Genomic DNA, 72,089 nt, shown 5'->3' with positions numbered 1-72,089 from the left:
AACTTCTTGAGTGCGTTTACAGTAAAATATACCAATATTCTCATGTTCCCGGAAGTCTCTTGCAACCGCTTCCTTTTCCTTGGGAAAATGAACTTGAAATGTTGGCTTGTTGGGGAGTCTGAAGATTTCGTTGTCTCTCTTGATGGTAAGCTGGCCAGGGCTGCGCTCGCCATGGATACAAGAGATTTTGAAGTGATTGACACTGCTGACCTCTGCTGTGGAGATCATGATCAAATCGATTACAGCATCTGTAAGACAGGATAATGTGTTATTTTCTGAAAAAAAGCAGGGTCATTGCAATCATTGTGAGTTTGATTTGTTAATCACAATCGTGGATCAGGATCAATTGAGTCATAAAATACACATTTCTTTTATTGAGGCATATAAATGAGCAGAGTTCAGGAGAAGACCCTGCTGCTTCACATGATGATAAAATCAGCTTTCACACAGTAACATGTAATATATAGTTTTGATATAATATTTTCGGAGCAGGAGGGTTTTATTGGAAGTTTTCAAAACCAAGTTAACTGATAAAAATCTGTGGTTCAGCTTGGTTTAGCACTATTCAACTCCCACAGGGGTCAGTCTTAGAGCCTCAATTGTTTATTTTGTATATCAATTAGATATGTCAGTTATCAAGAATTTTGAAAATTGTTTTATTTGCAGACAACATCAATATTTTCTGTTCAAGGGAATGTTTTCAACATCTTTTGGAGATGGTTACTACAGAAATGAATATATTAAAAAAGTAGTTTGGCACAAACAAATTCTCATTAAATATGAGCAATCCTAAACTTAAAAATCATAAAATGGACAAACAAGTTAAAGTGATGATAAATAATGTTAACAAAAAAAAAAATTCAGGTGTAATATTGGACCACAAAATCTGATGGAAAATTGATATTACACATATGCAAGCAAAGTTGGCAAGGAGCCTTTCAGTTCAAGGAAGAACAAGGCACATTCTGGATCATAGAGCACTGTGCTCTCTGTATTGTTCACTTACAGTACATTACCATATCTGAATTACTGTGTGGAGGTATGGGGCAGCTCCTACAAAAGCACCTTACAGTTATTTGCGCAATTTTTGCTTTAGATCATACAGATTAAACCTTGAGTACCAAATCTTAGTTTGATATCCAGAAGAATCTGTTTATCACACATCAACACAACAACAACACACGTTTATCATAAAACTAACTTCTTTTAACTTGAACATTTTATATACTGACACCTAATAAAGCATTGATGTAAATGGTTTTGGTTCAAACACACACTTCCTCTGGAATGTAACTTATTTGAACAAAAGTGCCAAACCTAATAACATCAGTTTGTCCAGCATTCCTTCTCCCTCTGTATTTAAGCCCCAGATCCACAGAACAATGCCAGGAAACATGGATGAGCTCCTTTTTCCCCTAAGGGTACGAAGGTTGCTGGACACTCTGAGGGCTTTTGGACTTTAACAAAATATCAATTACGAACAAAAGAATATATAACGATCAGATAGATTCATGCGGGGAACTGTTCGTTCTTAATATAGTACCTCACATTTCTCGAAAACACATGGTGATTTAAAACATGTTCTCCATTAAACAGCTACCCAAGTAGCCTTGAAAAAATGTTCTTACCTGATAAATCAATGAAGCACAAAACACACACCCACACAATCTTCATGATATTTGTAATCCTCATTGGGGAAACGTAGTCCTTAATAAGTAAACTCCCAGTTCAGGTTGTTGGTCTACTGGACGAGCTCTACATCCAAAACGGTGACGCTGCGTCACGACGAGCGGTGCGCTTTTTTACGCATAACTTGGCGAATCATCTAAAGCTCTAGTTAAGGTGTAAAATCTCTGTGTGACTGTGTGTAACGTCTACTGCGATCCCGTTTAGCTTTCAGAGATTGTATCACGATCCTTCACACTAAGCACAGAGTTGGACTTGCTCAGCTTTCTCTGGGTGGGAAAGGAAGGAAGAGCGTCACTAGACAGCGGAGGACTGCTGGCGCTCCAGACCTCCCCGATCCAGATGTATTTATGAGTTTAAACTCCGTTACTCTAATGATCTCTATATGCAACTAATCCTGTAATATCATTTAATGTCTGAATTTCGGCAGTGAAATTCGTCTCTGTGTTTATTAGTTTTAATGTACAGTTGCATGTAGAGTTGAATTTTTATTTATATGATCATTCATTTTGTTTATAGTTTTTGTGTCATTATTTGTTTATTCCTGCTGTCTTGTATTGATTTTTTGTGAGAAGCATATCAAGCATATTATTTTTTCTTGCACCAGGATTTGTGTGCATGTCAGACACTTTAAATACATTTGAATACATTTAAAAATACACTCCATCAAAATATACCATACATGCAGATAAAGATGTACTCAACACAATATTTTGTCTGCCCATACTTTGGACATTGCCTGTTCAAGTTCTACACTCTGCATGCCCCATGTGTCCTCTAAGGCTGACATTGTTTTTTATTGCTGCCCCCATATTTTCTTTGTAGAGATACTGTAGAAAACCAATTGCAGCAGCAGCTGGTATCATGTTTTGCCAAATGCAACAGCTTTGTTCTGTCACTTCAATGAGCTGGTTACAATCCCTGCAGCTTTTATGGTCAAACTCCCCTCACAGTTGTACTGTAATCAGTCAGTCTCAGGAAATGATGAACAATATGCATGTTGTGTCTGTTCTGTCATTTTTGCCCTAATCTTGTTTAATGTGCTGCACTGTCTTAACATCCAGTTGGAACAACTGCACACGCCTTTTCTCATTTTCTCCGCAAAAGCTGTCGGACTGATTTGATGTTTTCTTTACATTTCCTTTTAGCTTCAGACAATCAACTTCAAGTTGACTCAACTTCTTATTGTTTGAGATTTCCTGTTTTCGATTTCAGGAGCTCACATGGTTTTCTTTAGCCTGCAAGGAATATTCTATTCTACGCTAGATTCCTTTAAAAAACAAAGGATAAAATAATATAATCATTTGCAAAGCATTGGCACATTTATGTCCAATTTGAATAGGTAAATAATGTCATATCCTACCCACTACAATATGAAATGATTCACAAACTGAAAACCATCATAAAAAGGAGGAGATGCCCTACTGATTCAATTAGTTAAGCTAAAATATAATTTAAAAAAGAACTCAAATCAAAATTGAACCCAGGTTGGAAATGTTTTGTCTGCAAATCCCAGTGTTTCCATTTCGACTCTTGGCAAACAAAGGATCTTGGCGCCTGCGGTTGGCTCAGATGTGTATGGTCCTTTTGACCTGTTAATGTGACCTGTGTGGCTCAGAAGCCAGAACAACTTCTTTTAAACGACCGTCTTATTTCCTCCACTCAAGCTCCCACTGAAGGTATATTGACTTAACTGCGATAACAATGATTCTGACGCTGCACTTAGGTCTGGGTTAAAAACAACAACATACAACAAACTATATTGTTAGACTTAATTTGCACTGCATTCTAACTGATGCAATTTAGGACAATTGCAATAGATAAAAGATCAAACTTTCGGGAAACAAATGAGGAGGAGAGCAAAGGAGGAAAAGACAGAAAAGTGTTGCGTGCTGCAGATACAGCTTGGTGGAGCCTCTATAGGAAGCCAAAAGGGAAAAGACTGAAGGCTGGGTCAACACAGATGCTTCAGCCCCTGGCTGCATTAAGGCTGCCAGGAGCCAGATACCAGGGGTGAGCACTTTTGTTTGAGTGTGTGTAATACATGAACACGTGTGTGCATGTGCTTCTGAAGGAAATTATTCTGGTGGGGTGGACATGCAGGGTGGAGACATCTATTTGTGCTCCTCAGACATTAGCTATTGTATCCAAAAGTCTTTGTTGTCCTACAGTAATTACTATGAACTCTGTTTATTGTGAAAGTGATGGCTGTATGCTTTTTTTTACCACTAGGCAAAGAGGTGTGTGTAAGTGTGTCTTCTGGCCAGATTCAAAAACCACAATGTTGCTTTTCCAAAGTCATGACAGCAGTACAAACACAGTTATATAATATTATATTATATGTTTATAGATGCACTACAGTGTGCAGCTATAGATTGAACTGTCAAGAAAGAAGATGTGTTTTCTTAAGCTGATTTCAGAGGTGGCTGCAGCTACAGCTGTTGGTATGTACTCTTTTATAGTTGTGATTGTTTTGTAATAATAATATAAAGAATACTATGGAGTATCACGTCTTTTAATTGAAGTGACATGGTTGTAGTCAAGCGGTAACTACCATGGGTTGACGCTGAAGCCAATGCCAAGTCCCTTAAAGGACAATGCCACTGACTGGTGTTAGATACTGGCTCCGACTGATTCCGATTCAAAAAGTGTGAGTCAATAGTTTTTTCAATGAGTCATTATGGCCTCAATTGCTAAATTTGGTCCCTGTAATAAGTAGTGTACTGGTGGTCATTTTAGAAGTGATTGCTCTGTTAATGAGATTTATTTACCTTTAATGTCTGCCATATGGGAGTTGATTGACAGCTGTGATTGAACGCTTACCTGCTGCACAACTTGCACTGTGTTGGACTTTCACAGCTTTTGTTTAAATAATAAACAGTCTTTTTTTTTCTTAAGACACACAGTTCTACTGTGTCTGTGGTTGAGGAGTTACACTAACAAGACCTTCACAGGATGCTGTCACGTCGTATTTTAGTAATTTTAATGCTAAGTGATTGCGATGCTACCTCCCCTGTTAGCACAATTTAGTGCAAATTTAGCTAGCGTTTATCTCAGTCCGAGGTAGGTAGTGTTTTTACAGAGTGTGGAAGGCAACACCCCACACTCTTTATTTGGAAGGTCCTGGCTCCAAACAGAAAAGACAGTACTGACCATAAGCTGCAACTCTGGGAAATAAATGTATGATGTAATAAAAACTAATACTAATGCTAGATTAATTATTGTTGTGCTTGGTGGCAATGGGTTATGTGTGCCGTGTAATCTTTTCCACAGTATTAAGAAAGTCAGATTTTCCATTACACTGCATGATCTCATTAGCAATTTAACTAATAATTTAATAACCTGATTTAATCAGTTGATATTACCACTCTCCAATGTAATTGTTCACAAACGTCATTGAGGAAAGTCATTGTGGCCAGCTGAAAAATTGTTGGGAAATGCCACCTAAACTGTATCAAGCAGTACATCTACAGCAGCATGCTCCATAGCTTTTTTAGTGGTTTCTGACATTTTGTTGTGGTTGCAGTGGAAGAGGTGGTGATGGCGAAGCTGGGGGTGCCTGGAAGTGAGACCGGCAACAGAGGCGGGAGGTCTCTCAGACTTTGTGAGAAAGTTTGTATTAAATACCCATTTCCCCTCATTGTGTGGCAAGCTGGCCTGGCTCCACACGCACTGATCCTGCTGGACCCTGGGAGCCGAAGCAAGGGTGTCACTCACACCTCTCAAGACACCTAAATCACTGCACTGCTGTCTGATGAAGGAATCAGGGATCATATAGACCTAGACATGTTAATAAATATGGATGTGTGCTTCAAACTATGATTGCATGGGTGTTTATGTGTGTGACTGGTTTAACCAATAGAGTGAATGAGATGATGAGAGACTCAAGAAGAGATTGAGCATGTGCATGTGTGTTAGCATTATAAGTAGAATTGAAAGATCCCAATCTTACTAAGTCGGATTTCCCCAAAGATAGAGGGCCATTAAACCTTGATAAGGCTCCTGCTCTACTTCCATGTATCCAAACCTGAATGTGTTTACACTCTTTCAACTGTTTTAAAACAAGATTTCAACACGACGTGGTGACAAATTGACAGGTCTAAACACACTATCACCCCAGCTACATTTCCCACTTAGTTCAGTGCAATGAGGCAGTCAGCCAGTCATGTTCCAGTGGAGCTGAGTCGTGTCCGGCCTTCATCTTTTAAAATAATAAACTTAGAGGGCTTCCTATTCTACAGGCATTCATATTCCCATGTACCCTCACTGACTCTTTGTCAAAAATGAGTACATGCCTGAAGATATTCTTTGAGGTTTTATTCTTTGCACTGTAGAGTTCTCTATCTGCTAAAGATTAAGAGCTTGAATGAATCAGAAGAACTTGACATCATGTTCTGAGATGCCCCCTCCCCACTAATTTTGATGTTTCCCGTTGAAGACTTCTTAATGTTAATTGGATTCAAAATATGATGATACAGAGAGTCATTTTGGAGTGTTTATGACACTCAGAAAACAAGATTCAGTGCTGATTTTTTCTGATTGTGTATAGAATAAAGTATTTTCATTCCAGTGGGCATCACGTGACTCGCAGTTTTGGCTTTGGCCACTATGTATCGCCACACAGCCCAGTGTGGGTGTTGGCTTTACTTAGATGCTGGTTTCCAGTTCTTCCTTGTAGATTGATAAGCGTCTCCAAAATCAATGTTATGATTGTAATCATAGATAAAAGGGGCACAAACTGATACATTTTAGCCACAGTACAGCAGCTCCACAGATGGAAATGTTGGTCAGTCTTGCCACCACAGACTGAAATAGCAAAACAACTATTTGATGGTTTTCTTTTAAAATTTTGAAAGTAGATTAATGGTTCTACATGAATATATCATATTGACTTTAGGGTTTCCCAGACCCTTCCTCCTACACCACTATTAGATTCACATGCTTTTATGATGATACGTTTCTCGTGAAATATCTCGACAACTACATTTTTTAAAGACATTCATGTTACCCCCAGGATGAATTGTAAACATGTTGCTGACCCTTTGGCTTTTCATCAAGAGCCAATAGGTCAATATTTTAATTTTTTCAATATGGTTTATGGCCAAATACCTGCAAAACTAATGTCAATCCCATCAGCCTCAACTGTTCTTTGTTTTTGGTGTTAATTGTCAATAGCGAGTTTGAAGCACCACATGGCTAAGTACAGTCTCATAGAGCCAGCAGCATGGCTGTAGACATGTTTGCAAATGGGGATTTGCTGATTTCTGAATCAACTTCATCATTGACAGTGTCTTCACTAAAACTATAAGAACAGGGGAATTGAAGTAGCATACAAACTCAACTCAAATATATGAATGTCTTCAACGTATTTTGGAGGTGCAGCACAATGGTAATGCTTGGGGACATTGAACCACCTCCTTGGCCAAAGGACATGAAGACAGAAGTGTGTTCAGACCATGACAAATGAGACTCTGGTGCACAACCTTTTGTCACATGCTGCTTCCTTTTCTCTCCCATATTTCCTGTTACTTTCCAGTGTATACTTTCTCACAGAGAAAAACTGCCTTTTAAGTAACCTTAAGAGGAAAATGCCTCCGACAGATGGATCAACACATGGAATGATGGGAAATGATTTGACAGTGAACAAAAATATACAAAGTCAGCATGACCAGTCTGAGCAGGATGTATATAGTTGATAAGATGCCTTAGGAGTTGTGGACTATGTGCTGCATCATCTTATCTCTGTGAGAAAATTATGATACAGACACATGCTTGCAGACATGTATTCACGCTCATAATCCCTCACACCTTTACAACACACACAGACCCACCCACACACACAGACACACACACAGACACACACACACACACACACACACACACACACACACACACACACACACACACACACACACACACACACACACAAAGAGCACACCAGAGATTTGGGAGCGTGATACTGAGTGAGTTACTGACAGCTTTTGGATGCTCATGAATCAAGTTTCAAGTTCCCCATGGAAGGAGCACTTCCCTTCCATTCCTCCCATCCCATTTCCTCAGGCTCCACCAGCAATCTCATCAGAATGGTGAAGCAAGAATTGCCTTGTACAGACATGGTCAACCTCATGTTGATTTTAAACCATACTACAGAGAGAAATTCAGTTGACAAGGTTGGTGTAACCATCAACATATAAACAGCAAGTGGCTAAAATCATGGAAGAAAGTCTGTCTGCAGCCCAGAGCCCAGACTATAAATGAAAATAATCTTCAAAAACATCACAATGAAAGCTGGTATGCTGAGAAAAGATGGCTGACATATGCTTAGATTTCAGATGAGCAGACATTATTTAATTCACCTACATGTGTTATAAAGATTCACTGATTACCCTAAAAGCTAAGAGCAGATGCAAAATATTAACTTGTTGATCCAATTATCTGCTACGCTGTGATGGTTTATGTATTAAAAGTGGGCCCAGTAAGGCTGCATGTTTTTTGTGCTACACCACTGATTTTTCGATCAATCTGCTGTGAATTTGAAGCATGACTTCCTGCTTTGCAGCTTGCTTCACTGCAGAGTCTCCTCAAGCATTTCCCTGTAAAGTGTTGACAGTGTCAATGTTGTTGATATGAGCTTCACATTTACAGACAGCAATCTTAGTGGGAAGTTATAGATTAAAGGTCCATGTGAGATGGGTTTTCCTGTGGAAGTAAAAAATCCTGTCATTTTCCATTATGTACCACCCTCTCTGCATTTAAGAGTAGGCGTAAAATGTTCACAGTCAGAGTTAGGGAGAGGTGTGTTTGCAAGGTCATTACATGGCCCGTAAGCCTGTGTTACAGCAGCCAGTTATGACACTTATGAGCCAGACACATCCTTTGTTGCCAGATTTAACACTGTGCAGCGCTTGATCTTCAAATCATGCAGTGATAACAGAATATTATTAAACCTCAACCAACTCTCAGTTCATAGATATGAGGTTTTCTGTTTTAACAATAATATATACTAACATATAATAAAAATAAATAAACTAAATACTTCATTTGAGGGATTTACACTTTTAACACACACCTGCTTTTGTCAGAGAAATTGGATTTTAACATCAATGAAGTTACAACTGGAAATATCAAAAGCACATTGGACAAAATACCTCTCTCTATCAGATAGATTTCAGTTTGTACATGTTAACGATGAATCCTCCATATGGCACAAAAGTTAGACATGAACTTCCACAAGGTTCAGTGCTATTCACCTTGCTTCTTTTACATAATATTCTAAAGAAATACTCTATACATTTTTGTTAATATGAAGATGATGACCTGGATGACAATATTCTGCTACTAAACTCAGACAAAACTGAAATTACTGTGCTTGGCCCTAAACCCCTTAGAAACACTTTATCTAATAATAAAGCTACTCTAGATGGCATGACCCTGGCCTCCAGCACCATTGTAAGGAATCTGGGATTTATCTTTGTCTTTGATCAAGATATGTCCTGTAACTACAGTACCAACATAAAATACATTTCAAGGAATGCTTTTTTCCATATACATATTCCACACATTTGTAACTTCTAGACTGGATTATTGCACTTCATTATTATCGGGCTGTCCTGACATGTCTCTAAAGGCTCTCCAGCTGCTCCAGAAAGCAGCTCCATGTGTACTGACAAAAAGTAGAAAAATAGATCATACTTTTCCCATTTAAGCCAAGCTGCACTGGCAGAAAATAATTTAAAATCTTTCTCCTCACCAACAAAACCCTTAATGGTCAGGCACCATCATATCTTAAAGACCTCATAGTATCTAGAACATTGTGCTCCCAAAATGCAGGCTTCCTTGTGGCTCCTAGTTTCCTCAGAAGCAGAATGGGAAGCTATCAGGCTCCTCCTGTGAAATCATCCTCCAGTTTGAGTCCAGGGGGAAGACATCATCTCTACATTTAAGAATAGGCTTAAAACATTTCCTCTTGATAAAGCTTATAGTTAAGGCTGGCCAGGATTGCCTTGGACCAGCCATGTAGTTATTCTGCTATATAGTCCTAGACTGCTTAGGGACTTCCCATGATGCACCAAGCTCCTCTCTCCTCCCCCTCTCCATCTGTATGCATTCATGTCCCATTAATGCATGTAACTAACTTGGCATCTTCCTCTGTGTTCTGTGCTTTCTTGTCTCGCAGGTGTGGTGTTGCAGACAGCCTGCTGTCTGTGGCTGCAGACCGCCAGCCATCCCCTGGTCCAGCTTGATGCTCACTACTATCCTGAAAAACACTTACATTGGAGCAGTGTTAGCTGATCGCATGAGATTTTAGCTTAATTCAGTAGTAAATAAACAGCTGTGTATGTTTATTGGTTATTGGTTTTATTGGTTGCATTTGGTGGCTGTTAGCAGTTAGCTGTGCTTGTTAGCTGTTACTACAGCAGCAACATGCAGGCAGAGCGAGCAGGCGTCACACTTCACATCTGTTGATCCCCGTGGGGCTCCACTCAGATGTGGACTGTCTAGAGAAGGTTTATGGTTTTTATTTGCTGTTTGACAGGTGGGTTGGAGGCTCAGCTATCTGTGAGTTTAGCTGTGCTGTAAGTAAACAGTGTGAACTCAGCTGATTTTTTCTGATGGAGCTGAAAGCCCAGTTTTCATGTGGTTAGAAATAATTCTGGTTGAAATAAAGTAATTTTTCTGCTACGAGTCTTTCAACCTGTCAAAAACTCAGTGCAGAAATTATTTGTAGTTGTAGAAAGAAATTATGTCTAATTGAAATTTTGTGCACTAATTATATCAATAACGTTTCACAAACAGTCAGAGTGCTTTTGAGAATGTGATTTTACAGTTAAGTATGTGGAGTTAGGGTTACTGTAACCCCAAGGGGCTCTATATATTTATATGACTAATTTTATAAGTGTGTGTATTTTTATATGTGAATATTTTTGTGTTTTGTGCATTATTTTATAAAAGTTGTGTTAAATTAATAAAATCTATAATAAAATAATCACAATAATTCCATTAATGGGTAAATCGCTTAATCTTTACTTCAGTGTTAATGGTTTCCTAACAGGAAGGCCACATGCCATGGCTGGTTTTAATGCTAGTTTTCTATTTTTAAAATATTGATTTTAATCCATTACCTCTTTGGTAGCTTAAACAAATAAAGTGTGTTATGTTTCATGTAGTGTCCTGACTACAGCCAAAGATCACCAATGCCACAAGTAATAAAGCTGAAAAAAATAAATACGCTCACCTTCCTGTCTTATGAAGAAAAAAATATTTCCGGTGCTCAAATGGCTTGTTTATCACCTTATGACATTTAAATGTTAATTTACTGTATGTTGATAGACACATTTAAACTCTTGAGCTTGGACCTTGAAAACACACAAAATAGTCATAACAATAAAGTGTATTTCTAAAAGTGCTGCACTGACTTAAATAGTTTTTTAAGTATTTTTCATGTCACAGGAACAGGTTTTAATGAGTCCCAATGTGTCCATATTAGAGACTAAATATATTCAATGTATCTTAGGGTGAAAAGGTGCACGTTACAGTTTATTCGCATACACAACAATGTGTACCAAAAAATATATATATAAAAATGTATCACTGCACCCTCCATTAACAAGTGTATACCTGTAAACAATGGCATGTCGTATATACAGAATAGTTCTGTGTCTGTTTACTGTTTCTTTACAGATTTTGTAAAGTTTTTGACAAATTTAAGTGTGTCACTATGCACACACACACACACACACACACACACACACACACACACACACACACACACACACACACACACACACACACACACACACACACACACACACACACACACACACACAAAAAACCACATGCATGCACTCACACAGTTGTAAATGTGATGAAGAAGCAACATGTACCTAAACTTTCTTTTCCTGTCCATTCATCACTACCACACTGGAAAGAAAACATGGCCCAGAATTGAGGGAGACTGACCCCCTGCCAACCTCAATCTCCCAGTCTGCCTCCTGGGGTGAGGGTGGGGCATTGGGAATGAGCGGGGTGATCTGGGTCCATCACCAGATGCAGAGCATAATGACGCTCCTGTCTGACACCAAACAAACTTTCCGTGTTGTCAGGATGTTGATGGATGTTGATGTTATACCTACTGGTGACCTCGGACAGGTGTACTGTATGCGCAGACACACGCTTCTTTAATGGTGTTATGGAAAGCCACTGGATCAGACTAAGGAAGCCCTAATCATAACAGTATGTAGTTGACCTTTAGGTTTAATGTGAAAAAACACTGAGGCTCCCTCCGGTAGAGGATTATGTACGATAACATAATGGCAGGCAGTCAGCAGATACAGTCAGATAAGGGGGGGCGATATTTTCCAGAGCAGGAGAAATGGTTTCATGGTTATTGACTTGTTTATAAAAGTGAATATCATATATAAAGTTATGAAGCTGAATTGTTCTATTTGTTTTGCATATCAAATACAGCTCCCAGAAGAATAAAGGGCTCCAGCAAGAAAGTCCTGTTTGGTATGATCCAACGTTTCTCTCCATCTGTCTCTGGTTTGGTCACAGGTTTGTCTTAAGTGGAACTGACATTGTTATTATATTATTGGTGCAGATTTTTTTCTTGATAAATTAATGAATTGTTTGGTCTATAAAACATCAGAACAAAGGGTAAAATGTCGAACACAATATCCTAGAGCACAATCTGACATCTTTAAATGTCTAATTTTGTTTGACATGCAGTCCAAATCTCAAAAGTAACTATAATCTAAGACCAAGTAAACTCTCATATTTAACAACCGTGAACCATGAAATGTTTGGCATTTTTGCTCAAAATGTACTTAAATGATTATCAATTATCAAAACAGTTGCCACTTAATTTCCTTTCAACTGACTAACTGTTGCAGCTCTAAAATCTAAATTTAATAAGGGAAATCTCTTTTTTTGTATTTTCTGTAATAATGGCCAAAGATCTACTCAAATGAAGAGAATCGTTGGCGCAGCCATGATACAATCATACATTTATTTATAAAAGATTTCATTATGTTAGCTGCAAGCTAAGCATGGAGCAGTAGGGTTTTTTTCATCGCTATTATTATGCAAGTTAGGCCTGAAAATCCTAATTACAGAAATAGAATATCTGTCCCATCGGAACATGGGTATCAAGGAAATTGTGGAAAGGGAGTGGTACTGAATCCAGCCAACACGTCTCTGGAATAATGCAGGCGTTTTTTTTAAGGAAGTTGAATAACACCCTGAGAGTGCGCTGAAAGGAAGAAAATTTGCAAGAGATTTTTTGTTAATGTGCATTGAGACTAATCACAGAGATGCCTGGAAGTACAATTCAACAGCAAGTTAACTTGGAATACTTTGATAGAGTGAGAAAATTATTAAGAAAGCAGAAATAGGAAGAGAGAGAGAGACAAAAGAATCAGAGATACAGAGAAAGAGAGAGAGATGGATGAGCTGTTATTGCTTGTCCACAGTGTCCAGAGAACTTGAACCAGATCCAGGAAGAGGTACTGCTGCTCGAGGCTGATATGTGTGTAAAGGAAGTGGAGGGAGTGCAGGGGCAGAAATCACCCTACAGGCAGGAAAAGGCCTGTGGAGGTGACGGCGGGGGTGGAGGTGGAGGGTCTCGGCTCCTGTCTGATACATAGCTGTTTGCTCAACACACACAGACACAAACAGGCACGGTCACACGGCTCCGCAGGCCATAGGTTCTTGTTCCCATCGGCCAGTGAGTAGGAGGGACGCAGCATGAGGGAGCTGGATGTGCTGCTGGTGCCAAAGCATGCATGCACCGGCAGTTACTAAGGAAGTTGGTGTAAAACATATTCTTACATGCAACAGTGCTGCTGTGAGTACAGCTGTGCTGCCAACTGCAGATGAAAGAGATACACTTTTAATGCACTCTTGCTTTTGAAAAATTGTATTTTAAAATCAAAGAAAGTACAACAGGAAATCAAATGTGATAAGAAACAATGTGCTTCCACTCTGTTTTGTTGAGCAAAGGCACTTGATTAAGATACATTACTGGTTTGGGGGTTTTGATTTATTTAAAACATGATATGTTTCAAGGACATGTTCTGGCAAAAACCAAAAAACAATATTTATAAGTGCAGGCATGTCACATTTTTGACTTATTTTGAAACACTTGGAGTGATGGGTTTTTGTGTCAAAATATGAAATTTTGTTTATACAGTAAAACTTTAGTAACACAGAGTAAAATTGGAGAAAATTGTTTTGAGCATGACTTGTCACAAAAGCTTTCCTACAGATTCCAATGGAATGAATCCTTCTACTCATTTTACAAGAAGCCAGAAGCAAAATGTACTGTATGTATCGTTTTAAAGCTAGATTGTATGCCCAACTAAATCATATTCTCAAATGTATTCTGTATACACACACTGGACACCTGCAGAGGGAGTTGCAGATACAGATCTCTTCTACAGGTCAGACCTGAATAAGTAGTAGTAGTAAGTCTTTCATACTGTGTCATTATTACCACCATATGAGGTGTTTTAAAAAACAAATTCCTCACTGAAGCGTTCCTGCAGCACTCTTACTTTCACACATAAATAGTCTTCTAGCATTCACAGAGGGATTAGAAAAATGCACAGTTGGATTTTATTAAAAAATGTGTTGACATTTCCATGAATCTCCTGAAGTTGCCAGATATAGTAAGGTATAAAATACTGTAGTGAGCCACTGACATTTTTAATGCAGTTCTGTTTTTTACACTTTACACAGGTGGGTATGTTTCTGTGCTAGTACAGCCGTTTTTCTACAGCAAGTTCATCAATCAGCATATTGTTACAGTCTGTTTACACAACCATGACAAAACAAACAGTAAAGTAATAGAAAATACTGATTAATACACCATTTGGATAAATTACTTTCCTCACAGAGAAAAGCACTCAGGTCATTCAACGCAGACCTGAATACATTTTAGGGATCATTAAAGGTCTAAGTACCCAGCCTTATGTTTTATATTGCACATGTAGGTGTTTTAATTATTAGTGCTATGTAAGACTTATGTAAGACTGATAGCCACTGATAGTGCCCTATTCCTCTCTTCTTACATAGTTAACTATGCAATTTTACACCTGCAAAAGATGGCAGGAGCTCAAGCCAAACAATTACAGTCTCTGTACTCTTTCTGCTGCATGTTAGTGCCAGTGAGGTATGTAATGTTACACCACTGAGCACATATAGTCAGGAAGCTCTTTTATTAGATTAAATTAGATGAAACTTAAACGTCTTTGGTGCTGAAACTGGGTCATCACAGCAGCTAACTGAAGGATACGAACGAGAAAAGACAAAAGGTACTATTTTTGTGTATTTTACATGACAGCTTGATGAATGAAATTAGACCTCACATGTTGAGTACCACATTCAGTATACAAGTATACATTCTATGAATGCAACATTAAAATAAAACTGCAGCTGTTTATTCACAGATGTGCTGATTTTAAGCAGATGTGCCGAGTGCCTCTCTCACATTATCATATTTCCAGATGGGGACCACATACTGTATGGACGCACAAACAGAAAAATGTGAACAATGTGAAACTATCACCTTGTAAAATGTACACTTAGGTGTTTCAAATCACAGCGGTGCCAAGAAAAATACGACAATCGTTCCAGACTGCTGAGTGCTGTGGGTTGTCTTTTCGTGATGCTTAATGGCCAGTGGAAGACTTGTTTGTTACAAAGCTCTTCCTCAACAGGTCCAACTGTCCATTGTTATGTACAGTGCGACGTGTGTTGTTATTTCCCCCCTCTTAAAAGATTTAGCAAGGCTTTCCTATCTTCCTTACAGATGGGCCCGTGGCCTCAGACCTCAACCACTTCTCTGAGAGGACAAACAGTAAACATCCCATGGTAGCAAAAATGGGGAAAGCCCCTATTCTTCTCCAAAAGCCTTATATAGAATCTGAGTACAGCTCCACTGGTGCCACTAATGACCTTGAGCTTGTTTATGTTTGCCTGTTGTAGATGGACTGACAATATAATCAAAGACATATTTGACATTAAATACATGTCCATGTGCAGCAGAAAAATCTAAACTGAAAATATCTTCCCAGTTAAACAATGACTACAGCTATTTCTTTGCTTGATCCCAAATGTCAAAAATGTTACAATTTAGGTTGATGTTCAACTCCTGCACAAATCCACCTGTCTAATGCCTTAAAGGTTGTTCCAATTTTATATTTATAATCTTGACTTTTGCCACATTTTGGATAGTAGATGGAAGGTAAAAAAATGTTGGCAGTCACTAAATCTGATACCAATTATAAACAAGACCAGGTCAATACCTAGTTGGACCATGTATGAAGTGCTGGAGAATTGTTTCACTTTTAATTTGTATGTCTCCTGGTTGCCATCAGACATGGGCATTGCAACATTTTTAATATGTTTGCTTTTATTGCAAGTTTATGTTTATTTGTATAGCACTTTAAGTATGGTAGTTGTTTCTCAAGGTGCTGAAAAACATAAGAAAAATACTTGAAATACACTCCACCAGACTTTGGGTGTAGACTATATTGTGCTATTTTAAGATGGGCGGAGTTAAGATTTAGGCAATTCGTTTATACGTTTTATATATTTTTTATTTTTTATTTAACCACAACCCAAAAAATATTTTACGTTATTTTATTCAGTAAGTTAGTTAGATATTTAAGAGAGTTACACTGGCAAAGGTGCACAGATCCTCTTTTCTCCTTCAGCAGGTAACCTTGGCACTATTCTCACTTGAAAAACTGGTTCAATAAAATGTAATGAAGTGACACATTAACAGTCCTAGCTTAGTGTTGCTATTGCTATTGATGTTCCATTGCTATTTGCTGTCAGTTGGTGCAAAATGCATGGGCTCAGTCATGCTTCATCTATTGCTGCGTTCCAAATCACATACTTACACTTTTTACTTTTAGTATGTACTGCAGCTGCCCTTACAATGTATGTAGTGTTCATGCAGCATGCAATAATTGGGACATATTACTTAATCTGTGATTGCTTATTCTGTTGTTCCACTAGCTTCCATCACTGCACTGTCAATGAGCTGTCACTGGTCTGTGCTCTTGGCGGATCAGTCAATGTGACGTATTTTCCATTGCGCACAGGATCGTGACAAAATAGACAAAAAAGCATTCTGGTTTCCTGCAAAATGTGACTGGAAGTTTTGGAATGCATTCAGTGACTCACTCGGTTAGTCACAGATTTTTGCCTGTGTGAGGCTGGCCCTGAACATAAGAATCACAATGTTTGTGTTACCTTAGAACGAGCCCTTTATATCTACAAAGGGAGTGGACCCCCTTTCACAGTGCCCACCATGTTGCACTGCCGTGTTTCTACCGTAGCCCAGAATGGACAAACTAACTACTAGAGGGCCTGTTGTGTTTTTCACTTGTTTTGCAGCCAAATTATGTTCTCCTTCATGCTTGGAAGTGAGGGATGTATGGGTCATTCCACGAAATCGGTACCTTTTCAACTTTCAGAATTTAAAATATAAAATCATTTTTATCACAATTTTTAAAGTATCTATGGAAAGAAGACATCTTAAAGTGACAATAAATTATATGGTGCCATCTCAGGCTATTTATTTTATTTATTTTATGACATGTTATCCACTCCATGATACAATTTATCTGTCAACCCTGTTACGGACAAAATGGTTACTATATAACATATTTGGAATTAGAATTGTTTAACAGTTTACACATGTATGGACAGTATTTCAGTCCCTCATTACACTGGGATTATTTCAGATTATGAATATATTTTTAAACTTTCAATTTCATCATTCAGATGACCAAGAAAATAAAAAATTTAAAAAGAGACCACATATTAATTAAGATATATATGTATTTTTATGAGAGAAGTATTGAATAAAAGGTAGTTTCCAAAACATTGTACAGTCTTATTTGGAATGGTAATACCTGGGTGGCCATTCTAATGATCATTTTTACATTTTTATCAAATTAATGACAGTAACAGGACTGACATATGAAGTAACAGGACTGACAAGAGTAACAGGAATGATGGGACACATTGTTCAGCACACTGTACATATTTGTATCTTTTAAAAACATTACTGCATTTATTATTATTGTTGTTATTATTATACCTTATAAATAACTATCTTTTAAATTGCAGTAGCATGGAATTTGCATAGTTATATTAGTGAAGCATATTGAATTCTAAGAAATGTAATGTTTTGAGGGGTTTGTAGTCGGGATCATGAATTCCAGACAAAGTTCTTTTAGCTGGTATTTGGTTTCATTTTCTTTAACATTACAAGATAGGGGTGAGGTTCTGTAGTGTAGCATTTACACAAATACATGATTAACAAGAGATTTAGAAGAATGTTACTTTAATTGAAACTGATCCTCACTACACTGGTCAGAGAAATCAACTGGCAACATTAAAACCAGGCCATAAAGACCTATCACACATCACAAGTCTCTTTGAAGTAGGTAACAAAATTCACATTGAGTTAGGTAAAAACTCCATCAAAGTTAAAAAGGTAAATAATAACATGGTGAATGCAAAACCACATTAAAGTAATACTTTCCTGTCACTGAGGGAGGTAGCACCATAGGAAATGAGATTTAAAACTTAGAATGTAGCCATACTATAATTAATGTTAACAAGAAACGGAGAAAGTGTTGAAAACAGAACAGGAGAACTACTTCACAAATAAATCTATGAATGTGATATGCACATTCAATGGAGATATCTCTCATTTTACTTTGTAAGATCCAACCATATATCGCTTTGGATCGCCACATGGCGACCAGTGATTGGTAGTGGGGCTGGGATGAAGTGAAGCACATCGTCATAGAGGTACCAGATTACATCATCATGAATAGGCCAATAGAATTAATTTGGACCTCCAATGTGCATACATTTGACCTGGATGTTAGTGTCATCTGTTGCAATACCTGGGTAAATGTCACCATCATACCTGACCATACACCACTTTCCAATGATGTCTGTACTAGTCCAATCAACTGCACTAGATTGGCTCAGAGTTTGGTCACGCATACTAATAGCATCTGTAAAAGTGTATTGAAGTATACATATAAACAATTCAATCAAAACAACAATATTACATTATCTTTATAATAAGAAAGCAACCTCAATAAAATGTTAGATGCATATACTAACAAAAATTAATAAATGCTCATATGTCACCCACATTTCATAATATGGGCATCAGCTCAATGATACACACAAGATAACTTTTTAAAATGTTAGCAATTTATCTAAATAGACGTTTTAAACTGTGTGACTAGAGTGAAACCCAATCAGTGTCACTCCTGTTACTCTGGAAAAGTAACAGGTTTGACAGTAACAGGATTGACGATTTCAAGCTAATTTGCCCCTAGCTAGCTAATGTTCAAGGTCACAAGAGCACATGTCATACAGTTTGAAAGAATATTACTTGTAGATATGGTAAATATCAAGATATACAAATTATTATTTTAATTAATATGTTACAAATTGGTAACAGTAATGACGCTGTATGATGTCCCCCACCCAAACAATCTCATAAAACAACACAATTATTCATTATAGAAGAGAGAAACTTAGTTGTGTTTTAACTGTTGAAAATCCTCTTCCTGTAAATGATGTAACTTCCTGTGAATGATGTCACTGTTGGAATGTGCCTTTATTTTACAGAGGTTTTTTTGTGTCAGTAACAGGGTTGACATGAAATCAGGGGACACTGATAAAATGATTAAAATGTTATAAAGATGACATGTATTCATGCTGAAAACCTTGCTTAACAATGAGATTACTATTAGAACAATATACAAATGTGAAAATTGTATCATTTTTCCAACAACAAGTTACAACTAAAAAGACCTGAAAAATAACTTTCATAGTGAGGGACAGGCGAAAATCCCTGCCTTATCAACATAAATGCAAATTTAACTATGGAAAGTAATATTTAATTTACTTAAATTTGAGGTAGTGTTGATGATAGAAGACATACTAATGTTAAGTTTTTAAATTATGTGTGTATTTGGTATTATAGTGATTTTATGACAGATTATTTCTCTGGGACGCAAAATGTACCGATTTCACGGAATGACCCGTATACAGTTGGTTGCACTCTGCAAACTCATCGCAAGATGCCACTAAATCCTACACACTGGTCCTTTAAAGGTGCCATAATCAATATTTTTATATGTACATTGGATGAAATGACAACGTGTAATGTGAAACAGGACTGTCCTCCCATGACAAATGTCACAATAATTCTATTCATAGTTACGTTTGTTTGACAGATGCCATCTAGTGGCCGTAGTAGGTATGACCTGGAGCAGTGGCGCGGTTCAAATTATGTTTTTGAATGTAAAATGTACTCATTCAGAGGAGGAAGAATGAATGGAGGGATTGACCCAACAGTGAACTCTGCCACTGTTGGTAGCCATGATGATGAAGGTTGCTTAACTTTAAGGACATAGACATTTGAACCCACACTACATGTTCCTCTTTAACCCAAACCATGATCTTTCCCTAAATGTAACCAAGTGATTTTTGTGCCTTAACCTGACCAGACCTTAACTATGGCATTGTCACATATAAAACACCATTATTTTCTATTGTGATTTTTGATGGATTTGGAAAGTACAGACAAATCATTATTGCAATGTGTTGTTCTGGGGTGTATGGTCAAAAATGTATTTGGTTGTTTAATTCATGGGACTTGTTTTGTTAAAGGTGGGTTAACAGTTAATGCAATCAATGACCAGGTCTTTTTTAAAGATACTGAATATATAAAACATGGCATTGACTATCATAGTCCAACAGTCAGCATACAGTCCCTTGTATATTTTGTGGGAAACCCCACCTGCTTCTTTCAGCTGATGCTTGCTGAGTTATCATTTTACTATCCCAACTGATCCTCATCCCTCCTGTCTGCCTCAAGACATGCAGCTGAAGCATCCTGGAACATACAGAGGGAGGGAGGGAGGGAGGATAAGGAGGAAGAGTAAGGGAGGGAGATAGAAAGATGCCGAGTGTACTGCCGAGTGGCCAGGAAGTAGCCCTATTGTTTTCAGGGTCACATCGCTTTTCCTTTCAGAGCCACCAGAGGTCTGTTCTCTCCCCTCAGGCTGTACGTCTAACATAAACAAAACTCCTTGTCGCCATAAACCGTATCTTGTCTGTTTTTCCTCCCTTATTAGAAAAGGACTGAGAAAAGGGTTTTTACAGGGTTGTACAGGACGAGGTGTGGTCCCTGACAAACACTAATACATACCCCTACTGCAGAAATCATACAAAGGATAGCATAGGAAAGCAGGATTTTTTGAATACCAGCTTTAATCACATCTATACTAACAGGACATCTATTTGCAAAATAAACCCAAAAAAAATGGTTTTACTGGTTGCTTACATTTTCACTTATGAATACACACTGGTGGTTAGAATGTAAGTGATCACATATTGCCTGTAAACCATATTTGACCTCTTCCTGGTTTAGCACTGATGAGTGACAGCACTGCCTCTGACCAGGTCTGCTTTGCGATTGGACAGAGAGGAGAAAAAGTAGGTGGGAGGGAACACACCTTAGTTGCAAAGTTATCCATTAACTTCTCCTTCTGGGAAGCAGCTGCAGAGCACACCTCGTTTAACCTTTGCACATTTCTTCCATTTTACAAACAAAAAATAAGTAAAAATAAAGAGTTTATGCTGACGTGAAATGTGAGAGCCGACAGACGACAGGTGAACTCGCTGAAGCTACAGGGAACTACACAGACAGGTGACCAGGTAAGATTTGAAATGCAAAGTCAGAGCTTTGAAAGCCTCATCTACAAGCTCTGTTGCACTGTGTAAAGATCATGTGACTGTTTTGGCTTACTGCTATAGCTTATCTTGTAACTGATAATACAATAATTACCAATTATTGTACTACAATGTGATACAATGTGCCTTAACGTGGGTTGCAAAATGTGTTAATGTAATAAATTATTAAATAAACACATTGATTCAGGTGCCAAAGGGTGACGGACTATTCAGTGTTCCTGCTGTCATGGTTGATGAATGCTATTTTTTCTCAAAGCATAAAAGACACATAACCAAGGTGTTTACACTTCAGTGACCTGTTTACCAAGCTGTTTTACTGCACCTTGATTAACAAGCTATTTCTTCTCAGTTTGGGGCAAAAACTCCATTGTAATTACATATATGTAATGAGTGTAGTAGTGTATGCCATTATGTATACTTTGTATCAAAATGATAGCTGTTTATATATTGCAGTCATGTTCCTATTGCACTCTTTTGCTAGTGACAAATGCTGACCCACATGTTGTTGGCCACATGCTGTTTTCAACCAAAACAGTACTGCAGCTTGCTCAGTTTTTTTTAAACTGACATTTGACATTGACATTTCTTCATTATTTTTTTCAATCTCTAAGAAACATACATTTTTCTAATAATTTATTCAGTAAAGGAGCCAGGTGCGAAACCTGGTGTGGGTGCTGATGCTATTAAATATTAAATATTGTCATTTTGTGGTCATAATGCAGGACATGTCGTGTTGTTTTGGCAGCATAACGTAACCAAGGTTGGCTTTTACTCATCGTGCCCCTGCAGCTTCTTTATTGACACAGCCATTATTCTCAGGTTGAAAGGCAAAAACCAAACATGGCATTAAGGGCATTTCACTTAAGCTCATACTGTATGACCTTGATTCAATTAAACTTAAGCCAAACAACAACACTAAAATAAGTTGAACATCATTCAAAGGTGTAGTTTTCGTGCCAGAATATTTTACACAGTCTATGAGACTTGATTTAAAGATAAGAGTTAAATAATCACACTCATAAACAATGTCTCTGCCAGCTGTTTTTGAACTCACTGCACAATCAGACCTTATGCTATTATCCTTGACAAACAATGGCACAGCCTGACTCCTCCACAAATTTCAAAGCAAGACGAAAATACTTAACTTGGCAGTGGGATAAGAGGGAGGCCTGCACGCTGCTCTGTGGATTGTTGGGGCGAGGGTCAGCTGAAGGACGGCTCTGTGATTATCTCTGTAGTAGGAATATCTATGATTATTGCAGCCAGGCTGAGAGAGATTGAGGTATTTGCTTTGTCAAGTATCATTTGTATGATTGTCACATGAAGTCAAATGCATTATCAGAATGCACTGGCATAATTTCAGTGTTGTTTTCTTTTTTTTATATTAAGCTCAAACTACACCTCAACTGGCATAATCAGATTTCTAACTATTACATTGCTTACGGTTAATTTGACTGTTCAAAGGAATGTTATCACACTCCGCGAATGAGATACAATTTTGATTTTTAATTCAGTTTGTTAAAAGAAAGAACATTTGCAACCCTCTGGCAATCATTAGTGTCTATAAACTGACACTCAACTCATAATTTGGGGCACAAAAACCAAAGAATGACTAAGAAAAATGGACTCCTTGCTTTGAGAATAATATTCAAACACAAGCATTTGCAGATTAAGATGCAAATACATGCTCTTATGCATGCATGTTTACATACAAACACACACAAATATGCAGCAGCGGCACACAGAAAAAACTCACAAACACTGGTGCATCTGACACACATTGATCTTTCGCTCCCAGGCTTCTCTCTCATAGCTCCCGGTCCTGCGCTGCCTGGTGTGTATATTTTGTTGTGCTCTGCCTTTGTGAGGACAGAACAGGAAGAGATAAAGGCAGCCCTGTTGGTGTGTTTACAGCCAACACTGCTGAAGAGAATAGCTGTATAAGACGAAAGGGAAGAGGCCTAATTGCTGGCGGGGACCCTGTTGTTGTAAAAAATCACCATGGAGCCAAGAGACAGATACACACATCTTAATCTAACCTTAAATACAAAACAATCAGTATTCGGGAAATAAAAATAATACATTTAAAAAGTGGATGAAAGCCTACATGACTATGAAAGCCATCAGAAGTGTGGGGGGCCAATATAATTTGTTCAAAACTTGTATTTTTAACAGGGTAGTGTTGGCCCGGTTTCCAGTCCTCCAAGAAACAAAGGATAATAAGTAAATAAATAAAACAGAAATCAAAGAAAGACATTTGTGTATTCTGTAAAACGTAAGAAAAATATGAACCCGATTTACAACTTACAGTGAGCATGTCAATCTTTCCAGGATGCCAGATGTGAAACATATTTTCTGAGTTTAATTACTCAGGTACTTTGAGGGATACTTATGTATTTACATTTTAAGCTACTTTATACTTAATATTAATCTGTAAACTATAGTTACAGATTAATCTGTAAACTATAGTTACAGATTAATATTTTACATGAATTGGCTTAATACGTCACATTATCTCAATTCTCAGCAGCTACAGCATTACATTGTAACTTACAGGTTTGTGCAATGATCATAATCCAAAAATATAATATATGATGAAAGTAAGTGACACTGAAAGTGGCCTTTTTGTATGCACAATGAGTAGGCTACTTATTTTTTGTTCGATCCTTTATTTACATTATTGACAATATTTTTTTTACTGCTTGAATTATGTTGCTACTTTTCCTGCAGTAAAAGAAACAATCCTTCCGCCACCACTGGTGGATGGTGTTATGGTGTTTCTTTTAGTCTGCTTTCTTAGCAAAACAACCAGCATGTGAAAATTGTCCTGACATGAAAAATCCCCCACAAAGATCTTGAACACCTTAGGACAACACTTACAGGTCATCCGTTACAAAATTACAGGTGCTAGCAAGGCATGCTAAACATAAACTACATTTAGTGAACAGCTAATGGCATGGATGAGAACAGAACTGTGACTGTATCCTCAGAGCTGTGCTGTAAGTACAGTGATCCAACCCATGCATGCAAATATCTGGCAAATATGCAAATACTTGTACAGAAAAGTTCTGTTTCCTTCGTACACAAGTTATTGTGGATGACAGGTTTGTATTTGCATTGAGAACATCAGTGAGGTTTTGATGTCAACTCGCACAGAACACAAGTGTGAAAGTGTAGCATTAGTACTTGAACCCATGATACAGTGGGATTGGAATTTAAAACAGGTACAAAATTACTGAGAACAACGAATGAATGTATCATTAAAACCTAATGTTAGTTGTATTTAATGACATTTTTTGGTGTCTCCTGTGTTGTAGGAAGTTGTAATACATAATCACATTCTTTCACACACACACACAAAACTGTTTTGCCAGTATTTTGTGTCAGCTAGATCTTTGGAGGAAGGTTCTATAGTTTGTGGGCCTTCCTGTTTGTGACACACTTTTCCTGCTGTGGATGATTTCCTCCTGAGTTTTTGACAGCCAATACTCAATTATGATTTCTGGATTTCAGGGATCCAGGCGACATCTCCTTTTAATGATTCACTCCTCATAGATCTAAGTGAAATATTTAGGTCATCTGATTGTTTGTGCTCTTTTTGAATATGCTTATATGTTATGAAATATGCATTTTCTTTGCACAAAGATTCCAAAAGAATTCAAAGCCACAATGCATTTGGGGTATTATGGCTTTATAGTTTACTGATACCCCACATAAATGAAAAAGCTGATGTTTTCCCATTTGCAAGATGTAAAATTATACTGATTTAATTTCCTATTTTTCTTTTCCAGTTCCTCTAAAGTTTTACTTGACTGCAGCAAGAAAACTCTGGCTCATGTTTCAACTCATACATGAAAAGATGATGTTTCCACCACCTTTAACTTTTTACTGAACCGAGGACTCCCTTGTCACTCAACCTTGCCACTTAGTGGAGCTCTGAGGGTTCAGCTGCATCCTGGTCAAGAGAGGTCTTCCAGACAACTACCTCCCTCATCTGGGGAGATGCCTGCTCTGCAACATTTCCCCCAGATCTGCTGAAGAAATTATAACACCAACATCCATCCCAGCAGTTACAGGAGTTTAAGAGTCAGCTGTTTTAGAAAGAGAAGCTCTCAACTAACAGGTCACAGAAACAGAGTTTTGATTGATATATGTGTGATATACTCCCACGATCAATGATTTGATGACAGAGTTAATGTTGCCCCAAAGTAAGAGACAGATCTTGTCCAATAAGCAACAAATTGAGCCACAGAGGAAAAGTCACTCCCTAAAAGAGACTATATAGACAAAAGCAAAGCCAGATGGAACTATCATCAAATGGGACACTCTCTACAGCTACAACAGCACAAAACGGTAAGAATTCACTAACATCTGCAATTTCATTTCTGCAAAATTCATTTATTCTCAGAAAAAGAATAGCTCTGATACATGCCAGTGTTAGTCTAAACAGGACTTTAGATTATTTTGGTAAAGACAGTCATCCTAAAACAAGTGATTTAAACTGAGGATTAAAAGTTTGTTCCACATTTGGGTATTTAGGTGCTTTCCACAAAGAGAATGATGAAATCCCCATTGTAAAATCAACATACCAGGTTAAGTTAGATGTAAAAATGTTATTTTCTTACAGACACTTCAACTAACCCGACAGACAAACCAAACTCTCACAACTGGGAGTTCCTGGTGGCCGTCCTGGCCACAGCCATCTCTGTCTCCATTATCATTGCCCTTCTGGCTAAATGTCAGGTGGTTCGGCGCTACCTGGCCAGCTACAGACACACACGGCTGAGTGAAACAGACACCGTTAGCCATTGTGACCCAACAGGTTTGTGTGTTATCCATTCGACATCAGGGAATTATATAATGAACTTAATTTTTGTTTGCACAGTGGGCAAAGTGCTGCTATCTTTGACATTCAGCAAACATAGCCTGTTTGCAATTCTGCATTGAAACCAGTAGTGCCTCACGGATGATGAACATTAATGTTTTGGAATTAGGGACATCAGTCTTAAAGCTAAAAAGTTATTTAGCAAGAAACAATAAATGTTGATGCTTATGTTTTGCTGTTCATTTAGTTTCTAGTCCCTGAAACTTTTACTTTAGATTTTTCCTCTTGGTTGCATGGGACACTGTTAAGTGGTGCATTTCAGATGTGGATGAACACATCCTAACTTGCAAAGAGTGGAGACCGCTGTTCACTTCCAACCATACTGGGACCATTTTTTAAAAACTGTATCTATGATTGTTGTGGTGACTATGTTGCCATGTTGATTTAGGTTGCCTAACTTTAAGGAAATAGTAACTTTAACCCAAACCAGGTTTCAAGCAACCATTTAACTCAAACCATGATCTTTCCCTAATTTTAACCAGCTGGTTTTTGTGCCTATACCTAACCAGAGAGTTGTCACACCATTAAACTGTTGCCCCCTACTGGTACTACAACTTCATACATACATGTACATTTCACGCCTAGGTGAGGCAAAACGTGACACTGACACTGTGGACCAGCAGATGTATTACACGCTCTGGTGTAGGTGTTGTACTGGGTTGTGCATTTGCAGTTTGTTGTGAATCAAGTACAGCAGGTTTATCACCAAAATAATACGACTATCACTTCAATGTGGGGGATGAGTAATGCACATTTAAGGCCTAAACTGGAACAGGAAGGCATGCACTACTATTTCAAAATATTTATTTCCTGTGCTTAATGCGGTTTAAACCACACATAAACCAAATACTATCTGTTATGGCCTAAAACTACTGAGAAAACAGTGACTGCTTGTGAGCTGATAGCTACAATAAGTAAAAATTCATTTGGGAGTTAAAGTTAAGTCACATATAGGTGAGTAAATCACATAGATTCAGTTAATTAATCATTATTAATGGTGCTCCAGGCAGTGTATCAACATGGCATGCATCTTTACATGTCTTGTTTACATGTTGTTTTTAAGATATATTTCATGAATACAGATCACACTGTCAGTCAGAATGACATATTGGGCTTACTTTTTAATGATTGTTGGTCTTGTTTCCAGGCCTAGAGGTGCAATTTGCCATGCATGAGGGACGTGGAATGAACCCTCACTGTCTCCCTCCTGTGACCGAGGAAGACGATGATGGCTTCATTGAGGACAACTACATCCCAGCCAGTGAGAGGGCGAGGGCTGAGAGAGCAGCGGAGAACATGGAGGACACAGAGGAGGAGATGGATGAAATTGAATTTTCCATCGGTTAGAAGGAGTGGCGCTACTCCTCCCCTGAACCACCAATTCCACTCCCACTCCCACTTTTTCTTTTTTGTTTTTGTTTGATATTACCAAATGAGCACTTGTTAAACATTGGGTAAGTTTCAGAAAAGTATAAAGAAATGCAGATGCCATTTTTAAGAGCATCTTCATTGTAAGGACACACAGAATTTTTAGAATATCCTCAGGAAAATAAATACAAATCAAGCAGGTCGAGCTTCATGCTTACTGTAGTTGACTGTTTGGATAGGACTGTAATAATCATAAATGTTTTTTTCATTCCAAGAGATTATGAAAGCCATAACATTTCTTCCAACAACTGTAAATATGAACCTTACACAATCACCTCTGCATTTGTTGACAGTTATTTGCTTGAATTGATTATGTGGTTGATTTAACCTTTATTATTTAGACTGAAAACCAAAATTGTGCTAAATGTAAACAGAAATCTGTCATATTTTGTTATTGAAACTTAAGCAAAGATATATAGTATGGATGAATGTATATTGTGACTGAAGACCATTTTTTTGTGTAATTAATAAGTCTACACTTGTTAACTGTTGACAATTTTGAATGACATGTTTTCTGTCAGAGTGGCTTTGTAAGAAAAAAAATACAAAGCTATTTTAAATTCTTAAATTGTGCTGTTACACCATCACTGTAGTTTGTGATTTCTGCTTTTTTTTAAAGCTGAGTACAACATTCCATGAAAAGATTTTTCAATTAGAAATATAGAATATGGAAAAAACCTGACTGCTACATGAAAAATGTAGGCCGGAACACCAGTTCAATTAAAGTAAAAGATGTACCCTACTTGTAATTTGTTACTTTCGACTCTCAGCTGCTATTTCCAGGATAGTAACAATAGACTCTCAAAACTTATAATGTGGTTTTATAAGTGCATAGAAGCAATTTGCAAACAGTTTGACCTTAATAAAAATCCAGTTGTAAGTGCAACTGTAACATTTTTTCTGTCTGCATGGCCCATTTTTAAATTCAAAACACGGGTGCGACTCTCCATTCAGAATATTTTCCCCACATTTTGGTCTGGTATTAAATAATCACCTTTCTTTTTAAACTTTACAACACTGGTAACAACAACAGTAATTAAGCTTGACACAGCGTCTCAGATGGAGGCCTGGAGCGTTTGGGATCCTCTGAGACCATCCAGCTGATGAGAGCGGTCTGACAGGTCTGTGTGAAGCTGTCAGGCGAGGCTTTACCCGGAAACACAGCAAGTCAAGTTCACACAGACTCACCAGAGCAAAACCAGGAAACCTAGTTATCCTGCTTTCAAAATACATGTAAAGACTTCAACAGCTGTTGTCAATGGCTTTATAAATTGAAACAAACAATATAGAGGCTAAATGTACATGTTGGTTATTGGTCAGTGGTGGAAGTTATATTTAGACCCTTACAACTATATATAAAATACTCTTATTCAAGTAAATGTTCTGCATTAACTGTTTATTTAAGTAAAAGTACAGAAGTATCCAGCAAAAGGTATCAAACTACATATGTTGCATGTATACGTTGTTTAAAATTCAAGGCTGTATTTAGAGCTGAATGATACTCAGACAGAAAATGAATTGGTAACATTTGAAAAAAAAAACTGTTTTTTAAATTTAAGTAACTCAGCTATTAAAAAGCTCTGTTTTATATGCGCTCATTGTAAGCTGAATGTCTTTGGGTTTTGGACTACTGGTAGGAACAAAACAAGACATTTGAAAATGTGACATGGTTTGAAATTGTGATGGTTGTTATGATTTTCTGATACAAATGAACACTGAAAAAGGTTTTTCTTGCTGTAATCATTCCTCCTGTTCATACTGACCATTAGAAAATCCCTTCGTAATGCACTTACAATGTAAGTGATGGGGCCCAAAATCAACAAGCCTCCTTCTGTGCATTTAAAATTTATCTGAAGTTAATATGAAGCTTCACCTGTTCAGACTAGTCCAATCAAGTAGATATATTTCAATGTCACAGTCTTTTTATTGTCAAAGTCCCTCTTTTTGTTACTACATTTCCAACACAGCTCAACAGGGAATCACTGCGAGGAAATGCAAAGAGGGAATTTGACTATAAATGTGGCAGATATCCACTTTATATGACTAATTTAGGATTTTGGCCACTATTGCTTGCATTGAAAGCATATTTGAAGGAGATGTTTTATTGCCAGTATGAACAGGAGGAATGATTACAGCGAGGAAAACCTCTTTCAGTGTACATATGGAAACCTGACTGTTGATTTAAGGCAGAATTGAAAAAGTGGTGGAAAATACATGTCTGCAAGTACTGTACTTAAGTACAGTTTTGGTGTAGGCTACTTTTACTTTACTTGACCATCCATTTGTTGCTAAGTTATACTTCCATTTTGGAATTTAAGAGGGAAATACCATAAATTCTACTCTACTACATTATGTCACAGCTATTTTACTAGCTACTTCAGATCAATATTTACATGTAAAACTGATTTTTTTGCATTTCCGATTATTAAGATCACTTTATAGAAGTATGTTTTCACCTTCACATTAAAAGATATTTTCTGTTGAAGTTTGTCAATTTATTATATCCTCTTTTATTCAATGTTTTAAGTGATCAAAACATGACAAATACCAAGAGTGATGAATACTTTTTGCAAGCACTATACTAATAATGTATTATTTGCATACCTTGAATACTAAGTCTATTCTACAACCAATATACTTTTATAGATTAATTATTACTTCTAATGCAAAATGACTTTTACTTGCAATGGAGTATTTTTACATGGCTGTATTGTTATTTTACTGAAATAGCAGATCTGAATACTTTTTCCACCACTGTGTAAAACCAGCCCAGTCTCAGCGCCTCACTACGGGAAGTGGTGTCCCTGCATTTACGGTAACTTGACGATCGGCTCCGGAAAAGCAGCGAGTTGCAGTGAAACGCAACGACTGAAGAGAGTGGAGGAGAGGAGGTAGGAGGATGATGGGAGCTAATATTATTCCATCTAAGTGACCCATATCTTAACAGTAGACCGAGAGTTATTATCTAAGCGAGGACTTTTTCTCCACCAAAGATGTCTGCGTCGGCGATATTTATCCTCGACCTGAAGGGAAAGGTAAGTTTGTGGCGACTTGTTGTTGTTGTTGTTGTGGGTGGAAGTTGGCATGAGGACTATAAATGAGGCACCTGCTGCAAGAAAAGAGTATACTGGCTCGTCTTAAGTCCAAGATTGTCAGAAAATTTTAGGTGACTCTACATTCATCGGTGTGCTGTAGGTACTACACATCATAAACCAGATGTACTCTCATTTCCTCTGTATGTGTGAACTGTCACCTTCATAAAAGCCTGAGAGCAATCAGGAAGAGAAACTGAACTTGTCAAACTCGTTTTACCAATATTTAGAATACACACAGAGGACGCCTTGCAGCCTTTGTTGTACAGGATGTATCTCATTTCAATGTTAAAACTTCACTCTTTGTAACATAATATTAACATTAAATAATATGTTAATTAGAACTGCAACGATTAATCGATTAGTTGCCAACTAATGAATTAACCACCAACTATTTTGATCATTGTTTAATCGTTTTGAGTGTTTTTTCAAAGACAAAAAGTCCAAATTCAAATTATTTTAGCTCCTTAAAAGTGAAAAGCAACAAATTCTCACATTAGATTTAAGCTGGAGCCACAAAAGTTGATTTCCCATGATTTCATTCATTTAACTAAGATGTCAAAAATGCACTTCTTAAATGTGAGGATTAGCTTGGATATCATTTTAAATGTTGCACTAGGGCTTCAATTACTGATTATTTTCGTTATTGATTAATCTGTTTGCTATTTTCCTGGATGATTGATGATTGTCTTTTTATTTTTTTTGGTTTGGTTAACCTTGCCTTCTAGTAACAAAAACACCCAGAGATTTCGTTTAACTCTTGCAGAAGCCACAGATAAAGAGCAAATATTGACATGAGATGCTTGAACCAGTGCTTAAATACTGTAAATTGAATCTTGTTGAGTTTGGTGCTGTTTGTTAGAAGAAAAACAAACATTTAATGTCATCACGTTTGGCTCTGCGCATTTTATGAGTATTTTTCACGGTTCTTTGACATTTCATAAACTAGAACTGCAATGATTAGTTGATTACTGATAAGTCGATCAACAGAACATTATCAGTAATCATCTCAGTGATCGAATAAAACGACAATTGAAGACATCACCTTAGACTGTGAGTGGTAACAATTTTCTGAAATTTTGTAGAATAATCAAATAATCAGAAAAAAATATAACTTTTTATAGTATTTGAAAATGTTTTCTGTTTTAAATGAAATACTGTTGAAAGTCATGAGACACACAGGTAAGGCAACACTTCCCGTTTTGGTTAATGTCTTTATAGATCTTAACGCATGTCTTAACAATCACTGAGATGCATTTGAATTTTTATGTATGCATACTGTAATATGGGATGGATAAAAGAAGACACTGAATTTAGGTTTCTACATCAAAACCTCACATGGGTAATTTATTTGAGGGCTAGAAAGGGAATTGCTGAAGAATCCGTGTATGCTTGACAATACCGATCAGGGAAAGGGATCAGTCCCTCATAGCCTGGGTGTCTGATTGTGCAGATTAAAGGTTCTTTCTTTCTCTCTCTCCCCATCTATCTATCTCTGCCCTGGGGCAAATCAGTAGCTTTTCACCTTCAGTCCTCTTCTTCAATCTCTCCTGACCAGGCAAAGTCTCCTGTCTTCCATTATAGCAGCACAAATCAACTGTTGTACTGTTCATGTGATTAAAATGCATGAGAGGGTAAAAATAATCGTATAGAAAACCTTGTTGACACAAACTGGTCATAAGTAGACAATAGACACACTTCTAGTCACTTGAAAACACACAGGTACTACAGAAGGGTTCACACCTCTGCCCTTTATCTCTCCACCCTCAGACCCCCCTCCCCTTCACTGTCATAGCTCCTGGGCAACAAGACCGCACACAGCTGGCTGCTGGGACCTGCTATGTAGACTGAAATGTCAGGCTATTGAAATCAGCATGGAGTCATTTGTTCCTCGTGCTTCCCCAACTGCATTTTTAATAAGTGAACATGTTCAAGTCAAAGTTTTGGGCTGTCATGAGTAGCGGCACATTTCATCAGCCTGAAGTGCAAAATTTGATCTTAAGTTTAACATTTTTAGCCACGCTAGCGGTGTGGCTCAAGGGAAGGCTAGTCCAGACTGAAATATCAACAGCTGCTGCATGATTGCCATGAAATATTGCACATTCATTTTCCACTGAGGATGTATTCTAATGACTTAGCTGTTAATGTAGCACTGCCATGAGATTTCTGGGTTTTAGTAAAAACAACTATTAATAAATTGCCATGAAATTTGGTTCAGGCATTCGTTGTCCCTCACAGGATGCACAGTGACTATTTTGATCATCTCCTGACTTTTCATCTAACGCCACCAGCTTGTCAGAGTTTTCACCTATTCAGTGAAATATCTTAACATCTACTTCAGAGCTGCAAAGATTAGTCATTTGATTGATTAGTTTCCACCTATTAAATTTATCGCCAAGTATTAGATAATCAATCGTTTTGAGTCATTTTTAAAAAAATAAAATCTCCAAATTCTCTGATTCCAGCTTCTCACATTTGAATGTTTTCTGCTGTCTTTAGTATTTTACAGTAAACTGAATATCTTTAATTGTGGACTGTTGGTCAGGGTCAAAAAACTGTTTGGGAAATACTGATTAACGTTTTTTACCATTGACATTTCATAGACCGAACGACTGATCAACTAATCGAGAAAACAATTGACAGATCAATTGATAATGAAAATAATCATCTAATCTAACTAAGATGGTGAACATGGTAAACATTATACTTGTTAAACATCATCATATTAGCAATGTTATTATGAGTAAGTTAGGATTCTTACGCTAGCATTTAGCAGCTTCACAGGGCTGCCAGCGTGCCTTTGTAGTCTTAGCCTTGTTGAATAAAGAATCTTAAGCTGCAGTGAACCTCTAGTTGTCGAGAACAAGAAGCACTGTGAGCCGACACAATGTTAAATGGTTTCAATTGATGGGCTATCTGAGTGGCGTCTTTTAGCATTCTTCAATGTACCATTATTTAACCTACAAGTAAACTACTGTTAACTCCTCATGGCTCTGTCAGTCTAAAATACATCTTATTCTGTGATATTTGTCTCATGCTGTAAGATTTTTTGCTGTGATTACTATCAATGGGGAATGTAAACTGTTTTTGTGCTCCTGTTTGCCTCCGTGTTATAGACTCCAGTGAGGGTTCTCCAGTTTCCATTTGCCTTTAGAGGTCAGCAGCGAGCGGTCCCTATTGATTTCACACATTGTAAACAGTCACTGATTGCTTTGTGTGTCCCAGTAACAAACTTCACCTAAATCCCCGGATGGTTTTCCCTTGATGATTTTTAAGGTCACAGTGGTTTTAAGAGTAGAGATTTTGTCAATGTAGATGTTTCTGTGATTGAACAAGAGTGCTAGTATAGGTTTATTGCAAAGGAAAATGCCATCTTAAATACTCACTACTTATCCATTCATTTCTGTTTTATATTATTCTTCATTTTGCCTTTTATAAATAGGTTTCTATCGCTATTATTTATCTTTTTATTTGTATTTATTCCCTTTACTGCTAAAACTTCCTACTTTGAATGTTCTAGTTCTACACAATGTGTGTTTTAAAGCTTTAATCTTTTATATTTTCTTAAATGTTAAGTATTTTCAGTTACATTTCATGGAGGCTCACATTTGAAGAATTACAACAGATACAGTAATATTTGTGTTGAATATTGTTAAATGCACGACTCACCAGAATATGTTATAAAAGACAGTATAGCGTCTTTACTTGGAAGTAACACATTCCCAGTAGAATTTAATGAGACCTGGATTATTAAGCAGCTGCGCTCTGCTTTGGGGCATGAAATATGCTAACTGTTTGTGTGAGGTGAGGTGAACTGTTTGATGTGCTCTGCTACTGCTGAATATAGTTACGCTATCTGATATTTTCCTTTTCAATATGAGTTTTACTGACACACATTCGATCTGACATGACAATGATGTGATGACTCTTGAATATTGTAAAGGTGAAACATGAGCTTTTCCAGATCTGTGATTGCAGCTTTGCCATAATTGTCATAGCTTCCAGTCATATATTATATGTATTGTAAAAGGATGAAGCAGAAAGCCAGCTGCTCCTCTAATATCTTACTGCATTTTTATCCTTACACCCAGTATTGAGCTGTAGGGTTGGCAGACTGAAATGGCTTTCAAAAACAAGTGGCAGTTTGGTAATGGGAACTTATATCTTGAGATCGGGGAACTAAGGACCTTGTCATGGCTTTTCATCTTGACAACATGTTTGATTTAATCTCAGATAATTACAGAAACACAGTGAGAATGTTACATGATGACTCATTTACAGTATTGCAGAAATTAACCATCTTCCTTACAAAGAAATTCCAGCAAACATTAAACTCCACTAAAAATATGTTTTGCAAATTGTTCCATCATTTGAACGTTTGAGTTTCACTGTGCAGAGTATAGTATTATGCAGAGTTTGACACAATAAGGCTGTTTTCAGATTAATTTGCTGAAGGTGGAAAGCTTTTCTGTGATCACCTTAAACTTGAGTTCAAGGCGTGTACCTGCAAACATGATTTTGTAACATTGCAGCTAATTTGGAAGCCATTTGTGGCCTAAAATTGCAGGTTACACAAGTGTGGTGTGGAAACCTGAAGCCTGAAGCACACACACACACACTAAAATGTGAACTTTTCTGTGAGGTAGGAGATGTGTTGTGTCCAGTAGCTGAAATTTTGAAATGGAAGGTAAGAGTAGGAATAGATGTAGTTTCAAGATTTTTATCAAAAGAAATGACATGCACCAAGTGCATGTAAAAAAGAAATGTAACAAGAGGAGAAAAATAAAACCCACTTGATAACCTTAATAGAAACAAGATAAAATAGAGTGAATGTGTGCTTAAATGGTGGTAATTTGAGACTTAATAAGCGAAAACCCAAAGTATTTCACCCTGTGTACACAATCTATAAATCGGTGCCTTTGTCTCTGAAGCCATAAGCAAACAGATCCTCCCTTTTCCCAACGGACACACCACCAGTCTTGATATTATTCCAAGAATAGTAATTTTATATGACTTAAAACATGTCTGGAGGGGATCTCGAAAGGTTTAAGAGTGTGTGCAAGTCTGAGCACTGCTAGCAACATCAAGGCACTGTTCTTTTTTTTTCAAATTTTTTTCCGGCAATACCTTTATTGACAGTAGAGAGACAGGAAATCACGGGAGAGAGGGGGGTGTGACATGCAGCAAAGGTCCACCTGCTGGGACTCGAACCAGGGTCCACTGTGTATGAGGCATGCGCTCTTAACCACTCGACAACCTGCGTGCCAAGGTGTTGTTCTTCATTGGTGGCATGATATTAGACTAGTAGATGCAGAAATATAAAGTATAGTGTCATTGAATTGCTTTTTGACCTTTACAATGCTTGTTAGGTCCTCATTAATTGCAAAATGGTAATTTTTTTTTTGTATTTTTAGGACAATTCTTTAAAAGTGCTATATAAATAAAATGTCTTAATCTGAGTGTTATTATCTGCATTAATGACATTAATGATGGTTCCATTCAAGTGTCCCAGTAACCCATGACAGTGTGACAGTGAATTAGCATACACAACACTAGGATCCTGAAACTGAAGCACTTTAATTGACCTCAGCCATCATTCATTCTGTTATTTATATCTGTGTTTTCCAGACTGTGACATTTCAAATAGTCTTAGGTGTGAAAAGCCTATCTGCTGATCCTGAAGATAAGACTAAGTCAAAGAATATTTTTCTATCAAAATGTTCTCCCAGATGTAAAAAGGGATTTCTTCATTATTGTCCAGGGAGCTTCACTATTGCAGCTTTGTTTGATACAAGGATTTGTCTACACCTCATTCTCTGTCTCTGGTGACCTCTGAACTCTTTGCTCTGTGGTTTTCCGCTCCGCTCACAGAAGCTGAGCAGTGGCCTGTTCATATCCTTTATTCTCGCCCAGATTACTTTACTTTGCTGGTATTTCCTTTTTTTATTTCTTATTTCCTCCTGTCTTTGTTGTATCTGACCCTGTGTGACCCCTGTGATACACAGACTCCTCTATTAAAGAGTGGGGGAAGCTGTGTGTTCGTGTGTGTGTGATTGTAGATCCCTCAAGCGTAGGAGCTTTGATCTCTTTCTTCACTCTGTGTGTCCGTACTATAGCAAGACTGCTGACTCATCTTGGTGTGTGTGTGTGTGTGTGTGTGTGTGTGTGTGTGTGTGTGTGTGTGTGTGTGTGTGTGTGTGTGTGTGTGTGTGTGTGTGTGTGTGTGTGTGTGTGTGTGTGCGCGTTTCTATTAAAATGAGTGGGTGTGGTGCTTTCTCAGGCCTAAAGTAAGCGAATCTTGTCAGATTAGAAATGTTGCAGCAGTGACAGATGTGAATTAAGTGCTGAAATGTCAAGTCACCACCTATTGCTGTTCATGTTTTAGTCACAGACCCTGACACTGATCACACACTGATCAGATGTAATTTTAAATAGATGTTATTTTGTAATCACTATAAATCTTTGACAAGAAATGTCATATGCTACTGCCAGTGAAATTGGGTCTGGTTTCTGGGTCATGTTGGAAGTTTGTATTGTTGTCTGGTTTTGTCTTGTTCATTTTCACACCTCATGTTTTATTTTCAATGCAACCACAATGGAGTGTGACGGCAGAAATAGTTCAGCCATATGTTCAGTAAATGTTCCCTCAGTCCCTCAGAATCAAAGCGACAGAGGTCGTCTTTTTCGATTCATCAATTTGTATTGATGTCAAAAACAACTACAGGGAGAAATCTACTAACAAAGATGCCAAAATGTCACGTTAGCGACAGCAGTCTCAAAAGACCAGTGTGTATGCAGTAAGATGTGGTATTTTTAGAAAGGGTCAATGCTGCAATCATAGATGTGTCCAAATGTATTTGATTATCTAGCTTTAGTATATTTACAGTATAAGCTCACACCCACTGATTGCAAACAGGTTATTATACTTCTGGAAAGGTAGGAAATTAACCTAAGTAAATGTGTAAAGATACAAGTAAGGGAAAGTGTTTGCTTATGGATATTTTGCTCCTCACAGGCACCTCAGTTTTAACCAGTATTTGAGTTTATAAAGGTGTGCACATCCTGATAATCGTCTGAGCCTTTCTACAGCCTGCATCAGCTATAAATCATGTTTAATGTCGAAAATGCGGTCATTCATCATCAGATATTAATCAATCCACTACAGAGTAGAGGACTTAGTTGGAAACACAGTTTTCAAATTTCCTTGGGACATGAACTCATGTCCATCCAGCAGGCTTGCGGTTTTTTTTAGCCAGTGGTTACAGAAGAATCTTTAAGCTTGAGTGCTCAGGGTTGCTATTTCAGTCAAAAGCTATGAATATTTTATGACCGGGTAGTGCATCTATAGTAGTGTCCTCTAACTATAAATATATATTTTTTGATGTCATGCATTCAGGTGCTGATCGGCCGTAACTACATGGGGAACATGGACATGAATGAGATTGACCACTTCATGCCCATCCTGATGAAGACAGAAGAAGAGGCTGAGATGACACCACTGGTCACCCATGGCTCCACACACTTCCTTTGGATCAAACACAGCAACCTTTACTGTATCCAAGGACAGTTCATGTCTGAATTTTGTGCTTGGTTGTGTCTGTTTCAATGGCTTGTTGTTGTAATATACTGAATTTGAGTATTAAGACGCTCTGAATTCACCAGTTCCAATATATTTGCATCCATACTTCCTACTTGATAGTCACAGAGCTCACATAAATCAGAGGTATTTATGTGTAGGTATTTTATATTCAGAGGAATGAGGAAGTGGGAATGTACAGCAGGAAATACACATACCTGCCTGGCTGTGTCCATTCTGAGCTGTCTCCCGCTTTATAGGAAGTTGTGTGCTTTCGGTCTCTGGAGAAGGCATGCATCTGAACTTCTTCCTAGATTCTGTTTCATCACATCCTGTATCACAGTCAGTTGAAAAATTGAACACATATTCACAGAGATGTCTTACGCACTGTACTGTATATCCCCCTTTTTTCATTGTGAGACTGGGCAGTCAAACTTCCTTACACATTATTATTTCAGCATGATAATGCAGTTATGAGTAAGTGGTATTCCCAGTGCTCTCCATTAGATAGCTGAGTTATTTTACCTCCCTGTGGCCATGTTCTCAATTGCTTCCAAGTCTGATGCATTCTTGGTAACCTTTTATTTCATTGCATTCATCTCATAACCACTCTCTGTATCTAAAGAATATTCACTACATGTCTACATTTTGTCCATTTCTGATTCAAACAGTTTGCATGTTTTAAAATCAGATCTGTGCTTCTCATTTGTAGATGTACAGTTATTTTCTTAACAGTCCTTTTTTCAGTGGTGGCCATGACTAAGAAGAATGCCAACGCTGCACTGGTGTACTCATTCCTTTATAAAATTGTCCAGGTGGGTCTGTTTTCTGTCACATTAGTCCGAAGGTTGAACATTTAGTTACTTCCTGTTTTCAAAGTCTAGTATCAAACCACTCAGCCTGATTCTGTTGTAGTTTAATGATTATTAGAGCCAGGCTCTGTAGTACCAGCAATGATGCATGGCAAGGTGTCCTTATTAAAAAAAAATTCATATTTGAAGCAGAATGGGCTTTCTTCCACCGACCGCATTACTTTCTAATTTAAGATACCCTTGTGTGCTTTTGATCCTCATGCCATTGCCACTTTCCTAAAGAAAAAAACAAAGCTGTGTTCATATTGTCATCTATTTTTTTAATAGCTTGTTTACTGTCCATTTAAACCCACCAGTGATTAACTGGAAAACATAAATATTGTTTCTGTACTTACATGCAGTTTAAACTCTTGACCAAAACTTTGTTCGAGGATGATTTTTTTTTTTAAACCTGCCAACCAATCAGTAAATTGTATTTTTACACTTAATATAATGTTATCTGGGATTGTGGTTGGATTCTCACATGACAAGCCAGCTATATCAAGCAACATGAGGTGCAACCACACCTCTTATTTTCATCTTCCCTATATATCTGGTTTGGGGGGAAATATATTTCTCATTTTGTTGAACACAGCCAGCAGGTGGCAGAAATATATACTATATTATACCTACCTATACACAATGCACAAACCTGAATAACAAAATAAGGTGTAGAATATTTACCTTCTGTACTTTAAAATACAGTGTATCACATACTTTGCCCGTCTGCCTGCGTGTGTGTGTGTGTGTAGGTATTTAAGGAGTACTTTAAGGAGCTTGAGGAGGAGAGTATTCGTGACAACTTTGTGACAGTGTACGAGCTGATGGACGAAGTGATGGATTTTGGTTTCCCCCAGACGACGGACAGCAAGATCCTACAAGAGTAAGAAAAATATTACTCAACATATGATAGTCCTCTATGAAGAAGAATTACACTAAGGATGGCTTTGTCTGTTGGATACAACTGGTTAATGTTGACTAAGCCTATGGTAAAGACATAGCTCTGGTTTTCTGAATGGTGGTGCCATAGAAAGGTAAAAATATTAAACTCAGATGACATATCCTACATACAGCAGCTTCAATGTTAACAAAACTTGGGTCAATTATGAATTTTGGTATTATGTTCTGGTATTCAGTGACAACACTAGTGACGACTGAGAGAATAATGTTGAAGTTTCATATTGTCAAAGGCCATAATTGCTGCATCCCCGTCTGATTTTAATACCACCTGGAGTAATGGTGCATCTTTTTACACATTGGCTAAAGTGGTACCTCATCTGGGAACAAAATGTGACAGTTTTTCAGTTAGAGAATAGCTTTGTAATTCATAAGTGACTAGCAGAGATTGGAATCAGAGTTCATGGTGATTCTGTTTGTTGATTTTTATGTAATAAAGTACAGCTGGTGACTAAAGCTGCAATGAATAGAGGAGCTTTATTCAGTGAGTGAAATGAACTGAAGCAACTCTTCATGGGCTCCACAAGTGTTTTGTGTTCTCGTGGACACAGGGTTGTTTTGCTTATTCCCTCCTATTGGCTCCTCAGAGAGACATTTGTTTCCAGGGAAGGACTCTGTGTTCACTTTAAAGTCAGCCTACAGTACCACAGTTACATGGGTGCATATAATCAGCTTTGCTTTTAATTAACAGTGCACTTTACAGCATATTGAAATGTTCAAATTTGCATGGTAGATTGTGTCTTAAATGAGATTGGGGTTTTTTCTGGTACAGTGTGACTGATGTTTCATTTCATAGGATTTGTTGTTTGTGTATCACAGTTTGTGTGTGTGTGTGTGTGTGTGTGTGTGTGTGTGTGTGTGTGTGTGTGTGTGTGTGTGTGTGTGTGTGTGTGTGTGTGTGTGTGTGTGTGTGTGTGTGTGTGTGTGTGTTAGTGCTTGGTATCTGAATACGGCTGATGATTACCAGGCTCCTATTGGCGCTCTAACACAATGACACCGTCAGCTGGACACACTCGAGACTCTCAGACAGAAAAGCCCTGCTCTTCTCCTCTCTCTAAGCACGCACACATACGCACACACACACGTTGTCCTAGATCACTTTTGGGGACATTACATAGACTTACATTCATTTCCTGGAGGCTTTCACTAATCCTAACCATAACTACTAGTTGCCTAAACTGTAACCTTAACCACTGACCCAAACATTTGCTTTTTTCTCAAATGGTGACGTGGTGTTTATCCCCAACTGGACAAACCATCCCCAATCAATTGATCTTAGGTCTGAAATGTGTCCGTGAAAGGAGCCTATGAAAGCCCCACAGACACAAATGCCGGCATGCACGCACACAAACACACTTTGCCTTTATGTCTACAGGCAACTCTAGTTCACTGACCTTTTCATGCCCCAAGCACCACAAAAATGCTGCTTTTGTCTTACGTTGCAACCTTACCTACCTTGTGAGAGTATAAACTTGTGTGTGTGTGTGTGTGTGTGTGTGTGTGTGTGTGTTTGTGTGGGGTTGAATGTGAGAGACTGCAGGGATGCATGTGAACATGTTTATGTATGTGTCTTCATATGAACCTTCATGCATGTGTCGGTGTGTGTGTGTGTGTGTGTGTGTATTTGTTATGATTGCTATTGTTATGCTAATCTGTCAGTTTGCTGCCAACCCCGCTTGCAGATCCTTTCATTAGCATTTCTGAGGAGAATCAGGGCAAAACTGAATAAAAAAGCAAAGCAACAAAACAACCCAACGTCGACCCCAAGCCCACTTGTCGCCGCCTTTCGTCTCTCAGCACTTTTAGACTTTGCTATGTGTCAACATGCATTCAAGACCCTCTCTAGTTGGGAGGAACTAGGGCAGAAAACTAGGGAGGAAATGTTTGCCTCAATCTGTCAATCAATCTAAAGCTTGTTTATTTAGGACTTTTTTGTTGATAGGAAATGTACAGTTGAATTGAAAACAAGATTATTCACTGAGTGTTTGTGTGTGTATTTGTTAAATAGACTTTGACTGAGTATCCAGTCCTCATGGGTCATGACTGTTGGCCCACGCTTTAACAGTTTATCCAATTTAAAGTAATGAAACAAAAACACAACAATGAGTTGTGAGGCCATAATTTGACAACAGTGTTTAATGTAGTTTAGTCAGTATTTTGAATTCATGTACTTTGAACAGCTAAGATTAGATTAGATTTAACACAAATGTTCCAAATTTCGGTCGACGCTTTGACCTTTAGATCCTTAGCTCCTCAGATATTTTTCTCTCATGTTGGTGTGATTAACTCATTTTTGCAGTTTTGGTAACCAGAAGCACAGCACAATCTGGAAAAGAGCTGGAGCAGCACTGATACATTATTAGTATCCACACTGTTTGCATAACTGACTGCTGCCTGTGTCTCGAATTACAGCCTGCAGATTGAACACACATTATTCTTGTTGCAGTAGTAAGTAAACTGAAAGGAAATTTTATACCAAAACAAATACCAAATTTTAATTGTGCCACCTTGTTTGCATAAACACAATCTCAGCAGTACTTCACCAACCTCGTTGCTGGCAGATATGTTGGAGCTGTCTAATTTCTAAACAGATACAGACACAAAAAACAATATATAATTGTGAGTTTTGAAAAAGGGCAATTTGACTATGTTTGCTGCGGCATCACAATTGTTCCCACTGTTTTTGTTAAAAAAAAAAAAAAGAAGGAGTTTGAGCATGACAGATTCATGTAGAACCTTATAGGTCAGTAGGTCATTGACTCTGGGGAAAATGTTCAAGCTTTTGGGAGTTGAAGAAAAGTTGAAGGACATGAAAATAGGAGAGGAGAACTGGGGAAGAGGAGAGGTCAGGGGAATGGACAGAGATGGAGGAATCGAGTTTGCTTGCAGGTTGGACATGTGTTCATTGTAAATCAGTGTGTGTTCTTGTTTGTGAGTGTACATCCATCAATGTTGAAGCAGTTCATGAGTTTAATTCAAGACAAAACTCAGGCATGTAGTAGTCGCCACTTCTCCACAGAAGGGTCAAGTACAGGTCAGCAACACCAATTCAGAATGTTTTAAGTACGAAAAGCAGCATCATTTGTTTTCTTGAAATCCTGCCCAGCCTAGTGTATAAATCAGTAATTTGTAGGGGAGTGACTTTTGGCTGATTTACAAAGTGCTAAATAAAAATAAATCAGTTTACTCTAAATATGTTTGATTTATTGTGTATATTACACAGTCCCTTTAGCCAAGTACCATTATGCTAGCCAAACTAAACTGAAATTGAAATATATATATTTATTACATACAAATATAATTATTCATTGTTCAAATTTGAAAAAAATGAATACTCCCAAACTGAAATTACTGTTTTAGAGGTCATATTCCAGAGAAAAATAACCATAAATAACAAGACGGCTCCACAGTGTTAATGAGGCCAGTGAGAAGTGGGGGGCAGGTGCATAGATAAAAACAGGCCTGGTCACATGTTGTTTATTTAAGTACGGTTCCCTCTTATTCTCATGACAAGTCATTATGTCTCCCTAGACACAGTCAGAGGATTGTTAAAACAAACTGGCTCTCTACATTGCACACTATGAGACAACCTGCAATACTGCACATTGAATGGGGGAGTCGATTGATAGATGGATAGACAAATCCTATATATATACATACAGTACTTACATACTTACATAACCATAATGGGTCAATAGAGTAAACTGCTTTGTTTTGCCACACTGAAGGCTAGACCTAAGTAAGAGGCGTATATGGTACTTATATTCATTACTATTTAATCTATTGCTAATTTTTTAAAAGCTGCACCAATCAATATTGTTATATTAGCCACGGATCAAATTACTATGTGCAATGTGAAAGGAATTGCTTGTTGTGAGGAACCCACAGAGAATTATCACCTGACTCTGTTGTTCCCCCTCGTTTAGTGGAAGTAGTGTAAGTGCTCGCATTTAAATGTCATTTAGTTCATGGTTTTGGTATTAGTTATGTTGGCAGCTAGCTGGTGAACATAGCAGAGCATTTACCAAGAGCCAGATATTTCCCTTTGAAGTTATTTGAAACCAACACAGAGATAAAAGTAGAGTGAATATGGGACTTACATTTGTCAGGTGTCCAGAAACACAACTTCAAATTACTGCTTACCTTTACCTGACCTCAAACACTGACATGAGAGTTTCCAGCATCAGCAAAATAAATTGATTGGTATGTGTCTCAAAGAAAGGCCAACCAGTAAAGCCTCAGATCCTTGGAGAATCTAAGCATATTAAAACTGGAATCTCCTGGTTGTCCAAAATCATTTTTCAAGACACTTGATGCTGGGGTTTTATTTATAAAAGCTATTCTTAAAAGATCAGTATCATATAAACAAATCTATATAAGTCAAATTATTATCTGTTGCTGCAGCCACAGTAGGTTTATATATATATATACTTTAAAAAAAACTAGCATAATGTTGTATGAAGATTATTCATGGATATAATTGGAAAATGAATTTATATATATATATATATATATATATGAATGAATTTATATATATATATATATATATATATATATATATATATATATATATATATATATATATATATATATATATATATATATAATGAATTTATATATATATATATATATATATATAATGAATTTATATATATATATATATATATATATATATATATAAATTCATTTTCCAATTATATCCATGAATAATCTTCATACAACATTATGCTAGTTTTTTTTAAAGTCACAGAGTGTGATTAATAAAATAAAAAAAACAGTCCTTAAGAGAGACTTGGTTCATGTTGGGAGAAAAACTGTTTGTTGCCAGTTTAAATTTTTATTGAGAATCTTGTTTTGTTGATGAGACTAAAATAACACTTGCACTCTCTGCAGGTGTCAATCTTTAAGAGATAAGGTGAATAAATTATGATTTAGCACTGCAACCCTTTCTTCAGGTTTTATTGCCAGAATGAAGAATGGGGTCTCTTTATAAACCAAAAAACCCTCAAAAACTCTTGCCAGAAACATCTAACCAGCCTGCTTGATTATAAACTGAAATTAGAAACTGTTTGGCAAGTGTTACAGTTTCTCTCCGCCTTTTTCTCTTCCAGGTACATCACCCAACGAGGTCATAAATTAGAAATTGGGGCTATTCGACCTCCAGCCACAGTCACCAACGCTGTGTCATGGCGGTCAGAGGGCATCAAGTACAGGAAGAATGAGGTTTTCATGGACGTCATTGAGTCAGTAAATCTGCTGGTGAGGACAATATTTAACATCATATACATCATGCAAAGTTACAGGATAAAACTATTAGCCCCCCTTGACATTCCACCAAGAGTGAGCCATCAATTATTTCCATAATGCCGCCTTTACTTTTGTTTTAAATCTTGCTTTTGTGTGACTTTGTTTAATATGCAGGAGCAGTTTATTTCATAAGGAGATCCAAGTGTAGAAAAAAGAACACTGCAAGACATAATGCTTGCTGTTGTGCTGTAATCATGTTGGTTACCAGCCAAATTGATCAAATAATTCATATGTTCTGGGGCATTTTTGTGAATTATATCAAAAATATGGTTAGGTTTCAGTAGTTTAACTCAATCTTCCACTGGTAATAATCCAACTTCCCTCATTTCCACAGGTCCTGTATGTGTCCTGGGAGGCGCACTGAGCATAGATCTAATAACGTTATTCTGAGCTACCTTCAATTTGTTTTTAAGCTTTTGGGAAAGTGAACTATACCTTGCAGAGCATGAATAGTCAAAGTCCCTGATCTTATTATCCATGATTTACGTTTACAAATGATGTTAGTTGAAAGCTTGGACAGTATCAGGTCACTTCCATTATCAAAATGAGGATTTTTTGGACCCTGTTGTCCAGTCACCATGCTATTGGGAGTCACACTTAGGTATGCAGTTTGTCTATGAAGGTTAATCTCAACTTGCAAATTATCTACTGCATTTTAGGGCTGCAACTAATGATTATTTTCATTATCCATGAATATTCTCATTCTTTTTCTCGATGAATCGTTAGGTCTATGAAATGTCCGGAAATGGACAGTGTCCTAGAGGCCAGGATGACATCCTCAAATGTCCACAGTCCACAACCACAATATATTTAGTTTACAGTCACAGAAGAATAAATAAACCACAAAACTCACATTTAGAAACTGGAATTAGAGATTTGGATACTGTGTATTTCTTAAATACTGACTTGAAACATGAATCATTATCAGAATAGGTGGCAATTGAGTAATTGTTGCAGCTCTACTAAATGTACACTCAGATTGAATTATACACCTCATTATAGTAGATTTTGCACACAGTTGCATGCTGCATATACATATTACATAGCTGAAGCATACTGTAGATAATTGTTGCAGCATGTTTTATTTTTCTAAACATTAAAATGGACATTATTGATCCAGTGAATGTCATGCCAGGATGTGTGATACTCACATAAACAGACCAGGACATCTATTTTTAATACCAATATGCAGCATTATTAATTAATTTAAGTAATAATTGCCAACGCTGATGCCTGATACTCTCCATTATCCTCGGCTATGAATCGTACAGCATTGTTAAAAGCCATACAGTGGCACAGTTGATGTTAAGTGATGATTTATGAGGAACTTAACCATCACAGGTCAAAAATGTGCTGCGTGATCCCAATATGTTGCTTTAAGCCTGGACAGCACAGATTGATAGCTCCAACAAGCCATATTATTCAGACAGTTTAAACATAGTATCATTTGTTCCTTCTTTATCCATCATCATCCATTGTTTTATCCATCATCTGAAAAGGACTGATTTTCTACAGTGGTTCTGTTTAAAATAGATGGTGAAAGTGTTTCCTTGAGGCTTAGTGGGTGTGTCAGGGCTACAATCATCTCTGTCAAAACCCTGGCATGTTTTGACTCCTCCGAACCGTTGTTCTCTTTCCTTGAATTGAATTGCTGAGGAAATGGTCTCTATTTTTCTCAACAATCCTCCATTCTAAATATATCTATATAATTTTGTGGTATTTACATTTCTTCGTTGTCTGCTGTAAGAAGTGATAGTTTTTTCAGTCCGAATACACAATATGTTTTTGATCTTGAGTATTCCTGCACAACTTTTGTCATGATCTCTACCTACTAATAATGAACTAACGGCTGCAATGCTGTATTAACTGATATAAATATAGCAAAATGTCCCCCTGCATTTGTTAAGAATTTAATTAATTGGTAGGAAAGTGACTATTTCATTCTGTTAAATCCATTGTTGCTCAATTAAGAAAGTCAGAATTTTCGACTAATTATATTGACTCATAGTATAATAATTTGAGAAATTCTTTATAGATATTACATTTGTCTCCCCATGATCTTATGTCTTCAGCTGCTTTACTACTCGCAGAGTTAAAGTCACTGATCAGTGTGACAATTTAATGTTATTAGGCTAGATGATAAACTTTTTATATTCCTCACAGATTTTAACATGCTGCTTTTTTGAACCTATAAAGAAGAGAAAAGAATTTGTTGTCCTTGAAGCAACGCCTCAAGGACACCATGACACACAGTTTCAGGCTTTTATGAGTCAAAAGGAAATTATGTGACGTAGGTATTAAACCACTATTACAGTGCTGCAGCTGCCACTTCCTTTTTTGTGACCAGGGACTTTTTTCATGTTTTTAGAGCTTCTTCATCCTCTTTAATGTCAATGCCTTACTTACACTTCTCACACACAGCATGCTGAGAGCTTTACAGTCTTGTCCAATAGTCTGTTTATATCTGCTGAATGTTTGATTTGGGTATGAATCAGTTTGTTTATTTAACTTGTGCAAATTTATCAGCAGGAGTCTTTCTGTAATTCAGTTTCTTAAATCATCTGTACAGTATAATATTATCAGTGTAACTGAAATTATAGTCCACACTAATAAGCATTTGTCAAATAAAAAAAGTTCTGGAAAGATTTGACAGTACAGCTGATATTAGGCCCACTTAAAGTATTCTATCACAATGCTGCACAATAGATAAATGAACTCTTTTATTGTTTAATGTAATGTTTTGCTCTTCTTCCTGCAGGTGAGTGCAAATGGCAGCGTCCTGCGCAGTGAAATAGTGGGCAGCATTAAGCTCAAAGTGGTCCTGTCGGGGATGCCTGAACTCAGACTGGGCCTCAATGACAAAGTGCTGTTTGAAATCACAGGCAGTAAGTCCCAATGAATCAGTCTAATAACCTTCATGTATTCATATTCGTAGGTGCTTTTATGAGGAAGCAATATAGTCACATTTGAAGTGAGCTTGATGTTAGTCAGATCCAAAAAGACAAGGTGCAACCCTTGGATATGGCTAGACTGTGTATGAACCACTAGAGGGATTTTAATTTGAAACAACAGATACAGGATGTGGCAAAACCTGGTCGAGGCGAATGATGAAGTTACAAACCAAAGATGTAACTTCATTAGTCAGTCAATCAGTAATTCAGTCACTAACAGACATTTGCATTTTATAGGGCTGGCCTCTGTGTTGTGGTCCAGCCAAAAAAGATGGGAGAGGGGAAATCGGAACGGTCTGTGGATAATTTAAAGGGAACGTATCATTTTTTCAATTAGAGGTAACATTGCAAACATTGTGTTCACTTTGTTAATTGGTATCAGATACTTTTTTCACACACTGAGCTGACAGTGACTGTTGTGTGTACATGCAGTGTGACAGGATTTTCTATGAACTCAAGCTGCCAATTTTTTTTGACAGGGAGCATGTAAACTGTCAACACAAGATGTTTTCTTGTATTTTAAGTGAAAATATTTCACCTCACCGATGTTTCAAAAAAACTGCCTGAGCAAAGCTTAAATGCCTTCGAAAATAGTCTACTGGTTGGGGGAGGAGCAGTTTGCTGTTCACACTCACCTTGAACTCACCCTCACACTTTTACATTTACCTCCTCTTTCTGTCTAAACACCCAACTTCTACGATCCCACACTTAGCTTAGCTTTCATCCTTCCCCTTTCTTTTCCCCTCCCCCCACTTTCCCAATTTTCCCTCATTGTCTCCCACTGCTACATCTTACCTTTTCCTGCACCTTCCCCTCTCCCCCTTCTCCTCCCTCTCTTTTCCTTATTCCTCTCCTACTCTTCTTCCCCGCCTACTGATCCTTACTGAAGGGGAAAAGCTCCATCACTGTCTAGCCTTTTTGCCTGCGAGTTAATCCTCACCCCAGGCTACAGCCCCACAGATGAAAGGTGAGAGTCCATGGATATCCTGTATATGCAGCCCACAATCCCCCCGCTATGTGTAGCAGTCTGGGAAATAACATATCCTCAGAAATAATGATCAGAAATAATGATCAAACAAACACACTGATAGATATAGAAATACACACTCACACTGCACGGGTATACAAATATTAAAATGTGTTTTTTTGCTTTCATCATCAGAAGTTACACTCTTTAACACATCATTTCACAGCCATTTGGTGATTATCATGTTTGCATGTGCTGCACTTTTTATCACAGCTGGATGCAACTAAAATAAAAGAAAGTATAATTCACTTAACACTGCCCTCTGCTGGCAGAGGCTCAGAATACAGGGGACAGAGATCAATGTAATAGCACATGCTTTATTGGTTGTTCAAATAACTGCAATGTGATTTTAAATTGGTACTTTTAGCAACATACTGTAGCTCCTGTGTGACTAAAATTAATGATATCTACTTAAGATCAGATGACTTGTGTGTTATAGTTTCAAAAGGTCAGTTGTGGGTTTGTGGTTGTGGAAACAATTTTTCCCCCAAAGACGATAGAGCAACATATTGAAAAGGTTCTCAGGCTGTATGAAATGAGATGAGATACAGGCTATGTACATATTCTCTGTCTCCAACCTCCAAATTCTAAGAATTCTTTGTTAAATTGTCCCTTTGGCCACACATTTTATTCCTCTTACAGCCTCTAAAACCTATAAAACATTTTCATGTTTTGTTGTTGTTGTTGTTGTTGTTTTTACTGTGCAACAGCAGAAAGAAAATAGATTAGGTTCTCCCTCTCTGCTGCTGTGTATTAAAAGCACGGAAACAGGTGAGAGTAGCCTTAAAGGTGAACCACAGGGGACACTGCTGCATCTTCAATCCTCCCCTGACATGTACACACACTCGCACACACAAACACCTGTCTCTTCCTCTGGTCCCTCAGGTCCTAACAATGTCCCACATGACCTTTCCTTCTTGTCTTCATAATAATACTGCATGCATGCATGTATCTGTGTGTGTGTGTGTGTGTGTGTGTGTGTGTGTGTGTGTGTGTGTGTGTGTGTGTGTGTGTGTGTGTGTGTGTGTGTGTGTGTGTGTGTGTGTGTGTGTGTGTGTGTGTGTGTGTGTGTGCGTGCGTGCGTGTGTGTGAGTCAGTGACATGGGAACAAACATAAGGAGAGAAGCTGTTTTTAAGCGCTCCCCTGCTTTGCTTGTCCAGGAGTGATGTGCTCTCCTCAGACCTGACCTCAGCAAGTCCCCCCCCACACACACACAAACACACACACACAAACACACACACACACACAAACACACACACGTTTGTATAACTATTTTAGTGGGCACATTCATTGACATAATGTATTCCCTAGCCCCTAACCCTAACCGTAACCATCACAACTAAAAGCCCAACCTGAACCTAAACCCAATTCTAACCACCCTAAAACCAAGTCTGAAGTTTTAAACAGCCCTTTGAAGGTGTGTCAGAAAGTGAAGACTGTCCACACTTTCAAAAAGTGTGAACAAAATGTTCACACTTTCCTAAAACATTGTCACTTTCCTAAAATGTCCTCACTTCCCAAGTATAAAACTCAATTTGGTTCTTCATACAAATACAAATACACACACACATGCACACACACACAACAAAATCAATACAGAAGCACAGGCATGCATAAACCTACGCACGTACACACACTCAAGAGAGGGAACAATGCACAAGGAAGCTGCATACCCAAATACACACATGTACATAAATACATACACACACACACACATTCTCTTAGACAGACATTAGTGCTGGTCCAGGGTTGCATTCAGAGCAGGTGGAGCAGGCTTTAGCCGACTGTTGAATGGAGGATTTAGCTGAAGGCCCACAGGCCCACACTCATTACAGCAGTTTTCCACCACTCAGCACCCTCCATTAACCACAGAGGAGGGCTTCCTCCCACAGACTACAGGTGCAACCATTAAAGAGGTTGCACTTTTAACTGTCTATTGCGGTGACGCTGCACTCTTGCGCTACCCTTGAGATGCGTTTTCTGGAAAAATCTTAATTTTATTCACAAAGCAAATGGGATAGCGCACACCTGCTTTTGTTTTGCTCAATTTTAACATGTCACACAATGCTCTGGGAAGTTGTAATACACAGTTTTCACAATATTAAACATTTTATAGACTAAATCATTACTTACAATTCATTAACTGTAAAATTAATCAACAGAATAGTTAGTTACGTGCAGCCTCTTCATTTAATTTTTGCCCACTGAATTAGTGATGGTCTTTTCTGAAAATATGATTCTCTTGAATATCTTTGAATCATTATATCCGGAAGATTAATATATCTCCTCCCGAGCTTACCTGCGCCTGGCACACTGACATAAATGGTTGTGTACTTTTTTTCAGTCCCATTATCAGTGATTTACTGTAGTGGGAAACATCCCCCACTGATATACTTCCTTGTAGATGTGCTTCCTGAAATAGGCTCATAATAAAGACCTTTGTTTGCATCGTAGTTGTTTTGATTTAACAAACAGTAAATTAGGGAGCTGAGTTTTGACAACAAAGTAGGTGGTGATATTTTTTGGCACAGTGAGAAGAACTCTTCTTAAAGGCAGTAAAACATTTCAGTGACAGATGTGTTCTATTGTCACAAGTATTCTTTAGGCTGATAATAGGATATTTATTTATTTAATTAGTTGTGTATCCAGGTGTGTGTGTGTGTGTGTGTGTGTGTGTGTGTGTGTGTGTGTGTATGTAAGTGCAGGTGTGGGTGCATTTTTGTGAGGCAGCTGAATGACGTTCAGTGGGGGAGAAGATGATGGCAGCAGGTTTTGAAAGCATACTGCGTGTGGGCTTCTGTGTGTATGTGTTTGTGTGTAGCAGCTAAATAATTGTACAGTGGGGGACAAGAGGAGGACAGATGGATTCGGTACCACACTGTGTGTGTGTGTGTGTCTGTTTGTGTTTGTGTGGGTGAAAAAGACTGAGTGAATGTTTGTCCGTCATCATTACCTTGACCTTGATTTCCCCAAGGCTGAGTGGAAAGCTCTCAATCTTTCTTGTGTATTTCTGTTTGTGTGTTGTTTGTGTGTGTGTTTGTCAGGAGAGAAGAGTAAGACAGTGGAGCTGGAGGATGTGAAGTTTCATCAGTGTGTCCGTCTGTCACGCTTCGAAAACGACCGCACCATCTCTTTCATCCCTCCCGATGGCGAGAGCGAGCTCATGTCCTACCGCCTCAACACTACAGTGAGCAGGACACAAAAACAAATCTAAATCACACACGCACACAAAAACACACACATACCACCTTAACCAAAAACATATTTCTTATTTTTCTCACATTAAGTTGTCTTGAATGTTCCTATGTATACTACCAGTCAAAAGTTTTATAGCCTGACAGAAATATTGGCAAATATTGAACCACGCTTGCTTATCAAATATATATCAGCATCAGTGCATATACCTGCAGATATGCAAATATAAATTGCAGTATATAAATATTTTGTATAAATGTATTTTTACATTTTATTAAAATGTATTTAAAATAATGACTTAACCTGTTGAAGGTTTACTGTTTACTGTTGAAACTTTCTTGTCAGCTTATATTGACCATTATTTACATCTTTGATAGCAAAGTTTATGTTTTCCTGCCATAGCATAGACTTTGTTACCCATCTTATACTTCTTTTATATAATGTATTGTCACCCCGTTTTTCAAACTCTCAAATATCGATCGATTAATATGAATAAATCCCATATCAGTATCTTGTAACTGTGTAGTAAATGAGGTGATGTTGATAGTAAATGTAGTAGTGGTAATGATCAAGCTGTAATACTTGAAGTGTTAGCTGTAGTAATAATATTTAAAAGTTAGATAGAAATGTGAAGGCACAGTATTGAAGCACTGTGTCTCCAGTACACAAACACATTGTCTCCTTCTCGTGCTCTCTCATGTCCGCTGTGTGTCACATCGGTAAAGAATGTTGCAGTGATGAACTTCTGCTCTGTGCTCGCCCCTCTGACCTTGTCCACTCTTTCTTTCCCTCTGACAGGTGAAGCCTCTCATATGGATCGAGAGCGTGATTGAGAAGTTCTCTCACAGTCGCGTGGAGATCAAGGTGAAGGTAATGACGAGTGACACGCAAACATAGACACACACACATACACATACAGAATAGGATGTCTTTACATCTATGGTGGTCCCTGCCCTGAATCATGTTTAGTATTTGTGACACATACTGCACATCTCAGCTGGATTACCACAAACCATCTGTTAGATGCAGTGAAAGCCATACACGCTCAAAATAACAAGCTGCTGTGTGCACAATCATGAAGACCTTTGGGACTTAAATTTTGATTTGCCTGCTTTTCTTTATTGTAAAGGTCTCTGATGACATTTGAACTCTGTCTTCTGTCAGGCTCGGAGTCAGTTTAAAAGCCGGTCCAGTGCCAACAATGTGTCCATTCTAGTGCCGGTGCCCAGCGATGCTGACTCACCCAAGTTCAAGACCAGCACAGGCAGCGCCAAGTGGGTGCCCGAGAAGAACGTGGTGCAGTGGAACATCAAGTCTTTCCCTGTTAGTGTGGAGCATCAACACAATATCAGACTTTATAACCCAAAATACAGTTGGTACATTTTGATGCTGCAGAACAGTGTTGTTATCTTTTTCTACCAACAGTCTTGGCATCAGAAAAATGAAGTTGTGTTTTTATTATGATGAATTTAAGACAGCAGCCATTTATAACATTATGAATGACCTTCCACATACACTTAAAACTGACACAATAACATCTCATTTGGCCTTTTTTTTTGCTGTTCCTTCCCGCCAGAAAGAAAACTTGAATGCATTTTAAAAAACGTATCGAGCCATAATTCAATTGAGGTTCCCTATATCTGTCAAATTCTACTATCTCCTCAGTAATTCATTATACCTCCAGCCTGCCAAGAAGCATTAAGAATTGCTCTTACTAGTGACATATTGTTATCCAGCCCCTGTGTGACTCTGCAGCATATTTTCCTCTGTCACCGTCACCCTTTGAATGCTGTAAAAGTTGCAAATCACAGGAAGCCATATTTAACTTGTAATGTTTGATAGAGTATAAAAAACATGTAGCAGTGGCTTGTTGTGATAAGGTATTGATAAAAACAGCTCATCCAGAGTCCACCAGCCTTCAGCTTTTTACAACCCTATTCTAAAAAGACATTACACTCCCTAAGAAGGAAAAGTTTTCAGAGCTGTGTAGATATATGCAGTGTTGTCACTGTTTCCATAAACTATTGTATAGGCATGAATATGTCTATCTTTTGAGGACCTTTTTTGTTGTTGGTATGTCTTTCTTTCTGTCTTGTGCTCTGCAGTCAGCAAAGATAGGGATAATACAGTTTTCCATATCAACTGTTAGTTGCAAGTAAAACTTTATTTATACTTTATTTCAGTATTTATTTATTTTTAAATAAAAGTAATATTTACTTTTTTTAGTTTAATAACTTATTTCCAACCAGTAAAGCCAAAGTACAAACATGGAAACTCACTGCTTAGGTGACATGTGCTTGCCTGAATAATGATTAACCAGTGTTATGTTTATATAGCTAAGGAGTGTTTGGCGTGGGTTAGGCAGATGACAGTTGATATCTGATTCACCTTGATATGACATGGGAATTATCTCATGTTGCCATGAATATAAAGTTTGTTTTGTTTTCTCACAAAACAAACTTGTATTAATTGGAGTCTGACACTTGGGAACAAAATTCATCAGACAAACTAAACTGTCTCATCTGAAAGGCTTTGTGAACATCACTCTGAATGTAATGGTTTACCAGATGCAGTAACCGATCTCTATTTGTGTTTGTTTGTTTGTGTATGTGTGTGTGTGTGTAGGGTGGCAAGGAGTACATGATGCGGGCACACTTTGGGCTACCCAGTGTGGAGAGTGATGAACTAGAGGGAAAGAGACCGATCACAGTTAACTTTGAAATCCCATATTTTACTGTGTCTGGGATTCAGGTACAGTAGGTTCCTTTGCTTCCAGTCTATCATTAAGCCTACTTCCTTGTTTTTATCTGCAGTTTCAACAATGCATTGTTTCACATTCACACAAGTGCAACTGCAATGGGGATGCAAATGGCCATTACTAATAATAGTCTCAATGAATACAGTAACTTATTAAGTCTGTTCACAATCCTGGAGGTTATTTCAAATATCCTCATACGCTTTGTCACAGTTCACTGTCCACTGAGAGCTGCAGCAGACTGTAAATCTGATGATGATGAAGGAGAATTGCCATAAAATGATAATGACGGAATTTTACAGCAAATTTGAGTATTCAAAAAATGTGTAAATTGTTCTGTTTTGCATTTAGATTTTCTGTGAGAGTGCTACTATGAATCCAGTGAAGCACAAAGACTATGCACTGTTCAGTAGATGTTAGTGTGTGTTTGTGTGTGAGGGGGTGAAATAATTGTATTTAACATGTCTGCGTTCCCTAGGTGCGCTACCTGAAGATCATAGAGAAGAGTGGTTACCAGGCATTGCCATGGGTACGCTACATCACACAAAGTGGAGGTGAGAAAACAAGACACTGAAATACTGTATGCTGACACACCCATAACCCCCCCCCCCCCCCCCACACACACACACACACACACACACACACACACAAACACACACTGCTGATTTGGAACTGTTTTTAAATAGAGATGCAGCAGTTCCAAATATCATATACCAATACCATGTACCAATCCAATGCCAGTGCACTGTAACATGAAGTCAATGATTTAGGTGCTAAAAACAGTTGCCAGCCTGTATTCTATAATGACTTTGACAAAGAAAGTAATATATGTAATATGAATTGGTCGCTTCTAGCAGGTCGTGTTGTTGCATGTTTTATTTTAATGCCCCAGGAAAACTTGCTGTCAGATAAGTATTTTTCTTAAATATTCCTGACCAAATTGGCAATGAGCAGTTTGGAGAGAGAAAAAAAAAAACTTAAGGTATTATTTATCATTATTTATAAAGCTCTTCATCAGGGCTGTGTGAGTGTGGTTTGATCAGATTTGATTAATTAATAATGTAACAGTGCTCACAGTGTGTAGGACTACTTGAATTACAAGCTTATGTCCCTAAAAGCAGGATTGCTTGAAGACCAAACCCATTAGCAACTGTGATCTTACAGTGGGATTAAATAGTTTTCCTCATGAGGTCAGTGGCAGAATCAGTCTTTCTGCATCACTATACAGTTTGTGCCCGAGGAATGAACCCAGCTGCATAACATTCATCATCTCCATTACCTGGCTCTATCACCATGAGCCATGGCCTCAGGGGCTTAGAATGACACCACAGCAAGGAGAAAAACTCTACTAGCCTGCTAGCTTGTGACATATTGTATTAGTTCCTTTTTCAGGCTCTCAGTTGTCCAACCACAAATTTGAACAGGGCTGGTGTAAAGTCATGAAAAGAAAGTAAACTCTGTTTATCCAAGCTGGCACCCAGGATCTGTAGATTCAATCGCTGCCCTGGGAATGAACTCGTCTGCATCATTTCAGTCATAATCCAGGATGACACCAGGGGAGACAAGAACTAAGGAGTGTTTCAGTGCTTGCAAACTTTAAAGTAATCTGAATTTTTAGCTTTTAAAACACTTAAAATTGTCAAGAAGTTACATATATACCTGAAATACATGCAATATTTTTGGACAGATCGCACATCATCACATATATCCACATTACAGTCACCATATATTGATGAGACTGCAGCAAAAATACTTACCATCTCACTAGTTTGAACGGAGCGCAAATGGTAATGATATGGAGATGGAAGCCCAATACCTCCACTGGACCACTGCCAGAAATCCTTAAGTTTCATACCTGCCATCCGCCCTAGCAATGAACCTAACTCTGCTACATCAATCATGTCCATTACCTGGCTATGTCAGGTACGAGTCAGGAGCTGCAGAGATTGAATGATGCCACAGGAGGCTCCCAGAGTGGCACTCAGCAAATACCAAGGTTACTATCGCCTTGCTGTAACATCAGAAGTAACAGAAGTGAAGGAGGAAGGGGGAGAGGAAGAAATAACATGAGTGAGAGTGAGAAGAAGAAGAGTGCTGAAGTTAAGGGGGGCTGGAGTGAAGGCTATCACCTTTCTCTTACTGTTACCATCAGCAACAGGGGGAGGGAGGGGAGAGCAGACAGTAATGATCGCATTTCACTCAGCACTACATGCAGACACTCTCACACTGATTAAACAATGCCTTGATACTGTAGACTTACTGTACTGACTTATTAATGAGTGATGAACAAGCGTTCAGCATTTAGCACAAGCATTTTCTCGCTGGTTCGAATATGAACAGGCAGCGTCAGACATCGGCTGTAACGTTTAAGGTAGCATGCTGTTCTTCATATTTCCTGATATTAAAATGTAGACTTCTACTTCTCAAGCAGCAATGTGTATGTGTTAAAACAATGCTTTTTTTGAGTGGATATTTGGTATATGTATATAAGTGAAAGTAATGCATATTCAGGAGGTAATATTCACCACAAGGCCAGAAGTATGTGGAGACACATACACATCTTAATCTACTTAATTCTTTTGGAATGGTGTTCCTCAAAAGTAGTTGTGAAATAAGACCTGTCTCATAGTTGGTGTGCTAGTTCATCTCAAAGATGTTGGATAGAGTTGAGGTCAGAGCTCTGTGCAACCATTTCTTTGTTAGAGAGATGAAGTTGTAATGTCACCCCCAGGACAGCTTCTGTTCCATTTGCCTCTGTAACTCTAACTGTGCTCTCGTTGACATTACTTTCATCGTGTTTTGTGAAAAGTGAAAAACATCATTAAGTTGTCAGCGTACAAAAAGACTGCAGCTCTCACAAATCAGCAGTAGCGCAGGTACTTACATCATCATAAATTGGGGTCATCTATAAACACAACATACACTTTCTTCTAAAGTTATTTTTTCAACTTTTGAGCTGTTATCTCCTCTGTCTAAATGATTTTACACAATTCAGTCCTCTCTGTCCTGCTGTTGTTATTATAGACATGTCTGAACTAACTGCAGCTCCTCAACACACCCAGGGACTCATTTTGCACACTTATGGGACGTATGGGAAAATAGTATTTGTATTAAAAATAGAAATATTGAATAATCAATAATATTAGTTCCGGCCATTGACAAGAGAGGACCTTCCCAAAATCAAAAAGTTGGAAATTGTATTATCTAAAGTGCACAATACAGTAAATCAGATTTAGCTAATTAAAGACTGAGATAATGCTAATATTAATTGTAATTGTTAGATTTGATGATTTTCTTTTGACAAGAGTCTCTCTCCAGCAAGTTAAACCTTCTTCTAAGAAGTGGTGTAAATATTGGTAATATGATCTAGCAGAGCAGCACTACAGCTAATATTAGTGCAAATTTTGTTTAGGGATTTAATGGGGCTTATATTGGCAGTGATGTGATGTGCAGGGGTGATGAGGGGAAGAAAGCTGTGTGTTAATGCTCTGCTGTTACATTTCTTGGCAGATTACCAGCTCCGGACAAACTAAAGGGCACAGATGCTGCTAGACGAAAGGATATTTTCTCTCTCTGTCTGTCTTCCCTTCCTCTCCTCTCCATTCCTCTCTGTTTCTCCCTGTCTGCACGGGACAGCAGAGGACAAGTGCAGGAGGACACAGGAAATTTTCCCATCTCTGAACAGAAACAAGACATTATCTTTTTCTCCAAGACATGCTCAACTCTGACAGGAAAGGCTGTTATATCACCTCTGACCTGTGATTTTTTTTAATTTTTTTAAAGGTTCCTCAGGACTCCACTGTAACATTTTAATATGTGAATAATGAACTGATAACTTTGTGACACTGTCTGGTTTTGGCAAGCTCTCATTTTCTCACTTTGAATGCAATATCCCTCAAGGTTAATTTGGAGCAGAATTTGGGGAACAAAACCTCATTTTCAATCTCATTTTCTTCAGAGAGAGAAAACCTTGAAATATTCAGATAGAAAATTTGAAGCATTATCTATTTTGGGTACTTCTCCAATAAATTGTGTGACTTTCTAATGTGTAACATGTAAACCAACCTACTTTACAGTTTAGTGCCAATATACAGTAACTGTGATGAGTCAATGTCAGTTTTTATTTCTCAAAACGACATCATTTGCACACATAAAATCATTATTTTCTCAAATTTGGCAAAAGCAATTTTTCTAAAAGTTTTCTTTTCCATTGATCGAAACCACTACACCACATTCCTACACATCTGACAACTTGTGTAACAAAGAGAAGTTTTAGTCTTCATATGTTTTGTCCTTAATATCCACTCTATTATACTGTATGTATACATTTTAAGTCAGCTGATCTTCATCCCAGTCAGCTGATCTTCATATGGTTATTCAAACCTCTATATTGTACAGTCATTGCCTTAAAGAATTGCCTATGTGTCATTACCTTTAGCACTGTGAACATAATCCCCAGTGCGCTGAAACTAACACGAGCGACCAGATCAATGATTAATAAGGCACAATATTGTCCGAGGCGTTCGCAGTGTAACATAATAGGCTACCGTCGACACACTCTCATGGGGCCTCTAACCTTGTCCTTGTGCTTGAAATCAGCTTGCAGCTTTGAGGCAGAGACTGAAGGAATGAGCATGGTGCAGAATTTCTTTTCATATTTTTGCCTGTTGTTTATACTGTACTAGTTAGTCCCTTGTGGAAAATGCTTCAAAGGACAAGAAGAGACAGTTGAGGAGGGGAGGGGTGGTGGGAAAGGACAGAGGTAAAATAACCTGAAGGGATTTCTTTTCAGAATCTGAGAATATTGACAATATGTTGAGGTAGTTGTTTTTCCATGACTCTTTATTTTTTATGTCAACCTCTGCAAGCCTCTGTACTTCTTCAAAGCAACTTGTGGTGTAATTTACTCCCTTTCTTGTGCGTGCATTGCACCACTCACACATCAGTTCACCTGCATTGCCAACAGCACAGACGGATAATTGATTTATTGCATCTCTGCTGTTAAATACAAAACTATTACAATCATTCCATTATCTTGTGTGGGGACATATTTCAAACACAAATGAGTTTGTGTTGTGTGTTTTCATTAATTTATCAACTACTGTTTGTCTATAGGAATCAAAGGGATATATTTGGAAATAAAACATTTTTTGTATCTTGTTTTGGAATTCTGAGTTGACTTTTTTTGTAATATCAAAACTGTTTCACCACATTGTATTAGGTGTTGCACTGAAATGTAAAATGTGAACAATATAATTTGACAGATCTTCCATGAGCTCTAAAAAAAATAAAAACCCAATTAGAGCCTATTACTACTTGATTAACAAGAGACCCTGCAGCCACACTAATGCTAACATGCTCACAATGACAATGATAACATTTTAATGTTTAGCAGGTATAGTTACTATGCCTATCATCTTAATTTGGCATTTAGCATTCCAACAAAATTGAACATAATAGGAATATCATTATTTGATTATAAATTTAAAAAATATTCTGAATATGGCACTATGAAAAATCAAAGAGATCACCAAAGTAATTACATTTCATCCTGGGGGGTCATGAATGGCCTAACAATGTCATGTCGATGCCAAGGTATTAACCACAAATTTCAACCTCAAGGTAGCACTTGAAAATTAAGAGGATCACCACAGTCAGTAGGATTCATCCTCTGGACACTATGGGGCTTTGTATCAAATTTCATGGCAAGCTGTTTTACTTTGTGGGATATTTTGCCTGGAGGAAAGTCATGTGTTGCCAGACCAGACCACACCATTTACATTAGTATTAGACTAAAAACATAAAATGCCAAATGGATCATATCATAGGATTTCTAATATTTACTTGGGAAGTTGTGAAATAAATGTGATGCTTTGGAGTTCAATACCATTAAATAATGCTTGCTCGATTTTCACTTCACTATACACACAGACTAGACATTAAATATAGCCTATACCTTTGATTGCAAACAAATTACTTAACAACACATCGTCCCAATCAAGTTTGAGTGTGAGCAGAATTACATTTGCAAAAAATCTTTTCAAATCTATATTTATAAGAGATTAAGCTTATGCTAAATTGTGTAATATCAAATAGTGTTGTACTGGTGCAGATCAGAACGCGTTTCATTTGCACTGTATTTTAATGTGACTTAATGAAGCACTTAACGTGTGTACCTTTTTTAAGTATACACCTACAGAAGATAAACTAAACTGAGCTTTGACATTCTGTTGAACACAAAAGCACAGAAATGCCAAAATCCTTCACAACTGTGATATGGGTAGAAATATACACATTTCACATCCTAAAGATAGACATTTTTAGTGGGGAAAATATGTGAATTTTTCTTTTGGGCTTACAATAAGTTGGCAAAACACATTCGGCTGGTTTTATTGCCCAAGCTTTTTGTGTTCAAATCACATTTTCTCTGTTTTGGCCTGACAGAAACGCTTTGAATCCTCACCTCCCACACAGTTCTCTCTCCTCAGTATCAGACCTGCGTTTCTCTTTGCTCTGCTCACCTCCTCTTGCTGTCATGCATGGGTACACAATCTGCCATTGCTACTGTACACTGTAGGTCAAAAGACAGACTCATGTAAGTGAGGATTACAGGATTTCTGTGTTGTTAAAATGCAGCGTGAGCCTTGCTTTTTTATCTGTGTGTGTGAGAGACTGGTGCTAGTCTATGCCAGCCCCTGCAGAACGCTGCCTTGTGCACCGTGCCTCCAGTTTGCTGTCTGTCATCACACCAACAATGGTTAACTGTTTGACCCCTTTTGTCTCAAGGCAAAAGGCTGTGCGTATGTGCAGGCTGATAAAAAGACGTGACTCAAACACACACACACACACACACACACACACACACACACACACACACACACACACACACACACACAAATGCAACACAATGCAAGACCTTTTTCTGAGGTTTTTCTATAAGGCAATGTGAAGGGTGACTCCCAAAAGCTTTGGAAACAAATTACAAATATGAGCAACCTTCACTTTTCACCTTTTAGATTAATTATTCCATCAGAAAGGGACCCTTTTTCTTCGTTTTTTTAAAAGAATGTTTCAAGACCTCTGGAAACGAATGAGATACAGCGTCGGCATCCTGTGGATCCATGTAAGTCAGTAAAAGATAATTAAGCGTATTTACAACTCCAGTTCAAACCTTTGCAAATGCATTGAAATTCTATGACAGGCCATGTTGATAAAATGGTTTTAATTTCACTATTTATTTTTTCCACAACAGATATGTATCCTTCTCTGCTTTGTGGGGACTGATAATGAACTGTTATCTGGGCCAAAAAAATACATCTAATATATCAAATGTGCCAGGACTGTCACCTCCAGCTACAGCTGATGCACATTTTTGTAAACTAAGAGGCATTTTAAAGAACTCAGATTATTTTATCCTTGTATAAACTGAATTAAATAGAAATACAATTTGCTTCGGGGATTTTTTTCATCCTACTACTATTACTCTTTCATAAAATTTGGCCCTCATTTTAGATCTTCCCCTAATCATCATGTAAAAGGATGTCATTTTCTTAATGCACAATATGTTCAAAAACAAAAACAACAACTATATAAAGCTATTCAAAATGTGTCATAACTAGATCATGACACTCCTTCATTTTGCACTCTTGCCAACATGCTTAAAAATGCCTAATTTTTAGCCACTAGGGGGCAAAAAACAAGCTCTCTGATACACAGCAACAGTACCAACCAGTTATCATCCACATTTTGGACAGTGATTATTGGTTAGCAAACATAACACTGGCAGTGGTTCATTAAAACAGTTTGATGTCAACCTGTTCATTTTAATCCTCCAACCCCAATCCAGAGTGCACCGAGGACAGTTACAGATGTGGTAACTATGACAACAGCAATCAGCAAAGTTGTGTAGACTTGTGGCCACAATTTCAGTACATCACAAACCACATAAAATAAAATAAAATAAAATAAAATAAAAGGAGCCTTGTATTGAGTATATAAAAAACAAAAAAATAAAAACCTGCCGCTATAGCTGGTTAGCTCAGTTGCTAGCTTGTGCTACTTACCATTGGACAAAATCAGGTTTAGGAATCTTTGCCCTTGAAAATCCTACCTCTGCAGAGGAATAGTTCAACATTTTAGGAGATACACTTGTTTGCTTTTTACAGCTGTCAGCTGCTTGCATGTAACCTGTGCAGCTCTGTCTCTTTGTGTCTCGTTAGGAAGCACCGGTGCCACCGTTCTTTTTGAAATGACATGAGTGGATTGACGTGTCCATGAACTTTCTTGTTCACTGTGGGGAGCAAACAAGATGACATCAAACTGTCTACTACACAAAAGTTTTGATCCTGCCCATCTGACAAATACAAGCCCAAATATATTCTATCTGTAGCTCTTTAGGTACCCATCAACAAAATGTTTTTCTAACAGGATGCTTGAGTTTATCAGCCACTTCTAACTTTAAGTCTTTGTAACCCTTTGTCTGTTTGCCAGTTAGGTACCTGGTGTACAGAGGGTTCATCAGAGCTTTTTAGCTTGCAATGTCTGCCCTAATGTAAAAACAAGGAGCAAAGAAGCTTGCGAGCCCTTCAGACCTTATTGTCAGTGAGTTTCACACTGTTAGCAAATGTTTCACATTACAAGGTCCTTTGATTAACTGCTCAAAGTGAATATAGATTATAGCAGGTTTAAGGAAAATAATGTGCTGCAAGATTCACAGTGAAGACAATACTGTGTTCATGCACAAAAAACACAAATAATCCATACATTCAAAGTGCTGTGATATAATTCTCCAACAATCATGTTGTCTTATGTGTACAGGCAGCAAAATGTTACAGTGAAGTATAGACAAGGTCTGTCACAAACATAGTACTACTGCATGAATCACGCTATAGTTAAACTGAGAAACTAAATCAAATCACAGGGTAAAGTCATTTTAATCAGTGAGAGTCTAGCCTTATCGAGCCTCTCACTCATCAACCATCTTCAGTTTGAACCACAGTCAAATCATTGGCTGAATATTTTCATACCCTCATGTGAATATGGCCAGAGTGAAGGTGACACGTGAATCATAAAGAAAATTTTAAAGGATTTTTTGTTTCATATTTATGTTGTTCCATCATTCTGTAACTGTCAGTTACATTTTAGCCATTCAACTAGTTTTCTTATCCATAACACTTACAATCGTTAAACAGGTAGTGGTCAGATGTGTGGCCAAAGGACACTTTGATAGGAAACATGTTTTATAACATACAATAATTTTTAAAGTACAACCTTACAATTTGTAAATGCCCCCTTTAACTAACACTGTATGTCACTTTTGACAAGACAAGGTTTCTGTCTCCTCAGATGTGTAGGTTTAAGATTTTCATAACTTATTTAAACATCAGTTGGGGAGAAAAGAGCTATATACTGTAAATTAAATTTCATTGAGGGCTATGCTCACACCACAGACTGCTGAACCCCTCTAATAACAACCTCAAAAAGGTGTTTTTGAACTAAAACTTGTCCTGATGTATTTCTGCCGAAGTATGTGCTTCTCCTTTCATTGAGTTTTTCTTAAAATTCTTCTTACTTATTTTCCATTGTTGGTGTTGGTGACCTGCATAGTAACACTAACACAGCCAATCTGACACAAGCACCAAAATGTTGGCATTTTGTTCTATGTGGATGGATTTACAGTATGTAACAAATACTGTTTTGAGCTTTCAAATGAAAGTTACATAATAATTATTTACCACAGCATATGATTTTGTACCTGGTCACATGTGAAGACACAAACTGGGACACTTTGAGCTGCAGTGTGAGCATTGCCATGTAGTAATCAATTCAAAATCAGTATGCTACTCTTCAGTCTTTTCATCCTTGCTGCTTGATTGAAATTTTACTTCTTATTGCTAATGCGTTTGTCAAGCAGATATTACAATTCCACTCGTTTTGCTTCATACACACTCTAATCAGCTGGTGAAAAAGCTAGAACACATAAGGGATGACTTTTTCATTTTAGTCAGATTTCTCCTTTTCGCATGAAGCCAACTTAGGTGAGGTCTAATGTTCTGCCGTGAAGAGCTAAGGGCCAAAATACCCAACCTTGGTGTGGTTACATCTCATATGAGGTTAGCCAGACTGGAGGTAGTCTCTCTGCGAGCCTGGCGGTCCATGTGTCCAGACACAGTGAAAATATTCAAAACCTGATCCACAAACCGTCGTCCGTGCCTTGTCCTCTCAAGGAGGACCACCACAACTGTGTATATCCCAACGCCCAAAACTGCAGCCCCCCCTCCAGCCAGCAAAACTACTCCAGAGATGTACATGTCATTAAGGGCTTGGCCAGGCTTTGGCATGTGGTTAGCCAGGGCCAGATGTAGTAGAACCCCTCCACAAATCAACAGTGACAGTCCGGTAATCAAAACCACAAGGAGATCCGATAAACCGCCGCTTTTTAGCATGTTAATGCGCTGCCGGCTTCGAACACAATTCATGTCCTGCACAGCTGAGCTGAGCAGTTGTTTAAGCAGGACCCCCAGGGCTAGCAGGCAGAGGGCTGTGCCTGCGCCAAGCCGCCATTCGCTTGAGACGCTGGTGGTGGTGGAGAGAAGGCCGACACCTCCAAGCCCGCAGCCCAGAATTAGAAATACAGCAACGCAGTAGCAGAGCAGAGACTTCCCTGGATCTCTGAACCACCACAGCTCCACCTGCTCCTCCAGTATGCTGTGCTGAATCTGAGCTGGGTCAGCATGACCATTGAGGCCCAGTTCAGGGCCTCTATGTCCCCTCAGGGGGGGAAAGTTGTCCAGTTCAGGCATCCTGCTGCCACTCCCAGCCTGCTGAAAAAAGCCGCCACCACCACCACAGAAGAAGCAGGATCCACTTAGGAATCTAGAAGTCTTTATTTCATTCAAAAACTGTCAGGTCCAGCAGACAATTTCATTGGTTTGTGTCGTATGTTATCTTGAAAATCCCAAAGATGGCTTGATATGGTGGCAATGAATATAATGCAACTAAATTACTTGATTGAGCTGTGCATTGTAGTTTTATCCACCCCGGTTTGTATACAAAGTGTCCAAAACTTCAATTCAGGTCTCTTTTCAAGTCTTGCATACAGAGACGGATCCAAATTGTCTTTAGTGATCCAACATCCAAAGCAAATCAAAACATCGACAAAATTTCCAGTCTTGAATTTGCAAAGTGGCAGCAGTTACCTAGAAGAGAAGACACATGTGAAGACTGGTTTTACATTAGCACTTAAATTTGAACTTTTAACCTTTTTGTTCTAACAGTTCAAGGCTTTCCAAAAAAGAATGCACTTCAAAAGATCAGATCAGTGCAAGGTGAGTTGAAGAGTAACTTAATAGCCAGTGGTTGATGTTCTTGTCTTGCTGTAGCAATGTAGGAAAGCACCCATGGGGGCTCGTCCAGCACACCCTGACCTCACTTATGTTTGGTTATAGGTGCAGCAGAGCACAAACCTGACCTCACCTAACAGTGATGCATGGTGTGGCCAGACATTCAACAGACTTTAAGTCAAAAGAATCAGCATTTGGTGTGAGTTACTCTAAAAGTAAACCTAAGTTTGTGTATCTTTGCAGTTGGTGGGTGATAAAAATCCATCAAATTAAAAGATGCACACATGCAGGCACATAGAGGGACAGCATTTTGTAATTTCTCTGATCATCCATATTTGCTGTTTTGACTGTGTAAAAAAACTTGGTGTGCTGACACTGGCAACCTTTTCTATCTCTCATTATCACTATGGTAATGAGTTGCCACAACAGAGGCGGCTGGATAAAACAAGAACCGGCTACTGATAGAATAAACAATGGAGATCCACACAAACACACAATCAAACAGCTAATGCACAGATGTAAATTTTCTCTCATCCTCCTTAACAAACACCCACACTACCTCACTGGATCTCCCATTTGAATTCTCCAGTACCTAAAGTCCAGTTAATCTTCTTTCCTCTCTTGTTTCTGTATGTGCAATGTCTATACTGTACTGCCGTCTATAATGTTGTGTTTTACAACATATTCTACCAGATAAAGGCTCATTGCACCTGACAAATTTATTATTTTCTATTATGTCCTGTTCATTTCACCCTCCTCTCTTCCCTCAATCTTTGTCTTACCTCAGCATATTCAATCTCTCTACTACAGTTTGTACCCTCATCACACCCCCATAACACAAAACATATACAGCACACATACACACACACACAAACAAACATCCTCAAGGTTATGGCTGGCGACAGCTTGTCTTTAAAAACCTGTCAGCTGCTTTATTTCTATCAAAGTCAGCAGTGCGCGGCACAAGCCCACGCACCCCAACACATGCTGACAGGAGTTACAGCTTGTCCTTACCGGCCGTGGATTTCACTAACACAAACACCGCTCGGCAAAATAAAAATATGTCAGTCTGAACATGGATAACATGATCCCGCATCCAATTCTAAAATATTTTTTCTATTTAAACTTGTGACGCCTCTGGAAACCAGATCAAAAGACATATTTCTTTCTTTCCCGTGTTTATAAAAGACTATAAACTAACATTCAAGATCATATTTCTTATTAGTGTGGACAGGTATCGCCTTGCACAGAGACAGAGCAGCAACACTGTGACATGGAGAGATATGAGGTGCATACTCAAGGTGTGAAATGAAGAGTGAGGTAATTACAGCAGAGGACGAGGGGTGTTTATTGGCAACATGCTGTTCTGGAAGCTTTTCATATCCTGTATAATTGCATGTGTGCTTGTGCATGCATGTGTGTTTTACGAGCATGGAAAGTTGGAAAACGAGTACCAAATGGGGAAGATATGAAAAGTGGTTGTGTGTTGGCATGAGTGTTTATGACATGCTTGTGTATATTTCACTCAAAAAGACAGAGATGATAGTGTGTGTGTGTGTGTGTCTTTGTGTCAGCCCCTGCATGTGTGCACGTGTGTTTATTGAGTCACTAATTAATCCCAGCTGGTTTGAGCTGAGTGTCACAGACAGGTAGCGCCACAGAAATAGCACAGTAATTAAGGTGTGTGTCTGTATGTTATTTTGTGTGAGGTTGAAACGCCAAAGGTGTTAAGGTGAGAAAAACAATTTACGTGATACACCACCAACATCTTACCCTTTGTCTTATAAAGGTTTTGAAAATATTGCCTCCCTTTATATAGTGCAAGTTTATGAAAGATTACTTTCTGATTCCTTAAATAACACACAGTAAAGTGTAGCAGGGAGGCAACTAGGTGATAGAGCCAGAAGCAGTGGCACGCAACAAAGATCATAAGATGATATCGAACTTTAAACGACACAAATATATCTTCTTCCATGTTGTGTTTCTCACACTCTGACGTCCATTGACACGAGCACACACAGAACTGCTGGACTGTGTCTGCCTTTCTTTTTTTATCACTTATATGACCTCTAGACTCTATCATATCAGCCGTGTCATATTGGCCTCATAAATATCTTTACAACAGCACTGACTCACTGCTTCGCTCTCCACTGGCCTCTTTTTTAAGTAATAATAGACAGGTACTCAGGCACAAACAATTTACAAAACATCACAACTCAGTTTTTCCAGTCGTCTGGTCATCTTAAATTAAAATCACTGCATCAGGAATGAGAAATGTTAAGTCCAATACACCTGTGCTCTAAAAATCTCCAGCACATTGTATGTCTAACAACCAATTTTCACACCTTAGTTGTGGATTTCACACAACTCTAACAATGCTCTTTGCATAAAATAAAATACCTGCAGATGTGTACACATACTGTATCAGACAACAGTCAACACCATTATACCATTTTTGATGATCCACTTTATGTTTTCATTTGGACCAATTAGGCCGTTTTGAATGGACTCTAAATTTAAGAGTAAGTTGCTTATCAAAAAGTGAGGGATAGACATAGTAAAATAAGTTCACAGAAGCTATATAAAAGCTGCACCAGTGATCATTATCACAATTTATTTCAAACAGATACTATAGATGACAAAGATTCTAAAAGGATTTCTTTTAAGTGACGGGAATAGATAGTAAGTGTGTCCTGGACGCTCAGCCCAGCAGAGAAAACTGAAATGACTGAAGACAGGCTGACACCAACAGTCCAAACAGTCTCTGTTATGCTAATGCACTTAGAGTAATGATGAAAAATTACACAGATTATCATAAACCTCAGACATAGAGTATTTCTCTCTATATTTCTCTACATCTGCCTCTTCTAAGTTTTCAGCCTGCAAGGTCACAAGAAGAGCTGTGCTTTGGAGTAAAAACACTATACTGCACTCCAATTACCTGGGAAGCTTTGGGACTCAGGTATTCCCCCCTCTGTTATGTCGGCCCGCTGAATTCATTTCACTGGCCATTAGTGTCTCATTTTATTGTTGATGCGTGGTTCTTTTAAAATTGGTTGTCTGGCATTATATGCTAATCAGAATGCCAGTCAGCAGAGGTTAGAAGACAGCAAACACATCAAATGACCCTAGAGTAGCCACTTTCTTGCTTCTTGTAAAATTTGCAGGGATTTTCAGACAAAAGAGTGCAACAGCAAATTCCCTGACACAAAATGGATGTTGACAAGTGCAGAGGTGTAATGTGGTGTAGACTCTCGCACACACGCACATCTATGGAAGCTCTGACTGGAGTACCGCATGTATGTCTTTTTTTCTGTCAGGGAAAAGCTTATTTTATTTATTCAAGTGGAAACCACAATGAAAAGAAGTGTCTTGCTTACTGTAAAAAAAGAAATCCTTCCCATGTGTTGATTTGCATTTTAAAACAGCAATATTTTTGCCAGGCAATTGCAGCTTTTCTTAGGCCAGGGGTGGAAAGGAAGTGTAGGACCCAGAAAGAAACTTCTGTGGTGTTCAGTAAAACTTCACCAACACTTAAGGAGCTGGCTTTCCTTTGGCATTTTTAGACATGATCTTTTTGTGTTTTCCTGCTTCTTTCAAATAATGTCTCCTATATTTAGAATTGTATCAGTGTTCACATCTCCTCTCCACACAAGCACAGAACAAGATAGCTCCACCAGATCATCAAAGTAAAAAATATGTCAGGCACAATTTAGAGGAAAAACAACCAGAAGTCCTTCTGGTCCTGCTGTTGAATTTCCTGCTGTGTGCGTTTTTATCCGAGGGCCTTGGGTTGGGCTGAAGGGGAGTCCACGGGAGGCTGGGCGATGTGTTGCCTTGGTGACAAAGCAATACTCTCCTCTTTGCTTTCCTGTCTCCCCCCTACACACTCACACAACCCCCTCTCCTCTAGTCAGGCGTTGATTCTCTTGGCGTCCCCACTGGTGAGGAGAGGGGTCAGGGTTGGCTCCATCTGTCTGTGTGATGGGCATTGGTGCCAAGCGCCATGGGGGCTGGAGAGAGAGGAAAGAAGGCTTGTGTAGAGTGGGAGGGTAACGGATGTTTCTGAGCTGTCATCTGGGACTCCGTATGGGGCAGAAGCTGAGGGTGAACCTGAGGCAGTGGACTGGGAGGGGGCTGAGGGAATGGGATAGGAATGAGGGGGTTAGAGAGAGGGGGCTGAGGGTGGAGAAAAAGGCTTGGGGCTAGGGATAGTGCTGAGACTTCAGTGCTGTTCTAGGGGTTACAAATGTGGCTGGCAAAAATAAATGATGCTGAATAGGTCTTTATGCAGACAAGCTGGATCTTTCTTTCTTCTCTACAGTCACAATGGACAGCCGAGGCAGCCAGGGAGCAACGCTCTGTCCAGAAAAAGTGAGGAGACAATGGCAAAGTCACTGTCACAGTGTCACTGTCCTCGCACTGCCAGGGCTCGCAGGGGGAAATCTAAGACAAGAGAGAAAGAAAGAACTCTTTATCAGCTGTACATGCTGCACTGTAAACCCTCCTCTATATCTCACCTTAGCAAGAATTACCTATTATTCCCCTGTACTGCCACTGAATTACAGTTTATACCTCTCTGACAGCAACTGCAGCTCTAGAAACAGATGTGTGATTATCATCCTGATTTACAAGCTTAATCAAAATGAGCTGCTTATACATCAAGAAGGGAGAGAATTCACAGATGAGCTTCTCAACTGAAGTTAAATAAATGCAGTTATCTTTCCTCACAAACCAGTGCTTTCTTTTTAGCTGTGCCAGCCATGTGTGGCTCCAGGGACGACTTCAACTTTAACCTGTTGGATTGATATAAACTTTTGTACAAATTAATGGTTCCCAATTGATGTATCCTTGTGACTTTGGTGTTCCCCTGACCATTCCTCTGGTGTAACCATGATGTTAATATATGTGGTTCTGAATTAAATGTCTTGACAACTATTGGATAGATTGCCATGAAATTTGGTACACACATTCATCGATTTGGTGATCCCCTGACTTTTCATCGAGCATCATCAGGTCAAAGTTTAGTTTGTCCTGCAAAACTAATAATATTCTTATCAGCCTCACTTTTACTTTGTATTTGGTGCTAATTAGCAGATGTTAGCATGCTTACACTATAAAGTAAGACGCTTAATAAAGTAAACATTATTATACCAGCTAAACATCAGCATGTTAGCATTGTTATTGCAAGCATGTTAGTATCCTGGTGTTGCATTTAGCAGTCTCACAG

General features: G+C 38.1%; 4 protein-coding genes across 7 annotated transcripts in view; 2 read left to right on the top strand and 2 right to left on the bottom strand.

Annotated features, from left to right (window-relative positions):
- Positions 1 to 1,942, bottom strand: part of tie1 (tyrosine kinase with immunoglobulin-like and EGF-like domains 1) — an 18,342-nt gene extending 16,400 nt beyond the window's left edge. For all 4 annotated transcript variants that reach the window (XM_062424355.1, XM_062424357.1, XM_062424358.1 and 1 more), the window contains exons 1-2: positions 1,629 to 1,942; positions 1 to 248 (exon numbers count right to left, since the gene is read on the bottom strand). The exon at positions 1 to 248 is cut by the window's left edge and continues 43 nt beyond it. In XM_062424355.1, coding sequence (XP_062280339.1) covers positions 1 to 248; positions 1,629 to 1,692 — 312 coding nt within the window. In that variant the 5' untranslated portion in view covers positions 1,693 to 1,942. The remainder of the gene's footprint in view (positions 249 to 1,628) is intronic.
- Positions 1,943 to 21,285: 19,343 nt separating this feature from the next.
- On the top strand, positions 21,286 to 29,333 carry c8h1orf210 (chromosome 8 C1orf210 homolog). Its single transcript, XM_062424508.1, has 4 exons — positions 21,286 to 21,456; positions 25,284 to 25,845; positions 26,120 to 26,314; positions 27,525 to 29,333. Exons 2-4 carry the CDS (start codon positions 25,794 to 25,796, stop codon positions 27,722 to 27,724), a joined length of 447 nt encoding a protein of 148 aa, XP_062280492.1. The 5' UTR covers positions 21,286 to 21,456; positions 25,284 to 25,793; the 3' UTR covers positions 27,725 to 29,333.
- A 1,369-nt stretch (positions 29,334 to 30,702) lies between these two features.
- Positions 30,703 to 60,677, top strand: ap1m3 (adaptor related protein complex 1 subunit mu 3). Its single transcript, XM_062423823.1, has 12 exons — positions 30,703 to 30,840; positions 38,294 to 38,450; positions 39,221 to 39,288; positions 40,077 to 40,207; positions 45,393 to 45,540; positions 48,347 to 48,473; positions 52,612 to 52,754; positions 53,561 to 53,632; positions 53,927 to 54,085; positions 55,388 to 55,513; positions 55,996 to 56,071; positions 59,028 to 60,677. The coding sequence occupies exons 1-12, from the start codon at positions 30,799 to 30,801 to the stop codon at positions 59,048 to 59,050; spliced, it is 1,272 nt and encodes a 423-aa protein (XP_062279807.1). The 5' UTR covers positions 30,703 to 30,798; the 3' UTR covers positions 59,051 to 60,677.
- Positions 60,678 to 65,401: 4,724 nt separating this feature from the next.
- LOC133985062 (transmembrane protein 125) lies at positions 65,402 to 66,332 on the bottom strand. The gene has a single exon (XM_062424616.1). The coding sequence runs from the start codon at positions 66,317 to 66,319 to the stop codon at positions 65,621 to 65,623; it is 699 nt and encodes a 232-aa protein (XP_062280600.1). The 5' UTR covers positions 66,320 to 66,332; the 3' UTR covers positions 65,402 to 65,620.
- Positions 66,333 to 72,089: the final 5,757 nt, after the last annotated feature.

The sequence above is a fragment of the Scomber scombrus genome, chromosome 8, assembly GCF_963691925.1.
Source record: "Scomber scombrus chromosome 8, fScoSco1.1, whole genome shotgun sequence".
NCBI lineage: Eukaryota > Metazoa > Chordata > Actinopteri > Scombriformes > Scombridae > Scomber > Scomber scombrus.
The sequence above is the reverse complement of the archived record's forward strand: the minus strand, read 5'-3'. Positions and strand labels throughout refer to the sequence as shown.

What these genes read in the sequence shown, in the direction of transcription:
- c8h1orf210 (XM_062424508.1), top strand. Translation starts at nt 25,794, where the DNA reads ATGGAACTATCATCAAATGGGACACTCTCTACAGCTACAACAGCACAA. An exon ending in AGCTACAACAGCACAAAACG is followed by an intron (nt 25,846 to 26,119) that starts GTAAGAATTCAC and finishes ATTTTCTTACAG; the next exon opens with ACACTTCAACTAACCCGACA. An exon ending in TAGCCATTGTGACCCAACAG is followed by an intron (nt 26,315 to 27,524) that starts GTTTGTGTGTTA and finishes TCTTGTTTCCAG; the next exon opens with GCCTAGAGGTGCAATTTGCC.
- ap1m3 (XM_062423823.1), top strand. Translation starts at nt 30,799, where the DNA reads ATGTCTGCGTCGGCGATATTTATCCTCGACCTGAAGGGAAAG. An exon ending in CAAACACAGCAACCTTTACT is followed by an intron (nt 38,451 to 39,220) that starts GTATCCAAGGAC and finishes TCCTTTTTTCAG; the next exon opens with TGGTGGCCATGACTAAGAAG. An exon ending in TTGAGTCAGTAAATCTGCTG is followed by an intron (nt 45,541 to 48,346) that starts GTGAGGACAATA and finishes TTCTTCCTGCAG; the next exon opens with GTGAGTGCAAATGGCAGCGT.
- LOC133985062 (XM_062424616.1), bottom strand. Translation starts at nt 66,319, where the DNA reads ATGCCTGAACTGGACAACTTTCCCCCCCTGAGGGGACATAGAGGCCCT.